Genomic DNA, 71,765 nt, shown 5'->3' with positions numbered 1-71,765 from the left:
TAGGCTAAAGGTCCAAAAAGAAAGCAGTGAGCCAACAAAGAAGAAACCTAGAACACTGAAAATCAGAGAAAGTAAAGCCTCTGCCACTTCCCATGAAACTTCAAACTTCCTGTAGTCCTTGAAGGATCAGAGACAGAGTCTGACCCAAGATTCACGGACAAGGATATTCAAAGGATCAGTGGTCAAGCTAGAGAAAGAGGCAAACGAAGAATCAAGAAACCTCTCAATCTACTCCTACTCCTCAAGGTAATCCTTCCAGTACCTCAACGCCTTCTAATATTTTCCATGGACAATTTCTAAAAGGAAACCTAGATAGTGGGACTAATATGGGGAAGTATAAGGCTGACTTTGCTAATAGAGAATTTTTCCCCGATAGTTTATTTGAACCTAGAAGAATTGAAGAACAATGGGGAAACTAAGTTGGCCCTCACCAATCCAATGGAATATTATATGAAGTGGTTGAGTATCAATGTGTCTTATAGTCCTAAAATTGTGAGATATTTCTACTTTAATATGGAGATTAATGACACAAATGACTCAAATAGAGGGATTATGTAAAGCTATCTAACTTCTAAGCTAAGAGGAAGGGACATTAAGTTGGATGCTGATATCATCAACACCATCTTAGGAACACTTGAACATGAGATTAAGAAAGAAGTGACTTCAGCCAAAGCTTACAAACTTCTCAAGGAAAGCAACATCTATCCCGGCCAATTGTGTTTTAGTTCGAGTAAGATGTGTGATTACTTCAAGGTTATTCACTACATCTACTCGAGATGCATGGTAAATAAGGGTTGAGGCTTTACTCACTTGAATCAAGAAGATTGCATATTGTTGGCTAGAATAGTGAGTGGAGAGAAAATCAATAGTAGAGCATTGATTTATAATGAAATAAATGAAAAATTTTGCCTCAGGAAATCAATATCAACTCCTATGCCATATCCCCATCTCATCTCCTACTTTCTTAGCATTCTTGACATCCAACATCTTGAGCCTAGAGACAAGGAAGAACAAATTCCCATGTTTGTTACAGCGCATCTAAACAAGATACACGTCTGTCTCCCTCTCACTACTGCATAAAGAACATTACCAAGAGAAAAAGAGAAAAGAAAGCAACCTCTTACAATTGACTCTCAGCCACAAGATGAGGCACAATCTTCAGCTGGGCTAGTGTAATCCACAACTCCATCCTTCCTCGGTTGCAACAATTCAGAATATGTTCCAGTCAGAATTACAAGCATTTCAGGCAAGATTGTATGGCATGGCCAAGGAGTTTGGGGAACTAATAGGTCAAAAGCTGGGAAGCATCAACGACATCCTTACTCTCCATAAACAAGCTATGGTTGTTTTGGAGAAGAACATCCATGAAAGGTTTGATGCATTGGAGAGGCAGATGTTAGACCTCAGAACACTAGTGACTACGTACCCGTCTGCTCTAGGACCTTCTTTTACTTTTGATGAGCTCCTCTCTCACCCATCTTCAAAGCTACCTACTACAGAGCCCGCTGCTCCTGCCTTTGAACCCTCAAAACCCCCTACTTCTACTCTTATCCCTATACAACTAAGGGGAGAAGAGGAGCAGCACCAAAGTAGCCTTGATGACATTAATTGATTATTGAGTTTCTTTTTCAATTTATACATTGTGAACATTTGCTGTTTTTATGTTTTCTGTGTTTATGCTTACAAAACTCTTGAATCAAGTTGCTATCAAGTTATAATTCTCAATTTTTAAAAAAAAATTTGCAAAGTTCTATTTTAGTATTGTATTCTTTTGTTTGGTTTAATTTCATCAAAAATGAAAAGAATATTAGAATTCATGTATGACGACAAAGGTATTTTCAGATTTTGAAATCCTAGCAAAATCAAAACCAAGGTCTTTATCGAAATAGTTCTTAAGAACCACCTTTCTCTGTAGGCCTCTCGGGAAGAACTGTCAAGACTCTCCCCAAGCCTTGATGTTTTATGGTAGGAGTTTCATGACCTCTTGGTGGCTATTTAAGGCCAATCACTAAGACCTTCGGCCAACATCTCCCCCACACCATCACTACCATCTTTCCTCCACTATACTTCCTCCTCATGATCCTTAGGATTGAGTTTTTCTTTCTTTTGAGTTCCAGCAATTCTCCCTCCTCCCTTTCTAACATTCCTCTACACAGCCTTAACACTTCTCCTTAACCTTTTTATGAGGGAAAGGCATAGCTTCCACACAATCATCTTTTTCTTATTTGTTATGGCTCCATATACGAAAGTGATATAATCTAGAGTTCTATGAGTTGCAGAACACATGCTTGCATGAATTAAATTGCCAGAACCATGCCAGATATTAACAACTACTTCTCTAGTCCGCCATAGTGCCAAACCAACTCCTCTTCCTCTGGGCTTGACATAGAATTCATCTTTCATGCCACACATCCTGGTTTCCGTCAGGAAGACTACCGAGGATTTATTCTTGTTACATTCTTCCATACCAATTGATAATTTTCCAGGTTGTACCAATAGGAAATCTATGGCAAAACACTAGCCCTCACATTTTCTCGTCTAGTTTTACCTAATTTGATCAAAATTTCATGTCAAAAAAATTTGATAAATGGGAAATAACAAATTTTGATTCTTAGCTCACCTTTCTCCTACGCTTAGGAGCCCCTACTATAGGTGGCACATCAAAATCATTGTATCATGGATTTGTGTTTCCTATTCTTTTTAAAACTTTTGTCTTTAAAGTTCTTGTCAAATTTTTATCACCCCTATCATTCTTATCATTGCTATCACCATCCTGACCATCACCATCATTACCATCAAATGTGGTTGATGTATCAATTGCAACGGTGTTAGGCATTTCCAGTTTGTTGGTAGGTGTAGCAAAGATCTCCAAATGATCAGTTGTGCGGGTGTTATGACCATCACCATCATTGCTATCAAATGTGGTCGATATATCAGCTGGAAGGATGTTAGGCATTTCTGGTAAGTTGGTAGGTAGAGCAAAGAACCCCAAATGATCAGTTGTACGAGCGTTATGCATCTTTGATTGGTTGGCAGGTGTAGCAACAGCCTCTAAACTATAAGTCGTAGAGGTGTTAGGCATCACCAGTTGATTATCTACTAATCTTGCCCACCTCATATTCGAACTTGTTATACACGAAAACAAAACAGAGGGGCTGGCTGATTCGCGCTTAAGTGGGACCACGGTAAGCTTTGACAACCAATCCTCCTCTATAACAAGCTCCCCATCAAAATATTGTTGAGGTGCCATTTGTGGGAGATGGTGCACAGCATATTCTTTGAGCACAACAGTGGTCCACGATCTGCTTAAAGCCCTTTGGTGGGTATAGGGTTTAGGGAGCACCATAACTTGGTATGGCTGCCAAATCACCTAAGAAAAGGGGGAAAAATGATCTTAAATAATTTTTTAGTGCATTTGAAAAGTTCTAGTGGCAAGTTTCAGGGGAGAAGAGTGTAGACGTTACCTCACTAGGATCTAACTCTAAAAAGAGCTTCAATACCTCTTCCATAGTCAGACAACGCTTACCACAAAAAACTGAGAACTTCCTATTTTCACCACCTATTCTAGCATGTAGAAAGAATCATACATCCGAATGTTGCAAGTTATCAAGGCAAACTAGGACCACTTTTGGTATGTGGGTAATAACAATATCCAAAAAAATGGAATAAAGTAAACATTCATATTCAAAATATTTATAAAAACAAATAAATGTCTTTTTTAAAATATAAAAATTAAAAAAGACATTAAGGAGATTACTAATAATCCAAACACAACCAAATAGGTTAGTGTGTTTATCTACTTTGCATGTTTTTAAACTTGAGTGAAGATTCACCCAGTTTGCAGCTCCAAGCATGGGATTTTATTTGCTATACCTCCCTAAGAAGATTGATAAAGTTTTTGTGAACTTTGCATTTCCCCAATTTCTAGAAGATCATGCTTCCTATGTCGAGGAGGGTTGCTGCTCAACTTGCACGATCCACTATCTCCTCGTCACACCATTGATAAAATTGATCAAACCTTGGATGCTAACAAATTACACTCTAAGGAAACCTCAACAAGTCTCACAACATCCACCGTTTATAGAACTGGGACTACCGGCTCAAAAACAACTAGTTTACCATTAATTGCCCTTGTTTTTTTCCCCAAGGCACAGCTATATCCTCTTTTCTCAGCAAAATCAATGAAAACAATCCCAGCTTTGATGTATTTTATTAGTCAAAAAAGACTAATGTGTTTTTATACACAGAAATTATTAATGCTATGCAGGATTTCGTATATGAAAAAATATCAGTGCTCAAATTATGTTTCTAGATGACATCATTTTATACATAAAAAGTAGCAACGATAATTTTAAATTTAGAAAATCTCATTCTTAAAATTATTCTATATTATTTCTTAAATATGGATCTTTTGCTAAACTTTTTATTTAATTCATGATAAAAGGGAAAAAAAATTGGAAAAAAAAAAAGATTATGACAGATGGGGAAAGAGGGAAAGGCCATTAGAAAAAGTAATGCTGCAACTTTCTTTAAAAAAAAGAAGAAGATGCTTAGCTGTACGGAATTCGAAATATGAATGAGAAAAGGACACTTCCTGCCGTACGCCGCAGATCATTCACGTCCCAATTTACTCTTACAAAAAAAAAAGCTTTATATCTTATTTTATTTGTAGCGATTTAAATTCATTGATGTCATGTTAGGCTAGGGCGACCGAAGAGAAATAATGCTATAAAGACTCGTATAAATCTTAGGTTCTCATTTAAAATTAAATTCTGCGATTGAAATGGCATTATCTTCAGTCACCCAGGCCAATGGCCGTTGACGGTATTGACCTTTTTTCTTAAAAAAAAAAAAAAAGTTACGTGAAATATATTTTAACATTATCTCTATCTCCCTATGAACAACGGCGTGGCCCAATTATTTATTTTTTTTTTCAAAAAAAGCGACCCGAACTTTCTGACTTTTATATTGTTTTGGTTACAAAGCCATATTTTCGTCTCCCTTTCTGGTATAATTTTTTCTTTTCTTCCCATATTTATGAGAATTTCCCTATCCCTCCCATCTCGTCCACGTAAACCAAAAATTAAAGCCTATGGCTATAACGCTGAATTAGGATCTGGGTAACACATATCATATGTGTGCGCAAAACTTAATTGTTATGTTGATTAAACAAAAACTTAAAAGGCACGCAACTAAATTCATGTTACAGAAGGATAAATCCCAAAGATGCTATTTTTATGTTTCCCACATGACCACCATCATGTGTTGACTTATAAAGTCATAAAGAGTGCACAACCAACCTGGCCAATGGACACTAGCCATGATTGCCTTTGCCAACCCTATCTTCCCCTAATCATCTGAACCGTCAAATAAAGTGATCATCATATTTTACCTAAATTTCTTATATATTTCACGCCCCCTGTGATTGCGAATTATTACATTGGAATTTTTTTTGGAAAAGTACCAAAAAAAACCAATTACAATATTTAAATTTTTAAAAATAAACTATTGGGTTATTAAACAGTCTTCTTTTTTTTTCATAACAAAATAGCCATGCTTTCCATTACACTAAAACTGAATTACAGAAGCAAATAACTCTGGAATCCTACCAAGAGTCATTATAGTATACAATCCCATAATAATTAATAATCATACAACAAACAAACTTGCCTTAGAAAATAACTCTGTAATCCTACCAAGAGTCATTATAGTATACAATCCCATAATTAATTATTAATAATCATACAACAAACAAACTTGCCTTAGCCATAGACAGAGACATCCTCGTATGCTACCCAATTTGGTCATCATCTCTTTCCCCATTTTTTTTTCCGGAAAAAACTGCAAGATCTCAAAAAGACTAAAATAAACGAAATAATTAGAAAACACAGGAACGAAATAATTCACCTCACTATCTCAGGATCCCTCACGCGCAGCCACGCGGTGAGAACCCGACCCGAGAACTCCCCAAGTCGAACACCACTCGAAACCCTTGCTGCTGGATGTTTCCGATTATAGACAAACCGCCCGCAGTTCCGGCGAAGGCGAAGCAGAAGGTCCCACTGGTATCCACGGGGATCAGGTAATTCGTCGCTGGAAGTGACACGTCAGCACCTCGGAAATGTAGCACCACTGTTGGCACCTTCACCTCCGTCTTCCCTGACAAGTCGTAGCAGGTGTCGAAAAGCGAGAACTCCGGTGCTCGCTTCAGGGTGGACGCTCCCGCTCGGAATGCGTCCCTCAGGGCAATGTAAGCCGGCTGGGCGAGCCGAGTGACCGACGTGCCCGAGTCAAGGATGACGCCTCCGTTCCCAGCTGGATCGAGCCGGAACAACGAAGCCGAGAGTCCGCGGACCGGCGTCCCGCCCACGCTCATCCCGAGGAGTTCCACGTAGTAAAATGTATCGAGTTTGGGGTTTCTGAGAAGAGGAGTGAAACGAGCAGTTCGGGAAACAGCAGATTCACCGAACAAAATAGCAGACGGCCGAGATGAGGCAGACCGATCCACCAAGCAATACGAGAATTTCCGGTTGAACCGACGGCCAGCTTGAGCCGGGAACGATAGCCTCCCTCTTCCGAGGCCTAACAGACCCGCCGCACCGACGAAGAGTCCTTGATTATCGTGGCCACACCCCAGAGCCACTCGCGCCATCCTCGTCCCTCGAAACGTCAGTGTTTCGGTGACGAACTCGCCAACAGTGAACGAACCATCCCCATATGAAACTTGGTACATACAGACCTTCTTCTTCCTGTTACACCCAGAAGAGTCGAGTCGGTGGCAGAGCGGGGACCCACAAGGTACTCCGGCGAAGGATCTCGATTTGGAGGGGTTGAAAACGGGGTCGGTCTGAGTGTAGCATCTCTTACAGGGAGAACATTGGAGCCAAACGATGTCGCTTCCGGTATCCAGCACCATGTACATGTACCTCGGAGGCGTCCCTACACCGATACGCGTGAAGTATTCGCCACTGCCCTGAGCTAGACCCGAGATCACGGAGCTACTAAAACCCGACCCAGGACCACGGGTTCCATTATGGGCACGCGCTCGGGCAGCCATGGAGATGAGAGATTTGGCTCTGAGAGCATCTCGCTGAAGCCTGAGATTGAAGAGCTGATCGGGGGTCTTGTTAAAACTGAGAGCATCTACATGGTGTAGTTGAAGAGACATGGGAAGAGAAGATTCCAGATCCGATTGGAGAGCTTCGGGCTCGGATTCGGGCCATGAGAGGGTGGGCGGATGAGGGAGGGATTTGACGGGAAGAGTTTGGGTGTCGGAGGTAGCCGAAGAGAGGGTGAGGAAGACGAAGGCGAAGGGGAGAAGAAGAAGGGAATTTCTGGGTTCGGGAACCATTGAAGAAGGAAAGAGAGGAGTGTGCATTGATAGTGGGGGTGGCAGGGAGGATATATAATAAAAGAGAGAGAGTGAATGCGAAAGGGAAGAAGTTGGTGAGAAAGTGGGATCTCTGGTGAAATTACCGGTGGGGAAAAGAGCGGTTCATAATTGTGATTTTGGGTATAATTAGACTTGTGAGTTTTCAAATCAGTGATTAGGATTTCTACCCTGCACTGTTTATAACTTCATATCATTTTGTTGGTTGTTTTATAAAATACTTTCTGTAACTGATTTTTCCGTGACTGTATCACATTTGCCTTTTTCTTTAGCCAGTTCATTGCATGAAATATTTGCACAACAAACAGGTTTTACACGCCTAATCACTTTGTTGTTTGTTTCAATGACATTTTATTAATTTGATTTACCAATCTCAATAAGAGTGATACATGAACTGCGATTCTATTAACCTGCGAGTGAGGGAGGAATCTTAATTTTGTTATTTGGTTAGAAGAAATGAATATGAGGGGTTGTGCTTAAAATGTCTCATTCTTTTCAAAAATAACCTCCAATTTGCAAGATGCTGAAAATTGGACCGGCCATTGGATTAACCTATCAAAATGGTCGGGTTAATTAGATTGTTGCTCTTAGATTGGTATGAATCAAATTTTTTGGCTTATATGGGTTGAACGGACTGGTCAGATAACTGATTGTCAGTCTAACCCAAAGAGTCTAGTCTAATTTTCAATGCAATGCCAATTTAAAAAGAGGGGGGAAGAAACTTTTAAAATTCAATATGCACATTCTAATACGAAGCAGAGGCATGCCTACAACATTCAAACCTAGCATGAAAAAAGTATGATACTACACATGAAGATTACACTTCCAAGACAATGACTTAAGGTTGATTTGATTTTTTAGGGATTTTCTTCTTCTTCAGTTTGTCTTCTTACAGTGTTTGGGACCGATCCAAGCACCAATAATTTTGACTCTGGCTCATTGTTTTATATAATACATATATACAATAAATGTCGGAATATGTGGGAGCATAAAGAGTTAAGGTGGCTAGGTAACAAGAACGTGGTAGGAAGTAGTGTGAATGGGATAAACATAGGGGCGTGGATGAAACAGAAGGCCGGATCTAATCTAACAGGAATAATGTGGAAAACGTTGACTCTTTCTTCTTCGTGTTTCTATCAATTATTCTCCTCACATCATCACATGCAATGCTTCATTATCTATCTCATGCTTCCTTCATTCCCTAATATAAATCATTTGTAAATATTTAAAACTTAATTTAGTAAGTTACTTATTATTAAAAATGTATATTATTTTTTTTAAAATATCCTTTTAAATGACTTGTGTTGAAACTACTTATTGATAAAAACTCACTTATCACATGTAATCAATGTGGATATTTCAGTAAAATTGTAAATAAAAAAAATACTAAGATGCAAACTTGCCCTCAAAGCTTTTACTCAGAAACACTGGGTATTCGAAAAATTTTTTCCTTATGCAAATTTACTCCGATAGTTTAAAATCGTAACAACACTCTCTAATGTTAAAAAACTAATATTAACTATTAAAATAGTGATATTAATGAATAACATTTTTAATTACTCATTCATTCACTGAATTTCTGATATCATAAATTTATTAAAATATATTATCTCCGATCCTATTTATGAGACCTTATTTGTAAATTACAAACAAGATCTTATAATTAGCATAAGAGATAGTGTTACTGGTCAGGCACTCATAATTATAAAGATCCATGGTCAGGCTCTTTAAGAGTCATAAAAATTGTTTGTACATGTTGGCAAACAAAATTAAAAACATTGTGGGCATATATAATTCAAAAAATTGTTAATTAAGCAACTTAATCAAAAAGATAATAACTGATCGAGACCTGGTATAAAATCCAAGTGAACAAGGGATGTCGTGGAGGGAGTTAGTTGGATGGTGATAATAAATGATTGATTTCGTTGTTTTGGTTAATTGAGGGAAATTAATTAATGTGGCGATTACTCCATTGGATGATATTTAAGGATAAGGACTTGAAGAAGTCCTTAATTCCATAAACTCCGTGGTTTCTATTTAAGGGGGTCACCATGATAATGATGCTTATCATCCTTGCCAGTGACTAGCTTGATTTCACCTCTCACCAACTAACTGAATTCAATTATATTTTTTTATCAGCTGATATACACAAATGCACGGATGTATGAATTTTATGGGGGCTTCTTTTTTTTTTTTTTGGGATGCTTAGAAGTCTGCTTGTCGCTTGATATGTTTTTGTTCAGACGTGGACTGTGTATTGTGCGTATAAGAGATAGATTATATGGATAGTTTTAGTTGATTTAAATAACTCCTTTATTTTTTTAAAAAAAACAATGCAATAATATAGTCCCCCACTTCATGATACAAAATATTTCTAACTAATTCACATACACCAATAAAAATAATTAAAAGTATTATATTTATCATAGAAGTTAAGTGTTTCCCACATTACTATTGTTAACCACATCAAATTCTAATATCGTCTTGATTTTTACTCTTCCTTACTATCTTTATTAAATAAGAGCATGTATGAAAAAATATTTAATACTCATTGAAACTCATAAAAAGTCTTGTGAAAATAATCAAAAATATCTTCTAAAAGATTTCTTATAATATAGACAAGAAGGAATACATGACAAAAAATATAAATATTAGTACTTGATTTGTTAGAGTACTATTAATTTTATTTTTCGAACTTAATATTCTCTCGCATCCTAATATATTCCATCTTTTTTATAAATTTCAAATTAAAAAATTAGTTAAAATAATAAATATGTAAGAAAATTATGTGACTTATTTTTTTCAAAACACTTTTATGGCTTTGTCTATGGGAGCGTGGGTGAGAAAGAGAATAAGTGAAAAAATCCGACATATAATTAATTTGGAGGAAAATAGAAAGAATGTATTAAATATTCACAAATTTTCAAAGTATTGCCTGTGAAGAAAACCACACTCATTCATAAAATTAAAGCTTATAAAAAAGAACTAGCTGAGTGCTTAACTAATGTGTATAGATCGTATAGATTGACAAATACCAAAAAAAAAAGTTAATTATAATATGTGTGATTTAAACTTTTTTAAATACTCATATATAATATTAATTAAAGTATATCAATTTATAATAAATTAATTTAAAAAAGAATAATAAGCACGATAAAGAAAATAAATCGAGGGGTTAAATTTAAAATCAAACTCCATCAGGCAACGCTTCCATCAACAATAATTGAACGTACGTCAGGCGCTAATTTGAAGCGCAAAATATCTTATATACAGTGTTACGCCTTTAAAAATTATGCACTGTACCTAATGAATAATTAGTATTTGTCACAGAGCTTTTAATTGTTGGCAAAAATCCAGGTAAAAAAAAAAGTTGGAAAAAACAAAAGCTTGTAATTATATAACTGGCCTCTAGGAAGGACCCTTCCCATCATAATGTTTGTAAGGCTGCACTAATCTTTCATCTATTTTGTTTTAATTATGGAAACCTTCTTCTATTTTTAAAATCTATATAAACCTTTCTTAAAATCAAGAATCGTATAATATAGACCTCTCATTTATTTTTAAAATTTCATTTTCCATTAACCAAACTGTTGATTCACTATTAAATCGAATCTTTTGATAAGAAAAAACGTCTATTTAACATGAATGTCGTTAAGAAATTAGCCAAAATAATATCTCAAACACGTATAACAAAAATAATAATAAATTACAAATTTAACACAATATATTTTGTGTTTATTTAACTGTAAACTTTATTGATTTAATTCGATACTTTTTAAATAGCTATTTAAATATTATCATATTCAATCATTTGAGAATATTTAAATTTAATACATAGAGCAAATAATTAAAATATGAGAGTAAAATTGATAATTTTAAAAAAATATTATTTCACTTATGTGCATATTTTAAAAATATAGAGGAACCTTCTGTAATTTTAAAAAAATTGAAGAAAGATCGTTATGCTTGATGTGTAGGTGTAGGAACTAACTGAAGAATTGATATTTGTCATCTACGTGAGACTCATTTCATATTTTATCGATTTTTTAAAAATTAATTCTATTGATATTTTTATAATAATAATTAAATAGGAAAATAAGGAAGATAATTAAGGGAGATAATTACTGTATTTTAAAAAATATATACTCTTCTGGTCATAAATATAAGACCCTTATATTTAGGACCAGAAAGGTATATCATATTAAATAATATAACTAATATTTTTAATTTACTTATACTAATTAATAAGTTCTTATATGAAGAATTGAGAGAATATTATACTCAAAATATTGGCCATATAAAACTTTTTTAATATTGAACAGACATTTAACGCAAACTGAGCTTAGGAGTTTTTAGGGAATGTAAACTCTTTGAAAGCCGTGCTGGTGTTGTGGAAAAAGCAGATATTATTTGTTGAGTTTACATTGAAGGGGCAAAAAGTAATGGGAAAGTTGCTTTCAAAAGCAACATAGATTAAGGTCAAAAAACAAAAAAAACATAGTTTGGGGTCTTGTGCGTTGCTGTAGTTAAAGATAAAAACTCTCGTTAATTATTTCGTATTTCATTAAAAAGCAGTTCATAAATAAGTGCTGATTCATATTTCCTCATAACTATTTCCTCTAGTTTCATTTATAAGTTTTAAATTTGAAAGGAGTACTCTTTTAACTATCTCATGCATTTTTTTTCAATTTTGTTCCTAATTATTTATTCTTTCTCCTTACCATAATTTCTCTTATCACATTTTTTTCACAAATCCTCTTTTATTATTTTTCTCATTTATTATAAGGACATATTTGAGAAAAAAATATATTTCTAACCTATTTATTATTTTTAACTAATTATTCGCTATTCAAGAATTAATTATTTGAAACTTATAACAAGGACAGGAAGGAGTATCAAATATCAATATATTATAAATAAGAACTTTAATTTATTATTCAAATTTCATGTGAAAAACAAGAAAAATGGGGGTCATTACAAAGTCCCAAGAAAAAATGTAATTACTAAAAAAATCATCCAACAAAATTATTATATTACCTCTAGTCCTTAATATAAGAGTTATTTGATTAATTTAAGTAAATAAAAAAATTATCTAAGTTATTTATTTATAACAAATATGGATTGATTTTTCTAAATTATCTTTTTTAATCATGATTATCCTTGGATGAAAATTCTTGATATATGTGATTGATAAAGATACTTTATAAAATGAATTACAAATTTAAAAGAATAAATAAATTAAATCTTATATTTAAAACAGAATTTAATATCCAACTAGCTCTTTATTAATAATCAGAAGTAGTATTATTTTTTAGGATGATCTAGTAATTTTCTCAAAAAAAATTTTTTATCAAATTGTAAAGGATGTGCATAGGATAGGGCACAAATTTACAATACGGGCCTTTCTAACAAGGTTTATTTGAAAAATGGTCCCTAATTAGCAATTGCAAGGGTAAAATTTGATAGCCGGAGACCTTGATAACTTTTAAAAACTCATATTATTTTTTGTCCTAATTATAATACCTTATTTATAAATTATAAATGAGGTCTTATAATTGAAATCGAAAATAATATTAGCAGCGAAAGAAACTCTAGAACATTCATCCCAAGTTCAGTTTTTTTTTTTTTGGCCAACCCCAAGTTCAGTTTTGAAGAATGGGGGGGTGTTCACAAAATACCAAGTCATTGATCTTCCCACATTCACTTTGTCTTTTATTTTTTATTTTTTGGGTCACAATTTTGACTTTGATCAATAATTTATAAATTAGGTGGAAGAGTGGCACATAAATGCGAGGGGAATGGAATCGTGAAGCCTCCCATTTTATTGTCAAGGGTACGCCAATTTCCCCGTGAGCTTCCAAGTGTGAAGTCCATCAATTTAAATATAAGAGAAAATATAGGATTAGGTTGCAAGTGAGAGAGATGGTCAAAATTTTGTAGTTGAATTAATACTAAATATCTCTTTTAAAAACTTTCCTAAACATGTTATTTTGAGTTTCTAAGAGAGGGAGATTTTGTAATTACAAAAACATATATTAACACCCTGTTATTATAAGTAGGATTCAACTTGTAAATTTTCATCCCATCTATAAAAGAATTCACATGCCACTCAGCTATAAGATTAAGATAGGAGAATTAAGGGTGAAATTAATGTACGATTCTCACATACTATGAAGAATTAAAATATTCTTTTAAAATAAAAATGTAATTAAAATATCATACGAATAATATTAAATAAATGTAATCAATATACTTATGATTACTTTTTTCTTGAGAAATACGCATAATAATGAAAGAGATTAGGGCTTGAGAAATCTTTGAAAAAGAACATGTAATTTACTTTTCTAATAACAAAGTGGTGTGAACATGTATTAATTTGCAATAGGGAAAACAGAAAGAGAGGAAGATGATCATGACACGCGCGTACGGTAAAAGCGCAAAAAAAGTAAAAACAGATTCTCAATCACAACTTTGGGTCTGTTTCCTTTCTCTTTTTTCCTTGGAAAAAATAAGGGAAAATTACACTCAAGTCCCACAGAGCATAATTAATATCAAAAAGGTCCCTCGAAATCACAAAATGATTCTGAAGTTTCCAGGGACCTGTGTGTAATTAATTCTAATTGTGAAATTACGTAGTTACCCCTGTTAATTTGAACCTATTTACAACCTCAACAATGACTGTTAACAACCCGAGAAGAGGTGGTTAACAACCTCAACAACGCCCCTGGTATTTCACAGAGTGAGTTGTCATGAGCACTGCCGAGGTTGTTAATCACGTCTTCTCGGGTTGTTAACAGCCACTGTTGAGATTGTAAACGAATTGCTGCAATAAAATTAGAACCTATTTACAACATCAACAGTGGCTGTTAACAACCCGAGAAGAGGTGGTTAACAACCTCAATAATGCCCCTGGCATTCCACAGAGTGAGTTGTCATGAGCACTGCCGAGGTTGTCAATCACGTCTTCTCGGGTTGTTAACAGCCATTGTTGAGATTGTAAACGAATTGTTGCAATAAAATTAACAGGGGTAAGTAGGTAATTTCACAATTAGAATTAATTACACACAGGTCCCTGGGGACTTCAGAATCATTTTGTGATTTTATGGGATCTTTTTGATATTAATTGTGCTCTGTGGGACCTGAGTGTAATTTTCTCAAAAAACAAACAAACGAAGCAATCATAGGCTTGGATCCACTCGGGCGTCAAAACCCATCTCCACTTTAATATTGTGGGATGGCTTGGTTCTATCTAAACTTACATACTAATCTTTTTCTTCACTTCATTCTTCCGAGCTTTTATCAAAGGTTAAAGCCGGCTGGCAAAAAGAAAGAAAAGGAAAGGTCCATTCGAGTTGGGCTCACAGGGTTATTTTTGCCAACCCAGTAATTTAGAAATGACGAGCGTTTGCATTTTCCAGAAAAATATATCATTTTTATAGACTAGGATCAAATGTTGAGTGTTTAAGTACCTGATATCAAATTCAACATTTTACATATGTCAATTTTGTTCAAGATTCTAGCGGGAATTATTTAAGAGAGAATTATAATGAGGTCCTGAGAAAAGAAAATAATTATCACGAAGTACTAATAACAAATGAGCAATTGTCAAACCTGTTATTACAGAATGCTCTGTTATTACTAAAACTTTATAGTAATTGCGTTTTGTATCTGAGTGTAATTCTCCCAATATTTGAATAATAACACCTAAATCAAGATTTAAATGACAATTATTTTTTTTGACATCAATTATACAGGTGTCTTGCCAAACGTGGCCTGGCGATGGCAGTCAAGGGCTCAGCCTTTGGCATAGTCATGCCATAAACCTCTGCAGTATCAACATGGTCCAATGGGGTCCAATCAAAGCAATGAAAGAGTCGAGCTAGAGCCATCAAAACCAAAGTCACTCCAAGCGGCGCGCCAGGACACTTCCTCTTCCCAGCACTGAATGGCAATATCTTGAAGTCAGCTCCGTGGCTTATCTCCACTCGACTTCCATCAGCCGGCAAGTGCCTCTCGGGCCTAAACTCCTCCACGTTATCCCAAATCTTGGTGTTACGACCCAATCCGTGGGTGTTAATGAAGACACGTGTCCCTGGAGGGATATGGTAGCCGTTGATGGTGGTAGCACGCAGGGACTCGTGTGGGATTAGAAAAGGACCCGCAGGATGCATCCGGAAGGTTTCACGCACGACACAGCGCAGGTAGTTAAGGTGCGCCAAGTCAGATTCAGTGACCATTCTGTTGGGGCCCACAATAGAATCAAGCTCCTGCTGGATTTTATGAAGGACACGTGGATGCTTAATCACCTCTGTCATCGCCCATTCGTTAGTCACGGCCGATGTATCCGTGGCTGCAGCTATCATGTCCTATCCATAATGTTTTACACAATAATACCTCTTTATACCATAGAAACCCAAAAATAGATAACACAAACATGCATTTAAGTACCTTTCGTATTCCTAAATACTAGTTTTAGTTCTTAATATAAACTAGTTGATTAATTTAAGTAAATTAAGAAAACAAGTTAATTAGTTATTCGTAATAAATGAGTGTTGTATTTCCTAAAATATCCTTGCCAATCAATATTATTGGTTAAAACTATTATTATTAGAAAGATTATCTTAGAAAAAAATAAATAAATATGGGATACAAAGTGAATTAATGTCTTCTATTTAGAACTAAAATAAAAGTCAAACAGTATCTTATATTAAGGACCGGAGGTAGTATAAACAAGTACCTGAATTAAGGCTTTGATTTCAACATCATCCATATGTTGTTTCCCATCTTCACCAGGCAAAGAAAGCAAGACATCCACAAAGTCCATTTCTTCATCTTCATTATCACCTTTCTTGCCCTTGTTTCTCATGACTTCCCTGTGTTCCTCAATTATCTTGGAGTGGAAGTCGTCCACTCTCTTCTCAACCTCTCTCATTTTCTTCTCACACCCAGAGGGATCTATCCACCTCCACATTGGGAGGTAGTCACCTAAGTATATCACACCCAGTAGCCAAAACAACTCATGAGTTATGTGCATAAATTCCATGGCCTCTTGAGGCCCTGCTGATTTTGACCCAAAATATTGTTTTCCCAACAACATTCTCGTCACATTGTTCATTGAGAAGCCACCCAGCACTTCCCTTAGGTTGATGGGCTTTCCTGATTGGGCCTGGCCCAACATCCGCCACGAGGTGTTGGGCCTCATCTTCTCGGTGTTTGGCAAATGACTCCAGTCGCTTCGTCGTCAGCAGATGCTCCATGCAAATTCTTCTCATCCTCTTCCAATGAGGTCCCAGAGGAGCCAGGGCAACATCGCCTCGCCCATATGCAAGATGAACGGCGGCAAGGGTGTGTGGGCGAGAGGCGAAGACATCATCCTGGCGGACGAGGATTTCATGGATGATGCTTGGGTCATTAGTGGTGATGGCATGGACTTGGCCCAGTTTGAGGTAAACTAAGGGCCCATATGTGTCACACAGAGAGGCAAAGTCTCTGTGTGGGTATTGGCCCAGTTGGAGCAGATTGCCTACTATGGGCCACTTTAGTGGGCCCGGGGGAAGCGGCTCCTTGGGTTTGGGTACAGACCTGTCGATGACCCAATGCTGAATGAATTTTGCGACAAGAGTTACAGCAAGTAAGGCTGACAAAAATGCTGCCAAATCCATTCCCAATATCAATTCCTTGAACTCACACGAGCATTCCCCAATTCATGTTTCTTTTTCTCAATTTTTTCCCAAATAAATATTGAGAATGAGTCAATGGAAGTTCAAGTCATAGCCACGCCTTTATAGACTTTATCATTCACCATTTTGGCATGATCTTTTTTTAGTTCTGTTCTTGGTAGAGAAGTTGTATTTTGTATTGACGCACTCAAATTTTGTGCCTTTTGTGTGACATAGCTGTGCCTTGTTATTCTCTATCGGCTTTGTTCCAACTACAAAGAAAATGAGTGTTGCATTTCTCTCCCCTGGCGAGATTTATTCGCAAAAATGAGAATGCGCATGATCTCCAGTTTAGGTGATCAAGTTAATACTGTATTATAACATTGGGGAACAAAATTCTAGATGAGTTTTTGTTTTCCTTCATGTAAAATGGCTCTATTAAGAAAATATATAGCTTGGGTCTACGTTGAAAAACACTTACTGAAATTTGGTACGTTTGGATTAACCGTGAAAAAGGTAATTTATTTTTAATTTGATATTTTAAAAAAACTGGATTAGGTAAATGTTAGATCGAATAATGTAATTTATGTTTGGATTGGATTTTATAAAAGTTAGTTCGTAAAAGTAGAAAAGTTATTTGGATTGTGATTAAATAAGTAAATTTAATTTGTAAAACTACAAAAATTGGTATGATTTTTATCAAATACTAAAAAATTATTAAAAAAATAAATTTACATAATATAATGAATTTAAATTATTTTAATAGGAATAAGTGAAATTTAATGACTGAAATGTATTTTAAAAAATTAAAAATATTATAAAAAATTTGAAAATAAAAATGTACTATTGAAAAAAATTTACAAATATTAAAAATACAAAATTAAATATACTTAGTAAATAAAAATGTATATAAATCCTAAATATTTCTTGCTAGCAATATATAAATTATAAATAGTGCGTTGGCAAGAAGTATAAGTTATAAATTATAAATAATAACAATAACAGTATCTAATTAAGGATCTGTAGCATTGAGCCAGTCGGCCAAAGAGTGATGCTCTCCTTTTGTTTTCCTATGTCTCTACAGTGATGTAGAGAGTGTTTGGATAAAACCAAACTATGAGAGTAGTTTCTTTGGGAAAAGTTATTTTTAAGAATGGATTTTGAAAGAATACGTTTTGTAAAAAAGTGATTTCGATAAAATGAAGATATTTGGATAATTGTTATTAGAAGCATTTTTTATATCTACAAATTACTAAAAAGGATATAAGTTAATATGATAATTACATAAAAGATAGATTTTATAATATATTTTTATTTGAAGTAATAAATTTGTTACTAATATATTTTTTGCCAATATAATAAATAATATATAAAAAATTAATTAATAAATAATTAATATGTGTATATGTATTTATAAAATATAAGATTAAACATGTTTTTAAAAAATGATTTTTTTGCTAGCTAAAAAATATTATTTTATCTTGAAGATTTTAAACATAAAATCTCAGCTATTTTTTTTTTTTTTGCAAAATTGAATTTGAAATTCATTGCATAACAATCAAGGAAGAAAAAACCAGATCAGACCAACCAATTCAACCAGAAAATCGATGAACCAGCCTAAGTTTCAGTCTAGTTTAGCCTAAAAACCAACCCCCAATTAACCTAGAATGAATGAGAATAAACCTGTAAAAACAGGGAAAATTGCTGGGTGGACTAGGTTGGCCGTTTTTTCTTTTTTGTTTTTTTTTTTAACTTCTAATCTTGCTCTCACCGTTCAGTGAAAACCATGGACACTGCAGAGACATGCAGTAGGAACAGAGGAGATCATGGAGGCTGAGGAAAAGAAATCTTTGTCTGTGCTACTTTGAAGTATATCCATAGAAGATTGGAAGAGAAGGAGAAAGATAAGAGAGAGAGAGAGAGTAGGATGGATGAATAAAGTGTAGAGAAGAAAAATGGTGCTGGTCTTTCGCTATTTCTCCACTTCTCCATTCTATTTGAGGAAGAAATAGAAGTGAGGACGACAGGAAGTAATTTGAGAGAGAGAAGGGAGAAATGGTAATGCGTGCTCAATGAGGCAAGATAATCTGCTACCACTCTAGTCTACTCTGCTTGTTCAATGTCGAAGGAGAGAGACATTGCTTTGTGATGTGTGATATAAGGAGGAAATTGGGCATGGCACGTGGGAGAGAGAAGATAGAGAAAAAAGAAATAAAAAATAAAAAAATTTATATACATAGATATTTTATAACATGATTACCCATTTAAAAATTAAATATTGTTTTTTATAATTAGAATATGAATATTTTAACTAATTTTAATTAAATTAAATTATTTTAATTATTACCAGTCTGACCCTGATCTGACCTATTAACCCTTGAACCAGTGTCTTGACCGGTTCAATGTTCGGTCTGACTTTTTGTTCCTTGATAACAATTGACGTGAGAAATTTTTTTTCCCAAGAGAGATAGATTGCTTGCATGTAAATAATTATCATCATCGTCTTAGAGACTTTAATTCATCCACTTTGCCTTTCTCTCTCCTCTGACACCTATCATAATTAGAGCCGGTAATATGGGTTGAACCTGCGGGCTCAACTCGCTAACAAGTGGCAGGTTGGGTTGATAAAAATTAGGATCATTTTAAAATGAAAGTTTTGAACCCATAACCACCAAGCCCAAACCCGCGGCGAGCTAACCCGTAGGGTTGGCGGGCCAACCCGTTTAACCATTTCTTTTTTTTTTTTTGTGCAAATTTTTCCCTTTGCCTCTTAGTCTCTACACTCTCGGCCCAGTCCACAATCCAGCGATGAGCAGTCCATATCTAACAGTCCAACACAACAACACCAGCACAATCCCATTTTCACATTTTGCCTGTGTGTCGCACTCCTCCTAGACCTAGTCTCCCAGTCGCCCTCGGCCAGTCCTAACTCCCAAGCCGCAAGCTCTCCGCTCTCTGTCTCTACTTTGCGCCTTTGACCTAGCTCATGAGTGATGATTGAGCACTTGATAGTTGATAGTGATTTGCGTAGTGACATTGTGTTTGTGACTTTGTGGTGGTGTTAATTTGGATTTATGTTTTAATTTGAGATGTTTGTTAAATTATTAAGGACATATCATGTTCATGTAATCATATGTCTAATATTTTGATATATTTGAAAGTTGAAAGTTGAAACTTTGGATGGATTCCATGTTTTATTTATGATAATTTCTATTTGCATGTTTTATTTTAGGTATTTAGAAATTTGAGACTTTGAATAGGTTTTATTAAAAAAAATAAAAAAATCACAAAATTTGGCTGGTTGGCGGGTTGGGTTGGAAAAATTTCGGCCCGCCAGAAAACAGTCCTAAAAAACCCGGCTCGCCAAGTTTCAGGCCCGCCACGGGCCAACCCATAACAGTATTTTCACAGTCCAAAAGCAATTTTTTTTTTTTGTTTTGGATGAAACCATAGTTTTGATAGGCTAAACCATGGTTTCAAAAAATTATGGGATGGTTGGGTATTTTTTAGATCAAACCATGATTTGGGCCTTAACGCTTTCGGCAAGTTTGCAAAACACCTCCGTGATCGCACTACACAAGCCATAAGCATAAAAAACCTGCTTCTACTTTATCGCGTGAATGTGGCGAAAGCTCTTTTTTTTTTTTAGGCTATTCCAAACACAATAAAATGACAAAAGCAGGCTAAAAGCATCTTTTCGATATTGAAACGTGACTCTTTTTTTTTTTTTCCATTTAAACTAGAGTGTTTGATATTAGACAAAAGTGCTTTTAAAATTTTTTTTTTTTACAAATTAAGACAAATTCATTAACATATTTACATTATATATATGTATTATAAAATTACTTTTAAAGTTATGATTTAATTTTTATCCAAACACTTTTTTAAAATATCTTCCACGGTACACAATGTCATTTATATCCATCGAAATATAAGCATCCACGCCTACAAGGGTCGGGTCCGACTGGTCGCAAACGGGAACGCAAGGCGCCTTCCCTACCATGTTATGGGCTCGATACCTGTGAGTGCACCTGGGATTAGTCTGGCCTTGCTGAGACTGGGATACCCTGAGGCAGCGATCACATCCTACTCAAAAAAAAAAAAATATAAGCATCCACTAGAAGGGAAAACCGCAGCGCGGGGGAGCACAACCAAATTGAACTGATTGCCCGCCATGACGTCTTTGATATAAGAAAACAAAAGAAAAGGAGTGTTTAATTTATATTCTTTTAATTTCTCCCATGAATTATTCCATGGCATTGATTTTATTTGAGACAAAAATATCTTTCACGGTAAGTTTTTGGCGGTATCAAACCGAACAAGGAGTATTTAATACCTGATCGGTCAATTCTCATCCCAAGGTTCCATGGTCTAGTGGTCAGGACATTGGACTCTGAATCCAGTAACCCGAGTTCAAATCTCGGTGGAACCTCTCTTTTTTATTCGTGCTTTCATTCGTGTCCGCTTCTATGCCCAACTGTTCTACGCTGTCAAGCTATTTAATCTTTTTTGCCATCCTATCTTAGTACTGGGCAAATTTTCTCATTCGTTGGACAGACTTTTTCCACACATTGTTCGTATTGTGCTCCTTAATGGAATCTGAAACTCGACAGAAAATTGAGGAAACGGTGCTGGATATACTGAAGAATGCCAACATTGATGAAGCGACTGAGTTCACAATCCGACTCGCGGCCTCGGAGCGGCTCGGGATGGATCTTTCTGACTTGGAACACAAGCTGCTTGTGAGAGGAATTGTAGAGTCGTATCTGCTCGCTATCGCCGAGGAAGAAGGTGGAAGGTTCCCCGCATCTGAGCTGAGTGCTCCACAAGAGACTAGAGAGGTGATGCAGTATGAGCAAGAGGCGAAGCCAAACAAGGAGGTTTTGGGGGACTCGGAGCGCATAATTTGCCAGGTGAAGCCGGTGTTTTATGATAATCTTTTGTTTTCCCTGGTAATTCAAATTTACTCGGGACCAGTAGTGTGGAAAAACTGAAACTTTATGTTTTCTTCTATGCTCGGTAACCTTCTGGATGTCTTAGATAGATGTTTGTAACGAATCATTTGAAAGCCCTAAATTCTGTTTGTTTTCCGAAAAAAGTTGAGGGAAAAGATGAGGAATTTACATTTTTAGAGTATTGTGTATTTGTTGTTCTAGTTGTCTGTAAATACTTCGGAAGGAAGGCAGGAACTCTAGCAAGGAGTTAGAGGGCCAAGCCTGCATTATGTTTTCCCCCAAGTAAGGATGAGGAACAGCCCAAAACTGGTTGCTTTGTTCTGTCTTGCCAAAGCATACTAAAATTGCGGCAATGTGATAGTTAGCGTACTTAAGGTTCATTTGCAGGGGAAGAACTCATGAAAAATAATTCATATTTTGATTCATTATTTGTCTTCATTTTTTTAACTTTATGGTTTTTCTAGAGATAGCTTCCATGCCATGTAATGTGGAAAGCAGAACTTTTAGCCTAACGTTTCATAGCATAATATAGTGGTAGAAAAATAATTCCAATCTGTAAATGCAGTTGTTATTTTGTGTTGTTTTCCGGATGTTCTGTATAATGTTTCTTTCCTAATCGCTGGTCTTAGACTCTTAATAGACATTGTTTCTTTTAGCTATCAAACAAAAGGAATGTGGTGGTTCATGATTTCAGAGGGAAAAAGTTAGTCTCAATCAGGGACTTTTATCAAAAAGATGGAAAACAGCTTCCTTCAGCTAAAGGTAATTACAAATATTTGCTATCAAATTTCATAATGCTCACTTAGCTTTTGGTCTTGCCAATCCAATTGCATGGATTATCCCCTTCTCGAGTGAAGCATTGCATTTTAGTGCATCCGTTTCTGGAATCTATTCCTTGGTTTGATATTGTCTCAACTGCTGTAAGCACATAAATTTCTTCAGTACTCTTCAGTGAGGATTGTTGAAGCATGGATTTAAACCTAGGAAGAAAATGCATTGAAAGAATCTAAAGGGAAGATAAAAGCTTTGAGTTTGTAAAGCTGCAAATATGTTGCCAGATCCTCTGCAAATCCCGCATTTCTTTTAGAGCATCATTTGACTAGACTCACTTTGATGAATTGCCGAAGCTACATTTGATTTATGTTTGATTTTATACCATCTGTTATATGTAGTTTTCTGGACCAGTTATTGAACAGGCTCATTAATCTGTGTTTTATACTAGTCTATATAAATGCTCACATTTTAAAGAGGTAAAAAATTTGGTGCCTCGATCATTGGTGGTGAGGGGTTTTCTAATGGAGGGGTGTCACTTTTTATTTGTCTCTTGATGTCTGTTGTTTAATGCCCCGCAATTTTTTCTGCCTGAAACAGAGGAAGATGCTAACTTCCTAACAAAGATGAGGAGGTTGGTATTGCCCTATAAATGGCTCAGTTTTGGTTGGCTAAATTGATTTGAACCTATCCGTTATCTGTCTGCTGCTAATTTTAGGGATAAGTTTGCCGACTGAGCAATGGTCTGCATTCAAGAAAAGTGTCCCTGCTATAGAGGAGGCTATTACAAAGATGGAAGCAAAGTTGAGGTAAGTTTATTTTATTGTGAAATATGTGATGGCATGAATATTTCTAATTTGTTATTATATTTTAATCACCAGCTTGTGTTTGCAAAAATGTACCTCCCAATTTCTTAAGTATCAGGAAAAATACTTGTTTGCAAAGATAAGTTATGAACGATATTTGTTTTGAGCTTGAATTCTACATATATGATATACCCAAATATCTTAAAAGAGGTTCCCATATGCGTGCAAGTAAGGATGTTGACTTACCAACTTTCAGTTACCTTTGTGATAGTACGTAAACCATGGACATGAATAATGTAGTTCAATTCTTAATTTCTTTTTTCTGCATGCTTACAGTTTACTAACTGCAAGCTATATGGTACCATGCCTGTATTTTAATTGTAAAATGACAAGTTCTCCTAGAAACTTATTTCCTGTTTTATTCCTGGCCAAAAAGAAAGCATGTAGCTAGACGCTTGATAACATTGATTGGAGTGTATGAATGAGGTGGCTGCTGAATAGCAATAACAGTATGTGTTCCTTAGATGGGTTTAACTAACATCATCTAACCAATATTATGTAGACCCGACGTTCATCATAAGCAAAATGGAGATGTGCTGAACCCAATTCATGGTAAGCAAAATGGAGATGTGCTGAACCCAATTCATGGTAAGCAAAATGAAGATGTGCTGAACCCAATGCATGGTAAGCAAAATGAAGATGAGCTGAACCCAATTCATGATAAGCAAAATGAAGATGTGCTGAACCCAATTCTTGATGCTGCTCCTCCTGAATCTGTCCCTATTGAAATCAGCCGTTTTGATGGGAAAAATTACCATTTCTGGGTTCAGCAGATGGAATCACTCTTGAAGCAACTAAAGATTGCATATGTTCTCACTGAACTATGCCCAAATGCTACACCAGGACCACACTCAAGCGCTGTAGAAGTTGCTGAAGCCAGGGCGGCAGAAAAGAGGTGGGTGAATGATGATTTCATGTGCCGCCGCAACATCTTGTGCTATTTATCTGATCATCTGTTTAATCAGTATGCAAATAGAAAAATGACTGCTAAAGAACTATGGGAAGAATTAAAACAAGTTTATTTGTATGAGGAATTTGGAACAAAGAGATCACAAGTGAAAAGATACATGGAATTTGAATTCGTTGAGGAAAAATCCATACTTGAGCAAGTCCAAGAATTAAATGCCATTGCAGACTCTGTTGTCTCTGCTGGAATGGTGATCGACGAAAACTTTCACGTCAGTGTCCTCATCTCCAAGCTTCCTCCATCTTGGAAGGATGTTTGCATCAAGCTAATGCGTGAGGAGTATCTACCATTTTGGATGTTAATGGAACGTTTGAGGACGGAGGAAGAATCTCGTAATCCAGTTAAACAAGGGGGCGAACCTTCCAGTAGTAACACAGGCTATCATGAGGCCAGAAAATTGTTTCAAAGAGGTCCAGATACGAGGCTTTCAAGCATGTATGGCCAGAGGAGTAGGCCAGACGTGAATGTCAAGAGTACAATCTGTTATGTCTGTGGCAAGAAAGGGCATCTTGCCAGAAACTGTTGGAGGAGATTTGACAATCAAACCCAAGAAAAAAGAACAGAAGAAAATAGGCCCTCCACACCAGTAGTTTCACGGGTTAACATGGTTGGTGTCACTGAGTAGATACCACCGACATGGTGCTTTTGATTTCTGAGTAATTAGAAAAAGAATGGGTGATTGGAAAGCATGTGGTAGTGTTCTCTTACACACAGTTTTGTGAAAAAAATTTTAACTGGATTTGGCTGACAAAAAGTGCTGCCAAATGGATCATGAAGTTCCTTGTAATCATGCGAGGTGGGTTCTGCGGAATTTTGTCCTATGAGAAGGTATTTTTCGACGAATACTTTGCTCCAGTGCGTAGGGTCTGATCTGTATATAGACCTCATCAAGGAGGGAGATACTGTATGCCTCTATTGTTTTGTACATTTTCAGTAGTTTGATGGAATAATTTCGTCTTTCACACGATTAGTTGCCCATGTATTGAGTGATTTTGATTTATGAACACTCCTATTGAAAAGATCAATTGGAAGACAAAACCAAAAAACTAAAAAGGGGGGGAGTTTGAGAAAGTGATGGATTTCATTTAATATTTACCTTAGATCGAATCTTTGTCATGTCAAAAATAAAACTAGAGGTAAGATTTTTCATTTTTCTTTCCTGAGCACAAACATTCTGCTTGAAACAGTGGGGTAATAAACATGGAATTTTTCATCTATATACCAGTGTCTGTGAGAATTCGGTTCATTGTTGTTTAGCTTATTAGGCCTTTGGGTCATGTTTGGTACAAAGTATTAAAAATTAAGAATAAGAATTAAGATTGTTGTTAAAAACATACGTTAAAAAGATATTTACCATGAATGATTTTTTATCATATGAGATTAGGTAGTCCCATACAAATAGGATTAGAGAATACCACCTCTTCTTATGGTATTCCCTAATCCCACATATATGAGCTTGTGTAATCCCAAGTATCATATAATTATTCATGTTAAATATCATTTTAATATAGTTTTGTACTCTCAATCTCAATGATCATCCCTTAATGTTTCGTACCAAACGGGACTTTGTTATCCAGTAGATTACAAAAGTGGGCCCACAAATGCAAAAAAGACTTCCTAGACCGGCGAAACTCTATTTCAAGGCTTGAAAGCCCAATAGATCCCATGCCGTCCCATAACTATTTTAAGGCTGGAGCCCAGAGTCCCAAGCACGGAAGCACCCATCCCTTCTGCCTCTAATATTCCCATTGCCCAGAAAAGTACTATGCATGTCATGCATTAACACACACACGCACACGTGGTTCTGCTCGGACCCATAACCCGTTCATGTCACTTCAAACTTTGGTAAGGAGATGAGAAACTTGTAGATTTCTGATAACGGTGAAAAGTGGTTATTTATTTGTCTTTTTTTTTTTCCCCAGTGTCTTTATTCTAATAATGTCTTTGCACTTAAGAAGAAAGAATAAAAATTTTTATTTACTCATACAAGTAGTTTGTTTTAATACCAATACAACTTTTAGAATAAACGACACATGTTTTCAGCATTTCAGTGACTTAATTTGTTGATATACAACTAAATAATTACGTAACTTCTTGTGTTTACAAACGCTACTATAAAAAAATATCATATTAATTCTGCACATCAAATCGTGTCCAGTTCAATACGCACGCATGTGTGGATGCTACATAGAACTCGTCATGTTTACCAAAAACATATTTAAATTACACTTTAGAAAAAAATGTTTAATTTTTTTCCAGCAAAATAGATTTTATTAAATCGAAGCTGACAGATTTTCTGTGCTCGAAACGAATTCTTTTTTTCGCATGTGAATATATCACGTGATGGTGATGATGAAAAATTAACTAATGCATGTTGTTTTTTTTTTTTGAAATAGATTCAGATCTTGGGCTAAGGTGCGCCCAGCACCCCGAACTATTTACCCAGGTGTGTCTAGTGGCGTAAAGTAATTTTGGGTGCATTCAGTATCCTAAACTAATTAAAATGGTGCGTCCATATCCCAAGCTAACAAAAATGTTATGTTTAACTGTTACTTTCCTGACTCAACTTAAAGTTGACCCCAAATATTCTAAATTGAATTTATTTCCTTCCTCTTCTTCTAAATAAATTGACTTTTGAGTAAGAATAATACACATCGGGTGCCCATCCTTCCTCTTCTTCTAAATAAATTGACTTTTGAGTAAGAATAATACACATCGGGTGCCCATGTGTCTACCATGTAGAATATCTGGGGTTAACTTTAAGCTGAGTCAGGAAAGTAACAGTTAAACATAACATTTCTGTTAGCTTGTGATATGGACGCACCATTTTAATTAGTTTAGGACACTGGATGCATTCAAAATTACTTTAAACCACTGAACATATCTGGATAAATAATTCAGGGTACTGGGTACACCTTAGCCCTCAGATCTTTTAAATATATTCTGAACACTTTAGATTTAAAATATTAATATTTAAGTTATCATTTATATAGGTGGGGTCTGACAGAAATTTGAAGGCTGTCTCGTCTTTTTTGGGCCTCCCGTCAAAATATAAAATTTAAATTCACACCATTGCTTGGAAGGGAAAAAAAAAAACAAGAAGAAGAGAAAAACAGCAACACTGGCAACATTACTCGTTATTCGTCAAATCCAATGATGTGGTCCAAACCTAATTCTACTTTACAACTGATATATATCTCCTCGTTGGACTGATCCTTATCTGTCAAATTTATGGCACATTTTTCTCCCCGGCAAAAAAAAAAAGAGATTATTCTTCCTTTTTTTTAAAAAAAAAGAATTATAATAACGTGTGGATCCCAGGGTTTATTTTGGAGATACAGTTAGTGGATAAGGTTTTTTTTGACCAGCCAGTCAGTGGATGAGGTTGAATCCATAAAAGGAAGGAAGCAGAGTGGAATAGGCATAGGCGTGGCACTGAATGCAACATACACCACATCCACATGAGATGCTTATGTATGAGGCCACACACACACACACACACACACGCCCAACATTGAAACGTTACAAATAAAACAATTGTCTCATCAGTGAGACAAAGTGTGAAGTATACATAACATCACGGCTTTTAAGTTGGAATCTTTTCTTGTCATACAACTGCTCCTGTATGTTACGCTCATGCAAAGATTTTAGAGAAGAACATATAGATACCAGCTGAACTTACTTACGCTTCTTATGTTAACTCTTATTAAAAGGGCTATTTAATTAGTTTGAATAGATTTAAAAAATTAGTTAAATTAGTTATTCATAATAAATAAGTATTATTTTTCTTAAAATATCTTTACTAATCATATGTATTAATTAGAACTATTGTTTGATGAAATCTTTAATATATGTAATTACTATAAGAATTAAATTAGAAAAAATAAATAAATATAAGAATCAGAGTGAGTTAAGACCTTATAGTTAAAATCAAATTGAATCTCAAACTAATTTTTATATTAAAAACTGTAAATGCTATTTATGAGTTTTGATCGGAATCAAGAAATCAAGAAATATGTTAAATGTCAACTATTGCCTGCTTTCACCCAGAAAGGACTCAAGACGGCTCGAGAGAGGAGGGTCGAAAGTCGAAGCCCTCTAAGCATGAGAGCACAAAAACACCGACAAGCGAAAAAACTGAGAGTCCCACTCCCACCCTGACGGAAAAGACCACAAGGCAGATATATCCTCAATTATGTATTGGCCATGGTAAGCTAAACCACAGTGAGCTAAACCATTAATTACATATATTAATAATCATTCATTGTTTATTTCTGTCTCTGGTAGTTGGCATGTAGTTGTTTCACCATTATATTACATTATTATCTTTCAAAAAAATATTATAAGTCTATTAATTCATTTAAAATTTAATATATAAAATCCATCATCTTTTTAAAAGTAAACCAATATCTCAAACTTAAATATTATGCGAGAGAACGAGTCAATAGAAAAGTTTAGAGTAAAATACTCTAACATTCCTTGTATTTTATCCTAATTATATTGATCTTCTTTCTATTTTAAAAACATACACTTAAGTTTAAATCGTTAATTTCATTAAGAATATTTTAAAAAGATATTTTTTTAAACTAAAATTTATGTTGAAAGAACATTGATTTACTAATTTACCCTTCATAATATTAAATTCTTAAATTTTGGCCAAACCTATTTTGAAATTGGGACAGAAAATTAAGTAAATTAGTTAATGTAAACATACAATATTGGACAAAAATTTAACTAATTCTTTAAATAAATATATAATCAATCAAATAAGTTATAAATGTTGCCAACGGAATTTTTGTTTAAAAATTTTAAATTATAAATTTGAATGATTTATATATGTCCCAAACTCACATGATTTATATTATATGGTAAAAAAAATGCATTTAAAACATCTAACCTAAGTAAATAAGTTTCAGTATGTTATGAAGATTTAAAATTATATAATCTATAATACAATTAAAATTAATAAATTTTATAAAATATTTAAAAGTTTGAAAATATATGTATTATAATTATTTTTTGTTGTATCAAAAATTACTTTTTATAGATATAAATGTTCAAAAAATGTTTTTGTTGAGGAGGGATGTTTTAGTCAAAATAAAAGTTTGAAAGTCAAATTTAACGGTCAACTAGTGATTTGATGGATAGAAATGAAATCTCAAACATATAAGGATGATTTGTGTAACATACATTTTAATTTCAAATAAAATTTATATAGATTTTCAAAATAAAGGGAAAGTTTCTGTAATTTAAGTAAAATAAAAAGGTAGTCAATATATCTCACTCAAAAGTTTATTTAATAAACCAAACCCACTCGTGTGTACCGCATGAAGATTAAAAATGAATTGTATTATCCACGACACATCTTAATAAAGATTATATTATTAATGTTGATTGATCAATTGATTCAATTTGAACATGTCAAATTGAGAAATCCATAAACAATTGAATCGTATCAAAGTTTTCTAATGAAGATATCATATTCTAAGGCTAGATTTTAAAGGTTAGGGGAAAGCGTATGAACTGACCAAGAATTTTTAAAAGACAATTCACAGTTTCGTCCACAGCGCTGAATTATTCAAAGTTCAAGCAGTCAATTCAAAGAAAAGGAAATAAATAGTATGTGTGACCCAAAGGCTTAAAAAAGAGTCAGACAGACAAGTCCATAAGACTCTGACCAGGCCCACCACCGCGTCCAAAAATACGTTTTCTTACTATTTTTCTCGTACAATATTATGGTTGGTTTATTTATTTATTCATTTTTAATTTATAATAATAATATCTTTTTTTTTTTTTGCCTGAATAATAATATCTATATTTAATTGCTAGGCCACCAATAATTGGCCTTCCCTTTTGAAAAGCCAACACATGCACCACAATGCGCATGATTCTTGTCATCACAAAAGTCATTGGCTGACACGACCTGGGCACGTGAACGTTTTTCACAATCCAAAATCTCTCCATTTCTGACACGTCACGTTTTGGATTATGAGAGCCCCTGGGGCCCACCCAAGGTCGCGAACTGTTTTTTGAAAATCCACTCACACCATCTCGTTGTTGCTTAGGGCTTACCCTAGCAACAACAACAAGAGTATTTCAAAAAAGAGTGGTCGAAGATGTGGAGAGAAGCACCTAGGCTTTTCCAACTTTTTCATGTGCATCCAATCCAAGATTCTCCTCCTCTCGGATAAAAATAAAAGCAAAAGGCACAACACACCCACACACTAGAGAGAGAATCTTTTTACAGTTACTGCGGTTACTCGCCTTCCTCAATCTTCACTGCACGAGTCAACCAAACATCACTTTGCTCCCTTCCTTTTCCTCTTTTATATTCTTTTTCTTTCTTAATACACAAGCCAATCACCATTTCTCAATTAACTGCCCACACCCACAATTCCTCTTCTTCTTCTTTTCTTTTCTTTCTCTTTATTCATCGTTTCTTTTCATTCTTCTTCATCTTCTGTAACAAACGAGCCCCATGTATGATAAACAAGAGTTTCTAGCACTGTAAGTAACCCTGTGGATGCAACCTTAGATTCAATTCGTTAGATTAAATAAAGACAACAAATTGCGTCATTTTGTGGTTCCTATGACTCTGTCTTCAACTGATGACACTATCAACGATTAAGATATGTACCTCGGATAACACAAATTATTTAGTTCTAGCATTACCAACTGATGACAGTACTTTTTTATTTCAAAAAGATGAGAAAATAAGAGGAAAAAACTGATTCTAGGAGAAGAATACCCATATGAAATTACCCTCTATAGTCTCATAAAAGCTCCATGCATAAGATCCTGCAAACTCTGAAGCATCTGCTTTTCCTATATCATTAATTGTGGTTCTCAGAAGAATCCAGCGGTAAGAGGAGACAGAAGCTTGAGTCAAGAAGAGATCATCCTAGTCCAAACCAAACCAAGTCAAAAGGAAAACTATCCAAGGAACCGCGTAGACCATAAAACAAGAGAACTTCAAAAAGTGGTCTCACAAAAAGAAAAAAGGCGGGCTCACCAATTGCTTAACAAACTTAAACAGTTCTAAATGTCTAACCAGGGCAAAAGAATAGCTAAAAAATAAAAAAGGAAACTTAATATTGTCAGATTCACAAAGCTGGGACTTGTGATCCCTCTCAGTGCTACAAGCAGCAGAAAATTCATTAATACTTTTCGCTCTTATGCACAAAACTTGGCATCATACAAGAAAGAACACGAGATCTTGAAACACTAGGGGACTTGGTTAAACTAAACAAAACAATTCAATATGCAGGAACACTTTGTATGATGAAATGTGTATGCTATAGACAAACATAAATTTTCTGCCCTACTTGGTTAATAGGAGCTATTATTCTACAACTAGACGTTCTGGTTTCCACTGCTTCCCCCCCCCCCCGGGGATCCTTCGCTTGAATAACAAAATTTCTGATGAAGCTTCAAAAATGGTTCTTCACTTTGTATCGTCAAGCCTATGGACTAAAGTTAATTGCAGTTACCCTGTGCTAACCAAATGGTGACAGTGGGCCGTAAGCAATTGAATTCTCAAGAAAATGCTGCAATCAACTTCTCCTTTGTCAGCTGCTCAGATCCTTGAGACTTGATTACAAAGGAATGGAAGATGGTGTCATTTGCCATTGCAAATTTCGACTCAACAACACTAATTTGTGCATCTTTGAACTTCTGGATAACTCTTGAAATAGGATGATCATTGAGAGGGCTGCTCACCCTTACTACTACCTCATCCTGGGTAGCTTGAATATCGACATCGGTTGCTTGATTCTTATTTTCTACTTTCGGATCGGCCACTGGTGCCGGTACATCCCTCGAAGTGCTTCCTGATCTCTCCCTCTCAGATTCCATGATCTTTAGTTTTGCCTGAAGCTCATGGATATAGGCAATGGCATCTCCCAGCAAAGAAGCCTTGTCCATCTTGGATATATTGGGCACAACAGATCTAAGAGCATAGAACCGCTGATTCAGCTTCTCACGCCTCTGCCTCTCTGCTTCCACATGATTCAAGGGTTCTTCCCTCCCATTGGCAGGCTTTCTACCCCGTTTCCTCGGCTTCCTTTCATCTGTTGCCCCCAGTTGCTCTTCTTTGCATGAAGCTTCAACATCGGATAGCTCTGATTCGGCATTGATTGGTCTCACAGAAGGCCTTGAAGTGGCTCCAGAGAAATCAATTTGCATTTGCACCTGCCTTTGTGGTTGGTAGTTGCTAAGCCGAAAGTCTTGCCTATACTGGTTGACTCCCTCCGGTACATTGCAAACTGAGGACCTTGAAGGATAAATCTCAGTTGGGCTCGCCTGTTTCCCACCTTGATTAGCAGCCCAACTCGATCCATGAATACCATTTCGCACATTTGGAAAGCTAATATTATTGCCATTGGGCTGGCCATGACCTGCCCAAGGCCTCTCCTCCATTTTCCTCACAGCAAGCTTCTCCCTAAAATGGGGACGACCAGAGTTTAACGAGTTCAAGTCCTGCCCAAAAATCTTTGGAACTCCCTCCACCTTATCCCCAACTGGCAAACCAGAAAAGACACCATTTTCGTCTCTCTTCTCATTCACCACAACAGGCAATGGCGAAAGTGGGGAAACCCTAGGAATCGACGATTGTGTAGAAAACTCTGATTTTATCACCTGCAACAATTCTAAGCTCTCCCCTACCATCCTCACAGAACCCAATTCCACAACTCCGATGTCAGTAGGGACCAAAACTATGGTCTGAATTCCAGCTGATTTTGCCAAAAACGATCTCACACAGTAGTCAGAGCTAAGTGCCTCAGAGTACCACACATGCTTCCCTGAAGCAAGGCATTTACCAGGCCCACCATGGCCTCGAGGGAAGGAGAAGTACATGGAAGCCAGAAAGAACATTTCTGTATCAGTAACCCTATCCAATCCGAAGGCATAATTGTCTTCATCAGAACCCCCAAATGTTGTGTGAAGCTTCTGAAGCACCCCTTTCCTCATCCTCTGCTGCATCTCATCTTTTTCCAGGCGAAGAGTAAGAAGCCCTTTGACTCCACCTTCTTCTTCTTCTCCCTTGGGTTCTCTGCAACAGCCATCTCCCCAACCCAAAACCCAATCCCCAGATTTCTTCGACTGTGATATTTGCCAGAAAATCGCGTAGTTCCAGCTGAAATTCGACGCGTTTGGACGGTCCACGAGATCCGAAAGCTTGTTCTGCAAACTTTCGTCGCTTCCGACTGTCATTAACAAATTGTCGTTCGCCGCAGGGTTTGTAATCAAGTATTCAAAAGCTCGATTTCCCAGAACCGATGCAACCATGCCTTTTTCTTCATCATTCCACAACACACCTCCTAAACCCAACTCAAGCTTCATATCTAATCTCCAAAAATAAATCACCCAGGAAATAAAAAAATACTCGTAATCTCCAACTTTTCAACTCTCATTCAAATCTCAAATCATCAGAGAAATCTTTCATCAGCTCCTTAAATTCAATAAAATTACATCCACGAATGAGAAACCCTCGTAAAATACTGAACAGCGCCTCCAGTTTCAGTTTCAGATCTTACAAGTATAAACTCTGGGTTGCCGAGAAAACCCAGGATAAAAAAACAAAGAAAAAAGCAAACAATCGTAAAAAGAAGCCCGAACAACAATTCAAACCAACCAGGCAAAAGACGAGGACGAGGCTATGTTGGAAGAAGAGAACAGAGCGAAAACCACAGTCCGAGGAGAAACAGACATTCGAAGTAGGTTGGAGAGTTCAAGGAAGCTAAAGGGAAGCCTCCGAATCAGGTTTCTCAAATCAAAATGAAGGGAAAAGGCGGTCTTGCGTCGTTTATGCAGAGTGAAGAAGGGCAGTGTGTGAAAATTGAAGAGACGGAGAAAGAAGAGAGAGAGTTTTGAGAGAGAAACGAAACGGACCAAACGGGCATGCGACATACTCTCTTTCTAACTTCTAACTGCAAACAATAAACCATGGTTAGGTTAATCGTGAACTAGGGTTGTTTTTGTGAGTTGAGGAGGAGTCGTCATTGGCTTCTTCACATTTTGTTATACGAAACACCTGAAATATTAATTGTGCCGCGCCCACTCCCGTGTTTTGCCTTTTTTAAAAAACAAAATGTGTTTAAAATCGTGTGTTGACTCGGTATCCAATATTTTAAAATATTTTTATATTAACATTTATTATTTTAAACTAATTTTTGTGCATCGATGCTCTAAAATATTTGTTCCCTAATACTAACTGTCTTAAACTAAATTTCATCATGCACACTTTTTTTTTTTCAGGAGCACTCTATATAAGATGCTGATTACTATTGAAAAAATATTTTAAAGATAAAATGTCAAAATTATATCAAACATTATTTTAAAATGATGAGCATTATTCAAAAAATATTTTAAAATGTTAAATTTAGCAGAGATTAGTTTAAATACTGAGTGCTGTTAAATAAATTTCATGAACAATACTCCCTCCGTCTCTTATTATAAGGTATAATTTTTTCAATAGGTCTATTCCTTTTTATAAGATCCTCTTTGAATTTGTCCGAGTATTTAATATATTATTACTTATTTTACCTCTAATTTAATTCGTTTAATATATATATTTTTCATTTATCTCACTATTATCCTATCACATTTACCCATTTATATATAAGGATATAATTGGAAAAAAATTGTATTTGCTACATATTAATTGTTTTTAACTAATTTTAACTGTTTTCTTAAACCACGTAATTTAGTTAAAAAGATCTTATAATAAGGGACGGAGAGAAAATGTATTTTAACTCTAAAATCTTTGGCTCTATATAACTTCTACTAAACCTAACTCTTATTGCTAAAATTAAAGGGGTGTTTGGGTAATCCCAAAATCACTTTTCAGAAGTACTTTTCCACAAATCAAGGCAAACTCCTACACATATTTACTTTGTACACCGTAAAAGCACTTCTGAAACTATGATTTTGTTCTTACCCAAACACCCCCTAAATTACTCCCTCCGTTCCTTATTATAAGAGACATTTGATGCTTATGGTATGTTTCTATATATAAGAGACACTTAAAAGTTGTCTCTACTTTTTTGTGTTGATTTCCTATTTTACCCATATTTATTATCTCCAACTCACACTCTCTCTCCCTCCCACTTCTCTTTCTTTTAATATTTTAATTATTCTCTCTCTTGCTCTCTTTCCTTATTAATGAGGGCATTTTTGGAAAACAAATTATACTTTTTACACATTAATTGTTCTTAACTAATTTTAACTGTTTTTTTTATCAACGTATTTCAGTTATTTGTCTCTTATAATAAGGAACGGAAGGGAGTATTTTGCTAAACTTAAATGTGCTGAGGGATAAACTATTTTTGTACGTATCAAAAAGGTTACCTCATATTATTACCCAAAAAAAAAAAAAGGCGACCCCATGGGATGAGAGTTGGGTCACATGGGCGTTGTGGATAGGATTGGTTTTTTTTTCCCCTTTTACTTTTGATAATATATTATCAAGAAAAAATTCATCAACGGTGGAAAAAAAAAAAAATAGAGATAGGTTTTCTAAATTTTGTTTAAAACTAATAGAAATTTAAATATTTAATATTTATAAATCTTAAGGTAAAAATATTTACAAATTTGACATGCAAATTAGTAGTATAAGGTAATGGTGATGAGTGGGAAAGTGTTTTTATCTTAAAATTTATGAAGGATTACATTAAAATATATAGACATGCAATGAGATTAATAATTGTATATGATTCAACCTAAACATAATTTGGATGATGTGAATCTTTTCTGCCCACTCGAGAAGTTACCTCGAATAACGAGCCCTTGAAAAATAATAATAATATAATAAATTAGTGAGTGAGAAGCAAAGTAGTAGTATTTGTGTATTCCTTTGGGCCTTCGTGTGATTCACAGAAACGCGTGAATTTCCTCTTGTCATGTGCATGAACCCATTCAACTTCTGAATTCACTCCGCGCCATCCAACCTGTTCCACCAAAACAATTCTTCAGCGTCATACATATTCATTTTCTCGTAAAGTTTGGGAATCTAGTCTTTCTTTCTTTATCCCTGCTAATGTAAGTATCAAAATGCATTAATACATATACTATAAAAGTAACAAAATCAAGCCACTGTACCTAAAAATATAGGACAAGAGTTGAGTAATACTCCTCCAGTCCTTAATATAGGACCCATTTAACTAATTTGATTAGATTAAGGAAGTTAGGTAAGTTAGTTAATTATAAAAATTGTGACACGTTTTTCCTAAAATACCATAATCATCTTTCTTAATACCCCTCTCTATCTTCTACTTGATTATGGTTGATGGAGTATCCATAGGGGTAATTTAGAGAAAATTGATAAATATGATAAATGGGTCTTATATTTAGGACCAAAACCAACTCAGAAATTAGGTCCTATATTAAGGACCGGAGGAGTATAAAATATTGGAACTCTATCCTGTGTGCTAATTTAACATAAGAGGCGGAGAGGGAAAAAGTAAGAAAGAAAGAAAGAAATACTCTTCTGATCCTATTTATAAGTTATTTACAGCATGTTTCACACAGACAAAAATTTTTTTTAAGTTTATTAATTCTCATTTAAAATTCAACCACTTTTCAATTTTATCCCAATTTAATATACATTATATCTCATGTAAACAAAGTCAATATACTAATAAATGAAGAGTAAAATTGTACATCCATATAAAAAATATCTTTTTTTATCCTATAAATAGGACCAGAGAAGCATCTTGATACAATACCTTGGCTGAAAGCTTATTGGCATCGTATCTTCGAATGAACTGCTTCTTTAAACAGTAAATTTGCAAAACTTGCAAGCTTTGTAGTTTTGCAGTGTAAGTTTGATCTGAAATATTGGACATGAAAGTAAGAGTTGTGATTAGATGGTTTTGTCCAAAGAATTTTTTATATTGGTCCTTATCCTTGGGAATCTAGTCTTATCGGCGGAGACTGGAAAGGATAAATTAGGAAAAACATTTTTTTTTAGATATAAGGAGTGTATTTTATCGACAACCGAGTGTGATGTTTTCCCATGATACTAACGATAAAATATAGATCCCTCTTATAAAGTCTTCCTCAAATGTGAATATTGTTGTTGGCCGGGGGAAAAAAAAAAGGTGAATACTGCCCAGAAAATTCTATCTTCTGTTTTCCGAATGTTGACGACTTCATAACTCTCTCATCCAACATTTGGTGTAATTATGAGTTAGTTGAAAAATTAAATTTGATTCTAAATAAAATATTTAAATTTATTTTGTTTCTCATATTTAATTATTGTTTTTCCTGACTAATTCATCTCTAATTTAATTATAAAATGATATATAATTTAATATTATATATGAATATTATTTAGAGGAGATTATGTCATAATTATTATGATTAGTTTATTGATCTTACTTTCCTAATTTATTAAAATTAGTTATGAATGTGTTGTGCTGCCTCTAGTTCTTATTATCAGATATAGGTTGTACATTATAAACTACATTTTGTTGTATATTAAGCATAGGAAGTACAGAATTATATGAATTGGATAGGAGAAAGCATTAGGGATAATGGATATAAAAGCAAAATGGTAAGGTTTTGGATGTAATGGGAAATTGATTGTGTTAAGAGGCAGGTGTATCTTTTGTTCACATGCGGTGTTAGCTGTTAATAATGAGGTGGGAGGACAAGTAAAAAGAGAACAGGGTACGACAAGAAGAAAGTGAAAGTTGGATTTGACCACCAGGCTTTGTTGGTGGGTTGCAACTGCACTGGAAACCTTAATCAATCCTAAACGTTTCTTAATTAATTAAAAGGACAAGCAAATCACTCTGTACAGCTCATCATGATTATTACTACAATATGAACAGCTAATAATAATAATAATAAAGAGGACAGGGATTCCTTCCCAGGGAACCAAGCACACTTTGATTTGTTTGAGGTTTATGAGGCTTTAATTAATCGTTAAATTAGGGGATAAGAAAGCAGAGAGATGCTTAAGCCTGAATGGATGATGAGTCATCATTTACAATTAGACATGGGGTGGCCTGGTTAACTGGAGTGTAACCTAAGCCAAATCAAATTCTCAAAGTGATTATTCGTTACCCTTACTTGCCACTTTGGTGGATCCTTAATCTTTCACACCCCCGTCTTTTAGGTCTTCTAATTTGCTGTCATGCGTGCATGTTTTTATCAAATTCATAAGTAATTATACCTGCAATGCGTCATTATATATATATAGAGAGAGAGAGGAGAAACTTGGATATTAATCATGTATAGCATACCACATGCTACAGTGATTTTTGATATTATATTTTAATATTATATCATGTTTAATATTGTTACAAATTTTTACAAAAAGGATAAAAATTATTGCTAGAAGAGCTCCCGTAGCACAAGAGTATACTGCTAGGAAGACAATGCAGAGCCAGAGACCCATATTTAACGCAGGAAAAAAAAGCAAGAAGGCTGAAAGGATATAGGATGAGAAGAATTACAATCAAGTTCCAAAAAAATAAATAATTACTTAAAAATCTTAATAATAACATGAGTAGTAGGGCTGCATAATAGATAGACCAGAGCCCAATCCGAAGTCTAGTCTGATTTTTGGTCAGGTTTGGTTTGATAGTTTATAGTCTGATCTAGTTTAGTGGTAACCCGAGGTCGAGTTGGATTGGATCTGATTCATCAAATCGGTAGAGTGGTCTGAGACAATCCAAGTTTCTTTTTTTTAAATTTTTTTTTTATGAGAACTAAGGTTTCAATATGGTAAATACAATTTAAGACAATAAAATCATATAAAACTCATCCTAAAATAGTAAGACTCATCATACATACATAAAAATCTCTAAAAATATTTTTTTAAAAAAATTAAATGTAACATCTATATTACAAATTATTGAAAAATAAAAAATTCATCTAGATTGGACTGGGTCAGTCCAGATGGTCTGATCACTTGGTCCAAAACCCAGACCAACCAGTCTAGGTGAATTTTTTATTCCAGTCCAAATAGTCTGACCACTTGGTTTCAAATCTAGGCCAACCCGACCAACCAGTCCAGTATGGTCTAATTTCATTATATAGTTTATTTGCACTAGATTGAATAGGACTAGACCACTTCTGGTTGGATTGGATTGAACCAAATCAGTAGGTTTTGACATACCTCTACTGAGTAGCATGTAATAACAAGTTGTAAAGTGGAGAATTACTCGAGTAACCACAGATCAAAAGAAGACCAAAAATTTTGTGAACAACGCGAGTCTCCCCTCTTTCTAGTATTTTCAGTATTCCAAAAATCAGGAATTGAACATCCACATCAAAGAAAGTTCTAAAATTTATTTTGTATTTTTTTTTTTTTGGGACCGCGTTATAATACTCCTTATGTCATATGTTAGGAAACACGTAGATGATACTTGAGCATTGATATCATCGCCATTAACTAATCATAACGTGCGTGAATCGGGTTAATGTTAGGACGCGCGGAAGCGCGTGATAAGAGATTTAAAAAACAAAACAAAAAGGCACGCTCACGGATGGAGGGCCAGCTGGAAGTTCACACATTATGTGCAGCTCACATCATTAGCCTCTTCCAAAACGAACACGTTTTGGCATAGCACATGTCGTATTTCCACGCGTCGCCGTATCGAGCTGAGACTGAGAGATTTATAATTATGAGAGGCGAGGGTGTCACGTGACGTTCACGTGGACCGGGGTCCGAGGAGCGGCATGTGAAGCGCATTGCTTCGTCCGTCTGCCCTTTCTTTCTTTTTGACAAGGAGCCGAATGGTTGAAAAAGAGAAATTTGGTTGGCAACGTGTCCCGCGTGCGCGTTCTGTTTTCAGAGACAATAAATAAATAAATAAATAAGCCACCTTCATAGTGGGACCCACGTGTGCCTTTTTTTTTTTTTTTGTTAGGCAGGATATATTTAAATGCAGGATTTTACGAAACATGCATTGTATTTAAAATGAAAGGAGTAATTAGGAAAATATATAACAAACTACAAAATTGATTGATACTCCTCCGGTCTTTAATATAAGACTATTTAACTAATTTGATTAGATTAAGGAAGTTAGGTAAGTTAGTTAATTATAAAATGTGACATGTTTTTCTAAAACACCATAATCATCTTTCTTAATACCCCCTCCCTCTTCTACACTTGATTATGATTGAGGGAGTATCTATAGGGGTAATTTAGAGAAAATTGATAAATATGAGAAATGAGTCTTATATTTAGGACCAAAACCAACTCACCAATTGGGTCCTATATTAAGGACCGGAGGAGTATTATTTATCAAGTAAAATTTCCTGATAGAAAAGACAAGTTTTAAATGATGAAGTATTTTGAGAGGATCAGTCTTTTTTCAGTTGCTGATTATTTTGTTTTGTAAGCATTTTTTCCCTCTTGGTTTGAAATAGCACTCTCTCGTGTTGTTATTATAGGGACACACTAACTACTTTACTTGAATGTATCGGATGACCCGCGCAAGGAGATTGGTTAAAAATAACCAAGTGTCAATGAGCCAGAGACTTTTATAGTTCTACAAAATCACAGTCGAAGATGATATTTAGATTACATGCATCATGACAGTGGTGATGAAATGACAATTTTAGGAAAGTCGTCTTGTTTTAAGTACTACTTTCGGTATTTAATATAAAAGTTAGTTTGATATTTAATTTAATTATGAATATAAGATTCGAATCCACTTTATATTATTTATTTTTTTAAAGTAATTTTTATAATAGTTACGCATACTAAAGGTTCCATTAAATGATAATTCTAACCAATACGCATAATTAGTAAGGATATTCTAAGGAAGACAACACTCGCTAATCATAAATAATTAACTTAACTAATTCTTTTAATTTAACTAAGTCTTATTAAAGACCAAAAATAGTACTGTTTATAAAAGAGTTTCGTGTTAAGAAACATAATTTTATCAGGATGGGTCTTATAAATATGAACTAGGGGAGAATAACATAGTTAATAACCAGATCCTTCCCAGGTTCACTTCGTTAACTTTTTCAACCTTCGTTTCGATCCGTGCATGCGTCCGCTGGGGTATATCTTTTGGCTGTCTTTAAGGGGGAAATTGCTATTTTCTCGTAGAAGGTTAAGAATAAAATTTCCGGAGGCTTTAGTTGCTTAAACATGGGGTATTGAGTTTGGGTTTATGGGAATAAAAATTTTTTTAGAAAAGCCGCCTTTTATTGGGCGAACACTGCTCAAATTTAAGCTAACTAAGGCCTGTTTGGAATGGCCAATTAGGTATAAATTAAATCAAGCGGAATTAATTTTGATGTTGTATTATTAAGGGGGTTGGGTCTAACAAAAAGAGTAATCTTTTATAGTGTGGTAAATTAAAGTTTAAATTCCCGTTAAAAGAGGTATCATATTAATATCTGATAGTATTTTGAATAAGATTGTTTATAAGAGGATGCTGCTTAAGCTCAAAATGTTAGCTATTGGCTCACAATTGGAACTGAAAACCCTTCACGCAGATACCCGATGGGCCACGATATGGTTATTTATTTAACTTGAGCCCAATATGAGTCAGCCGACAATGACCCAAGAACAAACGAAGAGGACCAAGACCAAAATTTTCATTATTGAAAGAAATCAACAGACGAGAGCCCAATTTGATGATGTGATGCATGGTGGGCTGGGCCGGGTTGTCAGAGACTCATTAGCCCAATGGATACAGGTAATGAAAAGCAGAAGATTATGGGCTTTCTTGGCACCAAATTTGAGTCTTACTTTGTTTTAGAGATGACGGGTTTTTGTCTTAGCGGGGTGGAAGATATTTTATGTGTTTTGAGGGACCGTACTTATGCTACAAAGTGTGTGGAATTCTTTTGTTGATCCAAAATCTGTGAATATATTTTTTGCCCCGCCTCTAAAAAGAGTGTATTCCGATGAATCTTCGGGAAAATATAAGCAAAAACGGAAATGCTAATTGGGATTTGCTGTGGGGAGTTACGGTCTGGAAGCTCTGACTTTGGAGAAATGAGGCAGTTTTTGATGATAATTTGTTGAAAACCTGAAACCCAGCTACTCTGATTAACTATAGTTGGAAGAGTATTGTTGATATTCCTGAAATGACGAAGCATGATGCAGCAGCAAAGTGTTCGGAAAACTCAACCATTTGGGCTCTTTCTCCTGAAGGTTGAGTGAAAATAAATGTTGATGGAGTTGTGGCAAAACATTCTAAGAAAGCTGGATGCCGTGGTGTTATTCACCTGTTTAATTAGGGGGTGTGTGCGTGTGTCCATCATTTGGGTCTTACGAAAGTGTAAATTTGTCTCAAAAATTTTCACTTAGGAGTGTTAGGTTTTGAAATTTTTTTTGATACAAATTTATTTCGAAAGTTCAAAATTGTAATAATATTGTCATCCACTCTTAAAAAATTAATATTGACTATTAAAATGATGATATTGATTATTAACATTTTTAACTGTAAGAGACAATGTTACTAGAATGTTAAACAACAGGGTAAATTTACATCTTAATTTTTTTTCCTCCCAACACACGTTAACCTTGTTTATTTTCATAAGATTTGTATAAAAGACTAAAGAATCAAGGGGAGAAAAAATAAGGCGGAGATTTTTGTGGGGAAACAATAGGCAGTGGGAAGGGAACAGTTGGGGGGGGGGGGGATTGGAATCACATAGGCAAAGGAGCCACGACAAATGAAGCAGCTGGAGTGCATCCACGTATATATGTACGTATTCTTCCGATCCTAAATATAATACCTTTATACACGTGAATAAGAGTATTATATTTAGGATCGGATGCGTATTATAAAATGAATACAAATACCAACACTTCTTTTTTTTTTTTTTCTGTTTTAAATAACGAGTGGTTCTGAATAAAATGAGGTACAAATAATTAAAAGGTGAAGGCGAATAGTACCAATAATTGAGGCAAGGTACTCCCACGAGTCCTTCTCTCTTCATTTCATTTTTAGGACCCATTTTAGTTGCGAACGGTCCCATCTCTGCGTGTGTGAGTCTATGGAGTCGTTTTTTGTATCATTCCTTAGTTTTACACTTGTACCCTCTCCTTTGTTCTGGGCTAACATGTTTGGTTGCTGGAATTTTCAGTGCTGATATATCGAAAAAAGAATGGAATTGCCTGTGCGGTTTTGTTTGGTTCACTCTTTCCATATCCCATTTCTTAATTGGAGCTGCAACGAGGATTTTGGGAGTGAAAAGAATGTGCATTGCATTGACCAACTGATAGAATGGATGTGATCCCGCCGGAATGGGATGGAGGAGAAAGTCTAGAATACCCTTCGCCCCCCACCATAAAAAACACCTGTGGTTTAATCAATCAATTAATTACCAAAAGGAAGATATAATAATAATTGAGTGAAATATAATGGAGAAGGTGAAGAGAGGGAAATTGAGTGTGCGTGAATTTATGGCAGGGTACAGAAGGGTGTGATGGAAATGAATGATGTGGACTCCAGCAAAAATAAGAGGTGGATATTTCATTCTAACTCCTTTTGACATGTTTAGCGTTTTCCATGCACATGGTTTCCCCATTTAATTAAATGTGTGAAAGCAGCATACAGCTTTTTTTTTTTTTTTTTTTGTGGGTGTGTGCTGTAGAAGCTTCTATATAAACCCATAAATGCAATAAGAAATATGATTTTCACTGTAGTTACCTCAGTGACAGCATCATCAGCCACACTTGGATGAAGTCCTTGATTGAAGCCTGGCATTAGCATGTTTGGATGCATGTGTGTTTAATTTTTGTATTTGGGGGGGGGGGGGACATAACATGGGAATTTAGATGCTATTTTTCAGTAACATTTTAATATCTTTATAAGTTAATCTTATTTATGGTGCATCCAATCACCTAATATTATTTCCTAATGCATTTAGCAATCTTTGATGTTTTTCAGTTGCATTCAGCACTCTAATTTTATTATGGTTCATGATGCTGGATATATACACTATCAATAAAATGACTGTGCTAGAAGCTGAAAAAAAAAAATCATGATGCTAGACGTATCATGAATAAAATCAGGGTATTGAATGCAATTGAAAAATAATACCAGGATTATGGATGTGACTAATCAATAAAATTAGGGTATTGAATGCAATTAAAATTACTATTACGCTGCTTATTAATTTGTTAAAATACTAATCATTGTTCTCATTTAAATTGAAAATTATCTTTATTTTTACACATTTTCAGCATCCACAAAAAAAAATGCTACCTCTGGTCCTAATTATAAGACCTCATTTATAGTCTACAAATGAGGTCTTATAATTAGGACCGGCTGTAGTATATATGATGAATAAGGGTAGTCCACTCTTGATGAGAGGGAGTAACAATTTTAACTTGTTACAAATTGATTACTACATCTAGTCCTAACTATAAGGGCTACTTGGAGGATTGGATTTGTCTTAAATATAAGATTTCAACTCTCCTAATTTTATTCCGGTCAAAAAAAAAAAAACTCTCCTAATTTTATAATATATTTTTTAAAAAATATTCTTATTGATTATAAGAATTTCTACTAAAAGGTAATTTCAATATACATGATTAAATGTGATAATTTAAAAAAATCAACACGTATTTGTTATAAATAATCAATTTAATTAATTTTTTCAATCTTCTCAAATTAGTTATTTAGATTGGAGCAGTATTTCGACTGGTTGGATGATTTCAATACTGTAGATTGGATCAACCGTAAAAATGACATGCGATGCATCATAAGAATATAATTTGATTGTGTCATTCACTCATTTGGCCTAAGTGAGAAACCGTTAATTAAGCTATGGAGACTGAATAATTAATGGTATGACCAATTCATAACATGGGTTTGGTTGTATTGTCAATTATTGGTGTTTAACTTATATCCTGAAATATATGAACCTGAGAGGTGCCCTAAAGATGTGATAATATTTGCTCAAAGTTAGTTATATATCTTCTAAACACTACATCTGATTCTAATTATAAGATATTATTTATAGACTATAAACGAGATCTAGAACTAGAGATAGTATGATTTAAAGAGATTGATTACTTTCTTTCTTTTTTTTTTGGAGGGGGGTTGTTGGGAGGACGCATGGCGTGGTCCTTGCTGTTATATTGCATAGCCAAAGCTGGCAATTACATCGGGGGAGGCACATCCCATACAGTTTTCATCTCACTAAATCAATGATAGCAACACCAAAACAATAATTCATTTGCAACCTTATTATACACGCAAGTCTTCGAAACAATTTTTTTTTAAAAAAACAACTATAGATAATTATAATACTACTGGTCCTAAATATAAAACTATCCAGCATTCATACAAAATACTAGCTAGTTTTCCCATCATTATGTAAGAAATGATTCAATTAGAAGTTGAGGTATATATCTTCTATTATAATATTGGTTAACGGGTATTAAAAAATGTATGAAAAATAATAAACTGATTGAATGGAGCACTCTTCAATTTTTTTTAAAATTATAGATAGTTATAATAGCAGTGGTCCTAAATATAAGACTTTCTAGCATTCATACAAAATACTAGCTAGTTTTCCAATCATTATATAAGAAATGATTCAATTAAAAGCTGAGATATATATCTTCTATTATACTCCTCTGGTCCTAATTATAAGACCCAATTGACTTATTTGAGGAGATTAAGGAAGTAAGTTAAGTTGGTTATTTATAATAAATAAGTGTTGTCATTCCTAAAATATCCTTGCTAATTAAGTATATTGGCTAAACTATCATTATTAGAAGGATTATCTTGAAAAAAAATGCATAAATATAAGAGACAAAATGGATTGGGTCTTATAATTAGGACCAAATAAAAATTCAAATTGGGTCTTATAATAAGGACCGGAGGAGTAATATTGGTTAACGGGTCTGCAAAAAATATATGAAAAAAATAATAAACTGATTGAATGGAGCACTCTTTCGTTTTCACCATCTTATAATAAACTGATCTCAATCAATAGAACATTTGGGAGTAAAAGAGTGCGTGTGTCTTTTTAAAAACAACTTTGGAATGTTATATTTGGGTGTGCAGATAACATTAGAAAACAACAAGGGGAAATGTTTTTAAGTGAAAACTGTACGGACAATACTTTAAAGACAGATATACAAGTTTGATGATGGAGTTCCATTGATAATTACTTGTTTAAATGCGCGCACCTAATCAACTTTAGCCTTTGCTTATTTGCGTACGTGTAATTTTATGAAATATTCTTGTTCAATCCTTCTTCTGGATGAAAAGAAGGAAAAAATAATTAAAGATCGATAGCTAAACACAATTTGATTTCTTTTTTTTATTTCTTGTCGATGAAAGCGGTTAAATTTCATGTTTGTTCCGCATATACATGCACCAAAGATAACCAAATAGAAATAATAATTACTCACAATCGATGAGTGAATGTCCTTCCATTGAAAAGTGAAAGCAAAAACTATTACACTGCATATTAATTTTTTAAAATACTAATCATTTTCATTTACATTGAAAATTATCTTTCTTTTTACACATTTTCGGCATCCACAAAAAAAATATATACGACGAATAAGGATAGTCCATGGAGGGAGTAATAGTTTTAACTCGTTACAAATTGATTATTACATCCAGTTCTAAATATAAAAGCTACTTGGAGTGTTGGATTTGTCCTAAATATAAGACATCAACTCTCCCAATTTTATAACTTTTTTAAAAAAAATATTCTTATTGATTGTAAGAATTTCTATTAAAAAATAGTTTCAATGTACAAAATTAGATATGATAATTTAGAAAAATCAATACATATTTATTATAAATAATCAATTTAATAAATTTTTTTAATATTTTCAAATTAGTTATCTAGACCTGAGGTAGTATTTTAAATTATTGGACGATTTCAATATTGTAGATTATATTGGATCAACCATTAATTGCTTGTGTCATTCACTCAGTCATAACAATAGTTTGGTTGTATTGTCAATTATTGGTGTTGAACTTATATATCCTGATATGATAATATCCGCTCAAAGTTAGTTATATATGTCCTAAATATATATATATATATATATATGTATATGTATATATGGTTGAAATGAGGCAGCGTCGCATACAGTTTTCATCTCACTAAATCGATGATAGCAACACTAAAACAATAATTCATTTGCAACCTTACTGTACACGCAAGTCTTCATTTTTTTTTTAAAGTATGGATAGTTATAATACCCCGGTCCTAAATATAAAACGTCTTAGCATCCATACAAAATACTAGCTAGTTTTCCTATCATTATATAAGAAATGATTCAATTAAAAGTTGAGATATATATCTTCTACAATAATATTGGTTAATGGGTCTTCAAAAAATATATGAAAAAAGTAATAAACTGATTGAATGGAGCACTCTTTCGTTTTCACCATCTTATAATAAACTGATTTCAATCAATAGAACATTTGGGAGTACAAGAATGTGTGTTCTTTTGGAAACAAGTTTGGAATGTTGTGCTTGGGTGTGTAGAAAACATTAGAAAACAACATAAGGGAATGTTTTTAAGTGAAAATTGAACGGACAATACTTTAAAGACAGATATATGAGTTTGATGATGGAGTTCCATCGATAATTACTTGTTTAAATGCACGCACCTAACAAACAGTTGTTAGTCTATTCTAAAATATTAAACTTTTTCATTAATGCACTGCTAATGATTTTTATCTGTTTGCCGTTGTTTAGGAAGATGGCACTATTTGAAATATATCATAGCATTTGATCAAGTTGTGATGGAATATTATATGTGTGTGTGTGTGTGTGTTTTCGTTTGTTAAAATTATATACTTATTTATTTCTAAAAGGTCCACGACTTTATCTTGAAAACAAGAGATAAATTAAAAAAAAAATTAAATTTAGATCTCTCAGATTTCAATCTAACAGTAAAATTGGATGATGAAAAGGAAGTGGGTGGAAAGAATAGACGAGAGAAACCATAGTTAAAAAATGCTAAAATCCTATTTGGTATGAAACATTAAAAATGAGGGATAGGGACTGAAATTACAATTAAGAAAAATTATTAAAATAAAATTCAGTATAGGTAATTGCTTATTATATGGGATTAGGCAAACCCACAGATGTGGTATTTCCCAATCCCACAAACATAACTTTTGTCTAATCTCACGTAACAAGAAATTTCTCATACTAAACATTTCTTTAATGAATTCCCTCAATACCAATCTCAATTCCTACCCCTTATTTTTAATACTTTGTATCACATAAGACCTAAGGTTTCATTTCACATGAAGTATTGAAAATAAGGAATGGGGTTTGGGATTGTAATTGAAAAAAAATTAAAATAATATTTAGCATGAATAATTACTTGTTATATGTGATTAGTCAAACCCATGTATGTAGGATTAGGGAATACCACCCGACTAATCCCATATAAAAAGCAATCTCTTATGCTAAACACTCTTTTAATAGATTTTCTTAATCTCAATCCCAATATCTATTCCTAATTTTTGATGTTTCCTGCCAAATAAAACAGGACCTAATTGTAAACTTACTGTCTCATAATTAAAACTAAACAAGATTCAGTGGAACTGTTAAGGAGGTTTTAAATGGGAGGCAAAATGATTTGAGTGATGGGAAAAGAGAAGGATAAGATGCTTCGTGGGAGGAATAGAAGAAGTGGTCCTTATCAATTCGCTATCTGGAAGCTCTAAAGCCAATTGGTCGGTCGGATGACACATGACGGGCACAAGGACACTTGGGCCTTTTTTGTCGTTGTTGTCCCTTTCAAACCCACCAACAGGAAAAAAAGCCCACCGAAATTTGGAGTTAAAGGGCAAATCACTCACCCTAATCCCGTGAGCTTACCCACAATCTCACACACCTCAAGCTTCCCCATGTTTTGTTTAGGCCTTTTAAGACCTTCTGGATTTTTTGCTCATCTCATTTAATGCTCTTCACCCTCGAGCAGTCGTTTAATATCTTAATTTCCAACTTCTGGTGAAAACTCCTCAGCCAATGCCCAATGGTAGGGTCAAATGAGAGGCCCTCAAATTGCATAAACCAAGAAAATGTGAGTAGGGTTTTGTCTTCTTTAGAGGAATCTTTTACCCACTAAGATTTTATATTTTTAAAACTTTGATTAAACAATACAATCGTATTAAATTGTATTGTCCACATCTTTTTTTGTTCTTGCATATATGATTGGATGAAGAGTACCGAGACCACTAAACCTTTTGGAAAAACAACTCATCAATCTATTATTCATTGACGTGATTGTTAATTTTTTAACAACCAAATTATTTTTCAATCAAGTTTATGTATAAATGTACAGAACTTAGACTAATTTATTATGTGATTAGTAGCTCACATGCAATATCATATCAAATATATTTTGAATGTAATTAGAATAATAGTGTACTCATTTTACCTAATTTTATGCATCGCACGACACCGAAATAACAAATTCAAAAAAAAAAAAAGGATTGTACGGACGTGGAAAATTATAAGTACAATTTTGTCTTTTGATTTTGGATTACAGACATTTGATTGATAGCGAAGTAGAGGGGACGAGTGAGGGGAGGGGGGGTTAAACGGAAGGAAGGGCATGTTGGTCATTTTGATGCCAGCGCATCCACCATCCATCCCCAACCTCTGTTCCCATTGGAGACAGTTTTGACAAAGTTCGGGGCTACGTCACCACGCGTCTATCACGCTGTGGACCCCACGCCCCTCAGGACGGGTTGATTTTTTAAGAGCTGTCACGTTTTCTGTTGTCATTACGTACTTACATTTACCCTCGTTTGTTAAATCCAATGGTCAAAATCATCCAGCATCGTTTATCAAAATTCCTTTGTTCTTTTATTTTTTTTGGCCCTCCATGTAATTGTCCTCCAACCAATTCCTGGAGTTGAGTCCTATATATTTGACACGTGGCTAAGTTATTTATAGGTTATTTGTATTTCAATTTTTTTAATCTTTTGTCTTTATTAAAAGAATAGTATTAAAAATATGTTTTATATTTTATCCCACATATTTAAGTCAAAATGGGCAAAAATAAAAAAGAAAAACTGAGTAATTACTTTGTAAGTGACTTATATTTAAAAATAAATTTTTTTCCTACAGTAGACTTATACTCCCTTCGGTTTTTTTTATAAGAGTCTGAAATTTGAATTATTTTGGTCTTTTTTATAAGAGCCTATTTGGAGGGTTAGAATATTTAATGTGTTTTTACCATTTTTGTCTCTAATTAATTTTATTTCATACATTGCATTTATTGAAGGGTTAACAATTTCACATATTACCTTCTTTTTTATAGTTTCTCTCAACATTATTCTATTTCTCTTTCTTACTTGTGCCCTTATAAATGAGGATATACTTTAAAAAAATAAAAGTCATTCTTCACATATTTATTATTTTTAACTAATTTTAACTATTTTATTAAATCACATAATTTAGTTATCAAACTCTTATAAAAAAGACCCGAAGAAGGATTTAGGAATAGAGTACGACAACCTCCATTCATTTCATTTGGTCCCATTTGTAAATTTTTCCAATATATGTTCTGTTTATAGAGCATTTTTAGTAAAATTCATATAAATTAAGAAAAATTTTAAGTTATATTAACTCTTTATTAATATATAATAACTTTTCAACTTTATCGCTGTTAACTCTCTATTAACATATTTTTATACCACTATTTAATATATATACTCATCAAGAAAATAACTATATATGCCATAATAAATGAAAAATAAAATAGTAATGAGATAATTTACAAACAAGACAAAGAAAAATAATTTATTTTCTATCTAATAAATAAGATCAGAAGAGTGTTTTATTAAAATAAAAAATTAATTTATTAACTTTATGTTAAAATTTAATAGCTTATCAAATTTATTTAATAAAATGACTTATATTAACAAAAAATTCTTAAAATCATACAATTCAATAATGATAATTAATCGATTGACATTATTATGTCAACAGTGGTTGAACGTCGCATCTTTTCACTTGAACTTGATATACCTTTTCTTTCGAAGAATTTAAACCCAAATTAGTAGAATATAATATTGCCGTGTCTTACCAAATCAACTTTTTTAATGTAATTTTATCCCTTTTGCACAGTAATGGTTGAATTTTATCAAAGCTAACCTTGTTTTATATATATATTAAAATGATTTTCTTTCAGTTTTTAAAAAATAATATTTGAATATATATGTATACCTACATATATTTTTTAATGCATTAAGAAAGTTTAGAACATTTAATATCTACTCATCCCCATTTCATCCTTATTACCTAAAGCTGTTATTAGTATTAACAGTATGCTGCCCTAATAATAACGTTATTTGCAATATTTAGATAGGGTCTCGAGTTTAAATTCGATATTAACATATTTGTGTTTAAATTATGCTACTACATAGAGCATTAAAAAAAAGTTAAAATGCTATCTTTAGTAATTAGTAGTGCCCTTTTCCATTGTCTCAGTAATTGATTCTTGTCATATATTGTGTTCAGCGTGACTCAAATAAACTTTGCGTTTAACGATTATTTTTGTCGTCATCAGTTGATTTATTTGTTTTACGAAAGGCTTAAATTTCTTCTGTAATTTTAATGTGATGTTTCAAATAATATTACACACACACACACACACGCACCTCCCTCAGTTTTATTTGATATTTAAAAATAGTTCTCTAGGACCACACAATTTAAATTACAATTAATTAGATCATATCTTTAATACATATGCCGTGTTTTTAACCCTTTTTTCCAACACATCTTTTTACCTACAATGCGGGTTAATTTTTGTTTTAATTTTTAATTTCTACATGCCATTTTTTTGTGAATTAATTTTTATACGTTAATGTGATGTATTTGGTAGCTTCCTGTATCATGCATGACTTCTTCCTAACTTTATGAATATACTAACGTGATATTAATTACAATTAAAAAAAGAGGAGACACAAAGAAACACAATGCTAAGCCCTACTAGATTGTCACTTCAATTTCAGGTGAAATCATTTAAGAGACACTTATTTTATTTTATTTTATTTTCAATGACCAAGAGTCCCTCATTCTTTTATTTTTTGTTAAGAAGAATACCCCCCCTTTCCACTAATCTCCGACGTCTAGGACTAAAGGGACAGTTCCGTAATTTCAAATCCATCGTCATCGTAATAATGTCTGCTACACATTATAAATGTTGAAGATACTCAGCAAATATCGGTTGACGCTGTAACTCTGTGAATGGAGCCAACACCTCCCTGCACTCGCGACGATGACCTAACAGCCGCTGTCTCCTCCGCCGCCATCGAGCCAGTTGACAAATCTGATAACTCAAGAGTCGGAGGCACGCGCCACCCAGTCTACCGGGGTGTTCGTAAGCGGCGTTGGGGAAAATGGGTGTCGGAAATCCGAGAGCCGCGCAAGAAATCGCGAATATGGCTGGGGTCATTTCCGGTGCCGGAGATGGCAGCCAGGGCATATGACGTGGCGGCGTACTGCTTGAAAGGCAGGAAAGCGCAGCTCAATTTCCCCGACGAGGTCGAGCTGTTGCCGCGGCCGTCCACATGTGCCGCGAGAGATATCCAGGAGGCGGCAGCTAAGGCGGCTCATGCAATGAAAGCCTCCAAGAAGAAGAATAGCATCATGTCCGACGGATACGGAGACGGCGACAGCGGGGGAGATGATTTTTGGGGCGAGATTGAATTGCCAGAGCTGATGAACAGCGGGTGTTTCTGGAGCTCTCCGAGTGGGTCATCGTGGGCTCAATCCGGCGACATCACGGCGTGGCCGGAGATGGAGGTTCCGACGCAGCAGCAACCATTCATGGCGTGCTTATAATGTGTATTAATGGTGTTCAGCGGTTGGTATGCTCCGTATATATTTGCCAACTGTTCGTGTTCTCATGAATAATAAATCGTAGTTATTATCATTATTATTATATCATGTTCGCTGCACAGCATAAATAGTTAAAATATTCAATAGCTGCGCTTGGCCACTAATTTGTGTGAATCAGTGATACAATTACAATCGTGTGCTCGCTTCTTACTGTCCAGGGTCCAGTAAATTGCAAGAAGGGTTTCAATTTTACATAATATAACTGTGCTCCAGCCCCATGTAATTAAATTGGTTTTATTTTTTGTAATTCTTATTGGTAAGTTTTAATGTTTTATACAAGAAGCTGTAACTTTTCTTCATCTTCTTTTTCCCAATCGATGTGTTCTTTCCAGAATGCTCACTTCTGAGTTCAATCCTGAAGAATTTGTCCATCAAGTTTGAAAACTTTCTATCTTCCTTTCCTTCTACATGCTTTTCTGGTAAAAAGTAATTAACTTTATTTTGATGAATCTTCCCTTTATTTGCATTATTATGCATGTAAAGAGCAATTTATTCCCCATAAACTAACTAGAAGTCGAAAACTCTTTTTTTCAAAGGATTATGTAAATTTTTATTAACTTAGACCCAAAAAGGAGAGAGTGTAATTTTTTTTACTATTTATTATTTATTTTATAGATAAAAATGTGGAAATTGTTTTTTGCCAGCAGATAAAAATGTGGACATAATCAGTCCTTTTTGTTATGCCAGTTTCATCATCTCACAAGGAGGGGAAGTTTTTATTAGTGTGTACCTAATTATTGCTGAATTTTCCAAAATCATTTATGTGATGAAAAGCTACCCTTTGGTGGCTTCAAACATAATCTAATAACCTAATTAATAATATATATACTTGAATCTTTTATTTTAGGCCATGGTAGGTCAAAACTCCAGCAGTGTCTACCCACTATAACATATTATTATTGTTAAAGGAAATTTAAAAAAATAGGAAGAATCTAAAATCCTAGGTATAATTTGGGCATGAAATAGCTAAAGCAAGGAAGAGATAAAATAAAGTCAAATTGGGTACGTCATGGACTAATATGGGGATTTTCGTGAGGCAATGTGTTGATGTTACGTTTGAACTATTGAGGAATCTTTAATTACATACAGAACAGAACATAGTTACAACAAATTATGATTAATTATGAAGCCAATCAAAATCTATTTAAAAAGGGCAACACATTATTCTTCTTTGGTGACATGACGCTGTCGCCATTAGAGCTTAGTTCCCTTTCGTATCAGGCCAGTAACATTCTTGCTTAACAACAACATGGCAAAAATATTTTTTTTATTAAAAAAACCAACCTTCGATTTTTTTTAATGAATATAAAAAAATTAAAATATTTTGTTCTCTCTCATGGAAATCATAACTTTGTTGAAAAGATTAAACTGTCGATCATCACCTAGTTAATATAGGTTTTATATAAAAGTCTAATGTAATGTGTTGAGAGCATGAAGAATTTGAAATCCTTAACAAGATGTTAATTTGGGTCTCTCTCATAAATTTCTAAAGTTTGCATCTGTGTGTCGTCCTTGTGTTACAATGAGATGCGGCTAAGAAAGATTGGTTCCACAGGAGGGCTATGATTATTTTCAACGGTAATAATACTCATTGTTATAACATACTCCTCTTGTCCTAAATATAAGACTACTTTTATAGTGTAATTTACACTATAGAAAATCTTATATTTAGGACTGGAAGAGTATTACGTATATGTTTTTTCCTCCATGCCATAAAATATAAAATAAGTTATGTTACTTCGATGGATAAATAAGTTACAAATAATACGTCTCTTGAGCGCTGAGCATTTAAATCATCCTCAGACTAGGCAACGCCACTTTTATATTATTTCTATTAATTATGAATTAGCTCATTGCACATTAATATAAAAAATTGGATACCTTTTCGTGAACAAGAATAAAAATTTAAAATAATTCTTTTTTATTTTCTGACGATGAACCATTTGGTATCTAAAATTATATTGAAATTGGATTTGAATTCCGTCCACTTATGCATACTCAAACTATTGTGGTTTTTTTTTTTTTTATATGACTATTTGGTTGGATCAGATTTGAGCATTGTTGATCCTAACTAGGAGTAATTCTCCCAGATATATTTTCTTTATTTACATGGATTTAAATCAATGAATATTTGTAAAAATAATGTACTCCTCCGGTCCTTAATATAAGACCCATTTAACTAATTTGATTAGATTAAGGAAGTTAGGTAAGTTAGTTAATTATAAGAAAAGTGACACATTTTTCCCAAAATACCATAATCATCTTTCTTAATACCTCCTCTCCCACTTCTACTTGATTATGGGTGAGAGAATATCTATAGGGGTAATTTAGAGAAAATTAATAAATATGAGAAATGGGTCTTATATTTAGGACTAAAACCAACTTAAGAATTGTGTCCTATATTAAGGACCGGAGGAGTATATTTTAAGAATGAAAATTAATCCACTCCGAGTTAGTAGTGAAGATATAGGATCTCTATAAGCTGGAATACCCCCATGAAACAAAATATGTCTGAAAAAGGGATTTCATGGAAAATCCAAAATGATGGGATGTTGGCCAATTTCGGTTTGTATTATTCAGAATCAGGTGACAAAAAATTGACCCTCCACTCACTGTTTTCTCAGTGTTTATTTGTCATTTCACTCAGTAAGGGTGGGCTCAACATGGATCAAAGCACCACTCTATCAAACACAACACATTGTGGTGAAGGTGGATGAATAGATTCTTTTGGCACTAAAGCCTATCAGGTAGGCAATTTCCATGTGGCTGCATCTTATTCTCAATCCCGTTCTTATCACAGCAAGCATCAACAACTCAACACTACACATTACACATGAATACCATAAATACTTTGAGAAAACAACTATTTTTTGACAATCAAGCCGAGATATTATCATCATTCATCAGTGATTCATGCTGAGAAGTAGGCTGAGAGCTTCCTTGTTCCAAGACACAAGGCAGAGAAAGATCTGATCAAGTTATGGAGGAAAAGGAAAAGTCGAAAAGATCAGAGAGTGAGCAGTGAAGGTACTTTTGGTCCCATCCTAGTTAATGTCACAGACTATCATGGGGACACAATGTCAGATGTCCCTGGAAAAAGTATAAAGTCATCCTCTTCTTTTCCTTTTGAGGTGGTAAAGTTATGAGCGTCAGGGTCAAACTTTCGTGTCAGCAAAAGTTTCAACCAAATTAATTATAAAGTGGCCCAGAGCCATGAAGAAGGAACTTGCTTGATCAGAGCGGGTTAGCCCTATAGCAAGATGCATTATCTTTACGTGAAGAACAAATACGATTATTTGGAAATTTTCTTTTTTTTTTACATGTTTAGATCATCAACAAAATGACCTCAACCATCAAAATTTGTTAATAATGACTCATTCTTTTTAGGCAATCATACGAGAGATTGTGGGCAATATGAATTTATGAAATGCTCTTATGAGTTTATCTCTGGTCCAGGGTAGGACTTGTGGCCATTCCGCCCGGTAAAGATGTCACCCAGCCAGACAGAGAAGGGAAAGACTAAAACACAAAACAACACTGTTTTGACTATGAGCAAATTGGAACATGACAAAAAGTTCCAATCCATAGTGAAGACTAATTTACAAGTAATATCATTGTATATCAAGGCCTCCCTCCCTCCTTCCCCCACACAATGTAACCAAGAAATGAATCAAATAGGCTGATAAGAACATGTGAAACTAAGATCTTTACGTAGATAATTAATTATCACTCCTTCGATCCTTAATATAAGACTTTTTTGACTAATTTGATTAGATTAAGGAAGTTAGACAAGTTAGTTAATTATAAAAAATATGACATGTATTTCCTAAAACACCATAATCATTTTTCTTAATATCCTCCCTCTCTCACTTACTTGATTATGATTGAGGGAGTATCTATATGGGTAATTTAGAAAAAAATTGATAAATATGAGAAATATGTCTTATATTTAAGACCAAAATTAACTTAACAATTAGGTCCTATATTAAAGACCGGAAGAGTAATATTAAAAGGGTTTATGTATGGCAGAGAATCAGCAATTTGGTTTTTCATGTCTCACAGTCTAACAGAAACCTCAATCATAATTTTTGCCTTAATTGAAAAATCAATTTTTCTTAGTTCTGATGGTACCTAAACAGGGTTTATTAGCTTAAGCAGCTGCTGTTGTTCTGGGAACTTTCAAAGCAGAAGAGACAAGTTTTAACACCGATTTGCTCTAAGATTCCTTGAAGAATAACACGAGTGCCCATGCCAGAACTGCAATTTAGATATGCAAAAACATAACAAGAGGTTGCAAAAATTCAATCCATCAACATCTAAGCGGGGGAAGCAAACAAATTGCTCAGCAGGACCACTGTGTATCTTGTCCTTTAAGTTAATGAGGGCAGCAGATAATTGACAAGGTTCGATTTGTGAAGGTTCTAAAACGTTCCTGTCAATCTTTATGTTCCGTGACCTCATTTTAACCCCTTCCTTCTCATGTAGCTTTCAGTGGCCACAGTGGGTCTAGCGGTTATCTGCTGGAAAATATTTTAAACGCATGTCTAGGGTATCTCATATCTGTAAATTGGTCTTTGACAGAAAATCTAACCGATCAAAACATCACAGTAATTGTCCCGTAACGGATTTAGGTGCAGGGCAAATCACAGTCAAATGTGGTGCTTCGAGTGCATTTAAGTATTACAACTAAAGTCATAAATTCGACTTTTAGGGAAACGATTGCCGAGAGAAAGACAAGAGAAACTACTAGGCAAAATATAACTAGACTGGGCCATTGTCAAAATAGTATTCTTCCGGTCCTTAATATATGATCTAATTGTTAAGTTAATTTTAGTCCTAAATATAAGACCTATTTATCATATTTATTAATTTTTTCTAAATTGCCCTTATGAATACTTTCTCAACTATAATTAAGTAAATGAGACAGGAAGAATATTAAAGAAGATAATTATGATGTTTTAGGAAAAATATGTCATATTTTTATAATTAACTAATTTACCTAACTTTCTTAATCTAATCAAATTAGTTAAATATGTTTTATATTGAGGACTGGGGAGTACTTCACATAATTCGTTGAAGTGAAAAACAAAAAGTAATACCTAAACAGTGCTTTCACCTGCTCATATATGAAATTCACAAGTTCCGACCGCGTATTTGACAGATATGGAGACAAATTCGTCAATCCTAAGCTTGTTGGTTTCAATACCAATTCACAGCAACAGAGCGCCCCTCGGTGCCGGTGGGATATTCTATATTTTATTGGTCTATTTTAGAAAGAATATAATCTGAACTCTCAGAAGATTAAACTTTTGATGAAGTAGCTGAAAGAATTGAAAAATAAAAGTCACCATCTCTATATGCCTCTGATAGTGGGACCAAAAAAAAAAAAAACAACGAACCAACGCAAATGGTTGAGCCTACTATAGAGCCAAGTATGGCCAAGAAAAACATAAGCTTTTTCCATTAAAAAAAACACCAGCTGCTGCAAATTGCGGAAAAGCACGTGTATTACTTGGAACAAGTGTTCATAATAAAAGATTTTTTTCATCATCAAACTAGCGTCAAGGAGCTGCGGGGGAGGGGTTGTTCCTCAGTCACCCTCAGTTTCTTTCACCTTATCTAAGGAATGACGTCTTTTTAAGAATAAGTATCTGTAGTCTGTACATTCATTATTAAAAAAAAAAACCCAAAATGATATGTGGAAAATCTGAATTACTTTCTCCCTACCTATTTACTTGTTTTAATTTGAATTTTCATTCTGTCTTTATATTTATACGTGCGTCTTGTTCTAAATTTCAATGTACAATCATACCATGTAAGTTAGACGAAGGACATTAAATAGAAGTAGGTAAGGGTTAAAATAGCAATATAGCATGGCATTCGGTGGAGGCTGAAACTAAAAAAATGATAACTTTGTACATAACACATAAAATTTCTCCTCTTTGGTCTGTGCTAAGTAAATTTTGTATCACTCTGATTTTTATTTTTAGTCATTTCTAGGGAGCATTTTGATATTAAATATAAGTTACTTGAATTCTATTTAATGCTTCTTTTTCAATTTTGTCCCTATTGTTTTTTTTTTTTGGGGTACATTGTCCCTATTGATTATAATAAACAATTAATTAACTCTAACAATGTTTTGGCTCCATATCTCTTTAACAAGGGTAAAAATGAAAGATTTTATCCATTCAATGCTTTTCTTAATATGTGAAAAACTCTTACAAGTGACTAACAATAAATTAAAGACCAGAGTGCTATATGGGATGATTGAATTGACAATCACTCAAATTTCACGTAATAAGCCACTTGTGCAAAAGATGCCATTTCTCGTTTCCTTCAAACATATTTTTATCATATCAAACCGGCTCTTAGATTGTGACGTGAATCTTTGAAAGAAGACATAACTCATAGGGCAGAGGAGCTTAGTGTTCTGTTTGGTATAAGTGAAATGAAAAGAAGAAAAAATTTCAATGAGTTCAATTTAAAAAATAAAAAATAGGATTAAAAATAGTTTTTAATTAGTTTTTCTTATTCTTTTACTTCTCCAGACTTAAATATAAGACCTATTTTGTGGGAAGAGTATTTTGTATCTTCTATTTATCAAAATTTTATTTTCCCACTTCTCCAATTTCTGAAATTGAACTCATTAAAATTTTGCCACTCCCTCCCCTCCAATTCCTTCACATGCCAAGCATACGGTAACGATTGATATGTCAGTGATCTCAAGTCCAACGGTTTGCAGAATTACACATGGGTCACAACAGTCAAGGAATCTTCTATAGTACTGCATGAACAAATCTCCACTGAGAAATAACATCGAACATATCATGTGCAGGTGGGAGAGGGGGAGCTTGGGGAAAGAACAGTAAGAAAATCTAACCTTTTGAAGACACAGAGACAAGGCATATCCGAGATGGATGAATCAAATCCTGACATGTTGGGATTGGATTGGCATGCAACACGTGCTCCAATTTCGTTGTCGAAAGGCCGTGACTTTGCAAGAGTGAATTGGCATCTGAGAAAGGAGACGAAAGAAGAGCAAGTGGGAGGTGGAAAAGCATAATTCAGTGGTTTTTGTTTGGTAGTTCATATTGATAAAGAGGTCTCCAACATTTCAGCCCTTAATTGGACACCACAGAAAGGGAGAGATTCGCTGATAATTAGTAACAAACGTGACAAAATATTCATACCAACGGCGTCTGTGCATGTATGGAGGGCAATGAAAGGGGGCCATGCTCCTGTTACTGATGGTTTAAGCATGGCATGTGATTGTGCTTCCACATTTGCCCCTCTCATGTTCATATCAATGTCCCTATGCATAAATTAATCTCTTCCTTATTAAGCTTAGGGTGCTTTCATCATGTGAATGAATAATGAGCATTATTAGGTTTTTTAAATCCTTACTTTTGTGTATGGGCCATTTGGTACGTATATATAAGTGTATAACAAAACGAAAAAGAGAATTAAAGAACATGTTTTTAGATGTGCAATTTCATTCAAGCCTCCAAATAAAAGAAGAGCAGTAAAAAGAGACAAGTACTAATGACAATAATAGTGAATAATAGATATCACAAATTTTGATTTGCATGCAACGAAAAAAGAGTCTTTTTCCACAGCTTATTTTTAAGTCAAGTTCTCTTGATATAATAAAAAATGGATGCATATACATAGATGTGCGAGGCATGTGAGGGAGGAGAGGAGGACAAGAGCAGCTATTTCCAACCACAAGATGAGGATGCGTTGTTTTTTTTCGCCCCCCTTTGGATCATTTCTCATAATTTTTCCACTGGAAAATTCACTTCCCCTGCCAACTAAAAAAAAAACCTAGTTGATTGAAAAAAAAAACAGTGTTTATCATAATTTTGGAGGCAGTTTTCTTTTCCCACACAAAAACCACTTTAAAATTGAAGTAATTTTTTTTTGGCTTCCAAATTGTGTTTTTAAGCTTTTCTTAAAATTTAAAGCCTACCAAACGACACTTTATGTCATTGCCTCGAGGAAGTGATAATTCCTAAATCTTGGGATGAATGCAGAACCATTTCGTTGCTTATCGTAATGTAAGTTTTAACTGTTAAAATTTATTATGAACTGCCAAGATTTAAATTTTAAATTTTTTTTTTGAAAAATGCTTTTATTTAATATATACATAATCCAAAATAAATAAAATTTCTTAACTGTAATTTTTTTCAAAAAATATTTTTTATTAAAAAATTAGTAGTTAAAAATTTTAAAACTTGGTCATTAAAATTGTACTTAAATGGTATAAATTAATGATAAGCACAAAACTGGTTCTGGAGGAATACCCGTTTCCAAAAATATGGGCACGGGACTTGGTGGAGAGGGCTTTTTGTTTTTTCTGGAAAAAACCTATTTGGAAAGGCCCATTTTACCGATAATGCAGCCCGTAAAGCGGGAAGGGAAAGCATCGAAACAAAGTTGGCCCAAATCATGAGGAGAGGCCCATTTAAAGTTAGTCGAGCCCTTCAATATCGGGCCGGAAAATGGACTCATGTCCAAAACTATTACAAGGCGACACGTGTCTTTTCACTGTGGCTCTTTTCGTCGCCGCAGAATAGATATCACACCACAAGATCCCTCCCCTCTCTGACACTACACTTTTTGCTTTCTATCTTCTTCGTCCTCTTCGTCTTTGCTTCGAGTTTTGATTCAGTTCCATTAGTTTCAGTCCATCCATTTCTATTCTGGGGCTTTTATTTTTCTTCCAAAATTTTAGCTCTGATTTTCACGCGGCAAATAGAAAAATGAATCAAACAAGGGGTGTTTGGCATTCTCAAAACCGTAGTTTCAAAAGTACTTTTTTCAAAACGAGGTAACCTTCTCCACATATTTACTTCGTAATCCGTAAAAGCACTTCTGAAACCATGATTTGGTTTATATCCAAACACCCCCCAAATCCAAAAGAAGCCCAATAAATGATGTAACATTTTCTGATTTAAAAACAAAAAAAAGATAGGGAGGGAAATGAAAATGGGTAAGGTCGATCTTGCTTACCCTTTATTTTATGACCTGCTTTTTTTTTTTCCCCACATTTGTCTATATAATATATTAATTTGTTAAATATTGCATACATATGAATTGGGTTTGTAAGGTGTAATGATTGTTTGTAAGCCGTGATGAGGATTGATGTGGTAAAGTTGACAACTGTGAGGAGCAAAGTGAATGGACTTTAGGTTTCAATTTTGTTTGGATTTGCCTTCATCTCACCGACGCTTTCTTTCTAATTTTTCAGCCATCATGTTGATATATTAATTCAACACTTGAAAGTGGGTGTCGTGATCACGTGAAATAACTAATAAGCGTGATTTTTATGTTTTTAAGCTTTTAACTGTTTTGTCGGTCAACAAAGCTTTTCTTTATATTTTATTCCCACCATTTTCATTTTCGGCCACTATGTTCCTCCCATCAGGCAACCACCACGTCGCAAGCTGCCAATTCACAGTGACCATCAAATAATGAGCTGTTGGCGCCTTTTTACTTTTCACATGATTCCTTTCGTTTCATTTTCAACTCTCGGATTAAGTGCTGCTAAATTGAAAGTGTATTTACTGTGCTCAAATAATTTAGTTACATATATATACATATTGATTCTATTGTAACCAACAATTCCTACTGGTCATAGGAATAAGTTGTACTTCTCTGATCCTAAATATAAAACCTATTTTGTCGTGACACCACAAAATGAGTTTTATATTGGATGAAACTTAGGTCCAGTAACATAGGTCCATTAGGTCCAGTTATCCAACCAAAGGCTGCCACTTCAATTATTTTTACACATCAGCAGTTAACCCCATTAGATCGTCGTTAGTGCGCTAACATTTCTTCTTCTCCTTTGCGTCATGGTTTTAACCTAAAGACTTCACAGAAAAGTCCCCTTTCCTCCTCTTTTGCTTTTACCGGTAATGGCATTACCCACTGCCAAAGAGAAATTGAGTTCATCCATGGCACGGTAGCTCTTCCTCACCATTGGAACACCGTCACCCCTCTTCTTCTCTGCATTATTCACTAACTTTCTCCCTTCTAGATTGGACACTCTCTCAAAACTCATGGTTGTCGGTGGTGTCACAGTAATCGCAGGCTTTAAATTGCCCTTCCGTAATGTTGTTGTTGAGAAATCTGGCATAGACTGACAAAGGAGTCACTGGCTTTAGGTTGGATTCTAGATAATCAAGCTCTTATTGTTGCTGAGTAATGAACTTGAGTCAAAGGTTTGATTCTGTAAATCAAGCCTCATGGGAAGAGGGGAGTCGAAGTTATAGGTCAAGGGCGTGGAAGAAAGATTGAAGGGTGAGTTGGAGACATAGACGTTGCTGGTCTTTCGTTAGAATTTTGACCGGAAGGGGAGAAGAAAATTTTGGTAGGATAACGGTGGTTTAGCAACGTTAAGTGCCAATGTGTGAAAATAATTGAGGTGGCAGCATTTGGTTAGCTAACTGGACCTAATGGACCTAAGGTACTGGACCTAAGTATTGTCCTTTTATATTTAAGACCGGAGTAATATTTGATAAGCAAATCCTATTTAACATATATAATAAAAGCAGATCCTCCATAAATCTAACTACATATACAATATGAGTGTTATATAAAACAAAATCAATTAAGTAATTAATCATAAAGTATTTACAAATATTAATTTTTAAAGTTAGGGGTGTAAAAATATTTATCTGTAAAAACATTTGTTATCTTATTTTACTATCATTATTCATTGGCCATTTTCAAAAAAATAAAATGAACAAAATAAAAAGCGGGAGGGAGTACAGACAAACCAGCCTAAAAGGCTAAACTAGACGCATGCTCGCAGGGAGACAGCAATGGATTCCGAAGCAGAAGCAGCAGAGCAGAGCTCCACCACCAGTATCCCTGTTCTCCCCTTAATTCTCTTCTCCTCCTCCTCCGTCTCAACACCGCCGTCTCCGGAACCCTCCGGCACCGTCACTTCTCCCCTCCACTCCGCCGCGGCGGCCGTTCCGTTCCGATGGGAAAAAGAGCCTGGAAAGCCCAAACACTCCACCGCCATCGTCCCCTTCTCCAGCTCTTCCCTCTCCACTACGGCCTTGTCCCCAAAATCCTTAGAACTCCCTCCCAGGCTCCTCACTGTAGAGAATCCTCCTCGCGGGTTAGGCAGCAGCAACAGATTTCGCTCTCCCTCTTGGAGAGCGGGTCCCGATTGCTATGGTTCTTTCCGTGCTGACAGAGGCCGGATTCCGGTCCGCGCTGTGGTTCGGAGCAGGAGGTGGGTCGGGTTCGGGGCGAAACGGCGGTGGTTTGGTTCTTGGAGGATGAAGAAGAGAGAGGTGAGTGGCGGTAGTTATGTGTTCCCATCATGCGGCGCTGATAACGGAGAGACTAGTGATGTGGACGCCATTGGACGCACTCGGAAGAACAGAGTGAAGACGAAACACTCTGGCCTCTGGGTAATAGTGATCATCTTTATAAAGCATTGTTTTTTTTTTTTTTTGCCCGATCAATTTGGATTTGGTAGAGCTGAAAATTCTAGTATGTTATGGTTGGATAAGCGGACCAAATCTATTATTTGAATATATAAAGTTTAATGGATTTGGGTGATGGTGAATAAGATTATTTAATTTGATGTTGGAAGATTTAACTCTGGGGTGACTGTGAATGTTGCAGAGAAGAATATGGGAGGGGTTGAAGCAGATGGGGGTACGGAGGAGCAAGGCACTGAAGAAAGATGAGTATGCACTGAGCCTCTAATGAAGCATACCAGCTTTCATGGTCACATCCAACTCAATTCTAAATGAGGCGAGGATGTCTAATTCACTGTATTTGTAGTTTTATTTATTTATTTCTCATGAGCAGAGCGTTTGTGCAGTTCTTTAGTCTGTACCATATTTTTCATCATGAGTCAGTATGTATGTATATGGCTGCTTGTTTGGTTTCGGCTATCCAGCTTGAAGGCAATGTACGCCCCGATTAAGTCCTAACTTTCCAACCAATCTAATTACAATGTATCCTTTTTTTTTTGTCAAAATAATTACAGTGTATCCTTAAGAAAACAGATTGGCAAAAATACACCTTTAATCGTTTAATTTTAGATAAAGTTTCATCTTTGATTCTTTAATTTCATAAGATGCTTTTTTTCTTAACTCCTTTAACCTGAACATCATCAACCAAAAATTGACCATTAAAACTATAATTGTTGAGGAAACAACATATTTAAGTTTTTTTTTTTTTTTTGTGGGGCCTGAGAACATATTAAGTTTAATATTACAAAATAATGATTGCTAAAAAAAAAATCATTGTTTTTAAGATTATAAGATAGAGAAATGCCACAGAAAACTTAGAAATTACTAAATTTTAGTTTTAGATTAAGAAATCGATAAAAGTATATTATTATTTGTAAATTAAGCGTAATTAAAATCTGTTAAAGTTTATGAAACAATCCTAATAATCCTAATTTGAGATTTAGTAATTTTCAAGTTTTTTTTGAGGGATTTTTGCTTAAAAGATTAAATACATATCTTGCCATTGTTTCTCATCACCTCCACATCTGTGGTGAACCGTGAATGCTGACTCAACAACCACTTGAAACTAGCCACGATGCGCATAAACCCTACCACTCCAAAACACGCCCATTGTCTGAGCAGAGAGAGGGAACTTGTCACCGATGAAGCTTGCACGATCGGCGGAGGAAGAAGGAACACAGGCGCTTTCGTCCTTTCACATGACTTTGCCGCTCAGGAACAAAGGCAGTTTCGCGAGCCACGTTTCCATGTTTAAAGGAAAATGGACTGCCACAGGAATCACGGGTATGGCAACCAGACGTGCAACACGAGGGCCATGAAGATTATTTCCTTTTTCATCGCTGGATTTTCTACCCATCAAGCGGCCCTCAGGGAGTGTTTGGTTATATCCAAAAATACTTTCTAAAAACATCTTTCACAAATCAAATAAACTTCTTCACATATTTATTTCATATACCGTAAAATCACTTTTAAAATTATAGTCTACTTTCCTTCCAAACATCCCATTAGTAAAATGAGAATATCCCTACCAATCCTATAAGTGGGCGTGCTCGAAAGACTAACTTTCCGTAAAAGGATGACTAAAATAACGTTATACGTGTTTGGATACTCCTTTTTCAAAAAATCAGTTTTGCAAGTAGAGAAGAAAACCAAGAAAAAGTAGCTTCAAACTTTCTTTTTTGGGCCAAACCAAAGTAGCTTCAAACTTAGACTAATGTTTTGGGACCCAAAGTCGTTTGGGTTAACTTCTTTCCAAACAAGAAAAAATAGGCCTCCAATCAGCTTTTGGGTTGCTGACCCAAGTTTTTGGCTTCCAAAAATTAAACCGAACAAACCATTATATCTTCCTAAAATCCACTCCATAAGGAATTAAACGTAAAAGTATCCCTCACGTTGGCGCCATGGAATTGGTAAAAAAGGGGTCAGAAACCGTGCTGGCTAAATAAGACGCAATATTATTGAGGCAAATAAGCTGATCGATATTCAATTCATCCCCTAAACTAAAACCAGTGACAGGGAAACCGCTGAAAATGCTTGTAAAAACAGGAATATGTTCACAATGGAATGCTTTCAATTCATGGATAATATAGTTGTCTTATTCTCTCCATCCCACTCTATGAAAAATGAGTTCGAACAGGAAAGTAGTTAGAAAACCTGCCCGCGAGTGGATCACCCTTGCTTTTTACCAGTCATACCTGCGACCACCTGCAACATGCAAGGCATCAATATCAGATGAAAACCGTCAGATGAAAGGGAAGAAAAAGCAAATGCTAACTCATGGTCATGGTTGGTTGCCATCTATCGGTGGCATCAGTGACAAGGCAGTGCTCTGTGTGAACTAATAAAGTCGAGGGAAGTGGAACATGGAGGTGGCCCTAAAATGCCAGACTGCAACCTTCCTATTGATAGCTCTAGTTACAAGTTGAGCAGGGAATAGCATAGTCATTCTCCCACCAAACAACAGAGTCAACAAATGTTGTATTTCAGTGAAATAACCAAGTACATATTTAGTATGTAATCAGGCAACAGAAATTAGCATCAACATAACAGTTTTGACGAAATAAACGATATTACAGGTTAGTAACAACTAAATCACTCACATCACTTAAAGCAGGTTGGGGGGGTTGCTTGGAAGCTTGATAGGAATCCAGCATTGGCCTCACAACAGCTGGAAGGAATAGGCCTGACAATTTTAAACGGCATAGCAAGTTAATAAACTGTCAGTAGAGAATGAGTAATTTCATAAAAATACGGATAGCAAATCGCATCTAATTTTTTGTGCTAAAGGAGAAAATTTTAAAGAATATCAAGAGAAGAATATAAGTAATCAAAGGTAAACAGCCCGCTAACTTGAACTTCAGCCTTTACCCAGACAGGGTGACCAGTGAGAATCATGAACTTAGACTGAATCCCAGGCTGAAAGAACAAAGAACTATTTCCATCTGCTGTGAACTGAACATTGCAAAGCTAACCTTGGGATCGCTTGAGCCTGGTTTTAATACTGAACCTTTCTCTGATGCAGATTATGAGCCACTTGCAATAATGTTTTAAAAAATGCACTTGTTACTACAATGCTCATAACCTCCCATTTCTTTTTGTCAGAGTGTATTGATTAAGATACCAAGTAACATGTCACAAGTCGACCCTTGCTTGCATAAAATTAGTACCCCTCATGCATGCCAGACAGACAAAAATCCTTCTCTGGGCATCATTTTTTAATGAAAAATTTTATTAAAAAGTTAAGAGAAACATTCAACGTAACTAATGAAGGTCACTGGAATGTGGAATGCCAAATCTATGTTTCCGTGTAGATTCTTTGACGGTACAACACCATAAAGAACAAAGAGATAAAGGCACATTTCATTACACCCCCTCCTCCTAAGAAAAAAAAAGGGAAAGAATGAAGAGGTAAACGACACTCCAATAATCCATTGTCACAAACCACCATATTCATTTAATTTTCGAATTCGAATTGTTTTGTTACGGCACAATCCACAATATAGACAACTTGCTTCATGAGCCAGCATGATGTAGCATGAAAATGTTAGGCAAACATCCACAGGTTTGGAACTTGGGCATCTCAAAGAAAAGGCATTTTTAAATATAAGCAGAGGATTAGGCGTTGGATGAGGCAGATATTTCAACCGGGGGAGAACCATTTCAATTCAACCTACATAGTCCAGATTCCTTTTATGAATCATATTTCTCTTGAAGTATCCTTCTCGATGCTGAACCAAGATTCAATTTTAATAAATCCTTTCTGTAAGATCCAACAATCCTAATGTCACAAGCCATTGCCCAGGAAAGGTTGAACATAAAAGCTCCACCGTTTAACTATAAAATTATTTATTTAAAACCCAGGTGAATCGTTAAAAACAGCTGAAATTTATCAGATAAATCCAGATTCTTGTCAAATCAAACAGAAATAGAGACCACAATCTGAGACAGAGAAAAATTAAAAGAATAAATCGCTCAGCTCCAGAACGGCGAGGGTTAGAATTTTAGAGGGGAATAAGATTCGAAGATTAGGGTTTTCACTGATATGCAAAGAGGTTGAAACATACCAAAGCCAGCGATGAGGCAGGAAGCTGCGACCACTGGTTCCTGAACGACGAACATCTTCAATCTCTCCATGACAGCCATTTTGGCCTCCTATGCCTCTCTTCTTGTGAGACGATGTAGTTCTCTGTCACTCACTCCGTTCTGTTTTCTTGGGGAGGGCTTTTCAGTTTTTAATTTTTGAGATTTTTTGGGGGTGTTTTTTCCTTTGTATTTTTCTAATTAGCCTCCTAGAGCTATATTTGTAGATACTATCTCCCGTCCTTAATATAAGATTCCGTTTGACTTTTAGTTTGGTTCTAATTATAAGATCTCAATTCATTTTGTCTCTTATATTTATGTATTTTTTTTCAAGATAGTCCTTATAATAATGATAATTCTAGCTAATACACTTAATTAGTAAGGATATTTTAGAAATGACAACACTTATTTATTACAAATAACTAACTTAACTTACTTTATTAATTTCTTTAAATTAGTCAACTGACTCTTATAATTAGGACCGGAGGTAGTATATCTTTAGAAAAATTGCACAGTTGCAAAGCTAGGTAAAATGATGTAAGTATAATTGAATATACTTCCTTTATTGGAAAGTGTAACTCCATTCAACAGAAATGAGATACAAAAAAGTTCAGGGTTACCTAATTGTCCTTTTCTTTTCTCTGAATGAATGAGCGAACCTAATTATCCTTATAATTGTATAGTTTTAACTCATGGCTTCTGCCTCATACGACAGGTTTTTATTCTTTTTTTTTTTTTTAATTGAGGACCAAGTCAGGTTTTTAATTGTCAACACTAAATTCGATCATAAAATAAATGCATCAATACATTCACAAAATTGTTCTTTTATGTTACTCACTTTTTATTTTTCCGTACAAGTGAGCTAAAGTGGATAATCTAATTTGCTTGTTTTATCAGGTCAAAAAAAAAAAATGCTTGTTTTAGGAATCTAAAACCAATGACCAAGAAAAGCTGTTCCACACGAACTTCACTCAAGAAAGATCTATGTACATCATCTCATTGACCCATTCATTACACAAAAACACAGCAACAGAATTTACATTAGGACTCACAAGTCTACAAAAGTAAATACACAATCTGTTAACCAATACCCCTCGTTTGCCACCAATGTTCGTGGCAAGAAGGACTATGTACCAAGCCTTAAAAGGGGAAAAAGAAAACTATAAACGAGGTAACATCCAACCGACAGTCCATCCTAGAAGTATTCCAGCCCCAACAAGACTTAATCCTAAGGCAAATGCAACAGCGTATGTTGTAATATCAGGTTTTGCCTGGTCTTGCATTTCTTGACTGTCTGTAACAAAGTTCTGCTTTCTCTTCCGTGGTTTCCTTGACATCGAAGAAAGCGCCATGGGGAAGAGAGTGGAGATCAGCTGATCCTTACTATTTACTTTATTCACCTGAAAATACAGAGTTTCCAGCTGCAACAGTTGAAGCCATTGCTTATATGCAAAAATCTGCGAGGCCTGTTTGAAAAAAAGCTTAACAAGGTCCTCCTTTTCAGCATAAGCTTGCCTTGCCGCCTCTTCGGCTTCCCTTGCACGTTTTTGAGAGTGACATAGTGCTTCCATAAGTTCAGCTCTGCTTGGATCTCCCCCAGGAACTTGTTGCTCCTCCATGATATTATCTTGGATTGCAGTAGTGCTGTCACAAATTTCAGACACATGAATTTAAAAAGACACTAAGGATAGCATGTACCAAACCAAGAACACATCCACAATCCAACAGACGAAAAATTACATAATTTAAACAAGTCTCACTCACTCATCCGGCTAAATTAATTTTCTGGAATCCATGAGATTGGGTGAAAAAAAGCCATGAAAAGTTGAACCTATGCAAATTGCAAAACAGCACAATCAATCCTAAAATATTCAAAGGAAAATACCTAGAAGATTTGTTGGAAGCAGAGTGCAAAATTTCTTCTTTGGCCGAAGGTCCCTGTTTGCCATGCATTAGATTAGGATTCAAACATTCTTGCGCGTGAACAGACAAATTGGAGAAGTCCCTTGATTTGGCTTCCCAGTCAAAAGATGTTGTCTTGGTTTTGTGATCATTAGCATTAACACATGGGTGGCTTCTAAGATACTTCTTCTGAGGTGGAGGGAGGTCACAATTCTCAAAATGGTTTAGAGATTTCTGAGAAACAAAGAAAGCTAGTTCATCTCTATCTGTAGTCCGCCACCAAGGCTCAGTCCTGTCACCTTCAATCCAAGAGTAGTCCGAACCCAAGCAGGAATCACTTGTTTTCTTGGACACCGAGCAGCTAACAGGATCCATCTCTACTGTCTCATATTTACTCATCATATCTGATAATTCAGAATATTCTTCAGAATTCTTACTATAAGCATCTTGCATTTTGTTCTTGAGAACTTTCTTCATATCATTGGTCTGGAAGTCACAGTGCATATAATGAGATGAATCATGGCTCTCATCACCAAATTGAGTAACTTCTCCTTTATCAAGAGTTTTCAAGGTTTCCAGTTCATCCATTAATGATGAATTTAAGTTTTCATATGTTGAGCTCTTTTGATACCCGTAATTAGGTTGTGAATGCAACCACCACCTTGAGTCAGGCGATACATTGGAAAATGAAGATTTTCTGTTAAAAGGCATGGCATTAACATTAACCTGATTTGATTCATCAGCTGCACTGGCAGGTCCAGCATCAACTGATTTTGATGTTGCACATGAAGATTGGCAACATGCTAACTTGGGAGCCCTTTTAGCATCTTCTTGA

The 71,765-nt window shown here is 34.8% G+C and overlaps 8 protein-coding genes and 1 non-coding gene across 11 annotated transcripts in view; 4 read left to right on the top strand and 5 right to left on the bottom strand.

The window, feature by feature from the left end:
* Positions 1-5,711: 5,711 nt before the first annotated feature.
* Positions 5,712-7,404, bottom strand: LOC114727724 (aspartyl protease family protein 2-like). Its single transcript, XM_028914440.1, has one exon. The coding sequence runs from the start codon at positions 7,376-7,378 to the stop codon at positions 5,927-5,929; it is 1,452 nt and encodes a 483-aa protein (XP_028770273.1). The 5' UTR covers positions 7,379-7,404; the 3' UTR covers positions 5,712-5,926.
* Positions 7,405-15,132: 7,728 nt separating this feature from the next.
* On the bottom strand, positions 15,133-17,052 carry LOC114727726 (cytochrome P450 703A2-like). Its single transcript, XM_028914441.1, is given in 3 exon segments — positions 15,133-15,756; positions 16,128-16,563; positions 16,565-17,052. Coding segments are annotated over 3 exon segments (1,548 nt in total).
* A 4,357-nt stretch (positions 17,053-21,409) lies between these two features.
* Positions 21,410-21,481, top strand: TRNAQ-CUG (transfer RNA glutamine (anticodon CUG)). The gene has a single exon. It is a non-coding gene; the product is annotated as a tRNA-Gln (tRNA).
* Positions 21,482-21,554: 73 nt separating this feature from the next.
* LOC114727722 (uncharacterized) lies at positions 21,555-25,496 on the top strand. Its single transcript, XM_028914437.1, has 4 exons — positions 21,555-21,962; positions 22,661-22,766; positions 23,494-23,584; positions 24,144-25,496. Exons 1-4 carry the CDS (start codon positions 21,642-21,644, stop codon positions 25,231-25,233), a joined length of 1,608 nt encoding a protein of 535 aa, XP_028770270.1. The 5' UTR covers positions 21,555-21,641; the 3' UTR covers positions 25,234-25,496.
* Positions 25,497-31,708: 6,212 nt separating this feature from the next.
* Positions 31,709-34,471, bottom strand: LOC114727730 (transcription factor bHLH13-like). Its single transcript, XM_028914447.1, has one exon. The coding sequence runs from the start codon at positions 33,948-33,950 to the stop codon at positions 32,145-32,147; it is 1,806 nt and encodes a 601-aa protein (XP_028770280.1). The 5' UTR covers positions 33,951-34,471; the 3' UTR covers positions 31,709-32,144.
* An 18,310-nt stretch (positions 34,472-52,781) lies between these two features.
* Positions 52,782-53,691, top strand: LOC114727729 (ethylene-responsive transcription factor ERF023-like). Its single transcript, XM_028914446.1, has one exon. It carries the CDS (start codon positions 52,791-52,793, stop codon positions 53,385-53,387), a length of 597 nt encoding a protein of 198 aa, XP_028770279.1. The 5' UTR covers positions 52,782-52,790; the 3' UTR covers positions 53,388-53,691.
* Positions 53,692-64,229: 10,538 nt separating this feature from the next.
* LOC114727728 (uncharacterized protein At4g00950) lies at positions 64,230-65,407 on the top strand. 2 transcript variants are annotated; one of them, XM_028914443.1, is made up of 2 exons: positions 64,230-64,882; positions 65,094-65,407. In XM_028914443.1, the coding sequence occupies exons 1-2, from the start codon at positions 64,274-64,276 to the stop codon at positions 65,175-65,177; spliced, it is 693 nt and encodes a 230-aa protein (XP_028770276.1). In that variant the 5' UTR covers positions 64,230-64,273; the 3' UTR covers positions 65,178-65,407. The 2 variants fall into 2 exon arrangements, with proteins under 2 accessions (XP_028770276.1, XP_028770278.1); XM_028914445.1 differs by having other exon boundaries at positions 64,237-64,876.
* A 1,473-nt stretch (positions 65,408-66,880) lies between these two features.
* On the bottom strand, positions 66,881-69,182 carry LOC114727727 (uncharacterized). Its single transcript, XM_028914442.1, has 3 exons — positions 69,013-69,182; positions 67,549-67,631; positions 66,881-67,153 (listed from the first exon to the last, which is right to left on the bottom strand). The coding sequence occupies exons 1-3, from the start codon at positions 69,089-69,091 to the stop codon at positions 67,118-67,120; spliced, it is 198 nt and encodes a 65-aa protein (XP_028770275.1). The 5' UTR covers positions 69,092-69,182; the 3' UTR covers positions 66,881-67,117.
* A 764-nt stretch (positions 69,183-69,946) lies between these two features.
* Positions 69,947-71,765, bottom strand: part of LOC114727723 (uncharacterized) — a 2,951-nt gene continuing 1,132 nt past the window's right edge. The window contains exons 2-4 of one of the 2 annotated variants that reach the window (XM_028914439.1): positions 71,657-71,765; positions 70,914-71,416; positions 69,947-70,672 (exon numbers count right to left, since the gene is read on the bottom strand). The exon at positions 71,657-71,765 is cut by the window's right edge and continues 85 nt beyond it. In XM_028914439.1, coding sequence (XP_028770272.1) covers positions 70,189-70,672; positions 70,914-71,416; positions 71,657-71,765 — 1,096 coding nt within the window. In that variant the 3' untranslated portion in view covers positions 69,947-70,188. Of the gene's footprint in view, positions 70,673-70,913 lie in introns of both variants that reach the window. The other variant, XM_028914438.1, reaches the window with a different exon arrangement.

The sequence above is a fragment of the Neltuma alba genome, unplaced genomic scaffold, assembly GCF_004799145.2.
Source record: "Neltuma alba isolate B1F8T4 unplaced genomic scaffold, ASM479914v2 tig00012506_pilon, whole genome shotgun sequence".
In the NCBI taxonomy this organism is placed as follows: Eukaryota; Viridiplantae; Streptophyta; class Magnoliopsida; order Fabales; family Fabaceae; genus Neltuma; species Neltuma alba.
The sequence above is the reverse complement of the archived record's forward strand: the minus strand, read 5'-3'. Positions and strand labels throughout refer to the sequence as shown.

Bases quoted from the DNA above. Each gene is read 5' to 3' on its own strand.
- LOC114727729 (XM_028914446.1), top strand. From the start codon at position 52,791: ATGGAGCCAACACCTCCCTGCACTCGCGACGATGACCTAACAGCCGCT.
- LOC114727722 (XM_028914437.1), top strand. From the start codon at position 21,642: ATGGAATCTGAAACTCGACAGAAAATTGAGGAAACGGTGCTGGATATA. The intron at 22,767-23,493 runs GTAATTACAAAT...TGCTAATTTTAG, and splicing joins ACAGCTTCCTTCAGCTAAAG to GGATAAGTTTGCCGACTGAG. The intron at 23,585-24,143 runs GTAAGTTTATTT...AATATTATGTAG, and splicing joins AAGATGGAAGCAAAGTTGAG to ACCCGACGTTCATCATAAGC.
- LOC114727727 (XM_028914442.1), bottom strand. From the start codon at position 69,091: ATGGCTGTCATGGAGAGATTGAAGATGTTCGTCGTTCAGGAACCAGTG. The intron at 67,632-69,012 runs GTATGTTTCAAC...TAAAATTGTCAG, and splicing joins CTGCCTCATCGCTGGCTTTG to GCCTATTCCTTCCAGCTGTT. The intron at 67,154-67,548 runs GTGAGTGATTTA...TGCATGTTGCAG, and splicing joins CCCAACCTGCTTTAAGTGAT to GTGGTCGCAGGTATGACTGG.
- LOC114727730 (XM_028914447.1), bottom strand. From the start codon at position 33,950: ATGAAGCTTGAGTTGGGTTTAGGAGGTGTGTTGTGGAATGATGAAGAA.
- LOC114727728 (XM_028914443.1), top strand. From the start codon at position 64,274: ATGGATTCCGAAGCAGAAGCAGCAGAGCAGAGCTCCACCACCAGTATC. The intron at 64,883-65,093 runs GTGATCATCTTT...TGAATGTTGCAG, and splicing joins ACTCTGGCCTCTGGGTAATA to AGAAGAATATGGGAGGGGTT.
- LOC114727724 (XM_028914440.1), bottom strand. From the start codon at position 7,378: ATGCACACTCCTCTCTTTCCTTCTTCAATGGTTCCCGAACCCAGAAAT.